This window comes from Melopsittacus undulatus, chromosome 5, assembly GCF_012275295.1.
Source record: "Melopsittacus undulatus isolate bMelUnd1 chromosome 5, bMelUnd1.mat.Z, whole genome shotgun sequence".
Taxonomy (NCBI): Eukaryota; Metazoa; Chordata; class Aves; order Psittaciformes; family Psittaculidae; genus Melopsittacus; species Melopsittacus undulatus.
The window spans coordinates 71,538,002-71,610,090 of NC_047531.1; the positions used below are offsets into that span (position 1 = coordinate 71,538,002).

General features: G+C 37.4%; 1 protein-coding gene across 4 annotated transcripts; it reads right to left on the reverse strand.

Annotated features, from left to right (window-relative positions):
* Window positions 1-30,641: 30,641 nt before the first annotated feature.
* Window positions 30,642-58,547, reverse strand: RASSF9 (Ras association domain family member 9). Of its 4 annotated transcripts, none has more exons than XM_031047961.2 (2): window positions 58,021-58,547; window positions 30,642-33,616 (listed from the first exon to the last, which is right to left on the reverse strand). In XM_031047961.2, the coding sequence occupies exons 1-2, from the start codon at window positions 58,065-58,067 to the stop codon at window positions 32,341-32,343; spliced, it is 1,323 nt and encodes a 440-aa protein (XP_030903821.1). In that variant the 5' UTR covers window positions 58,068-58,547; the 3' UTR covers window positions 30,642-32,340. The 4 variants fall into 4 exon arrangements, with proteins under 4 accessions (XP_030903821.1, XP_030903823.1, XP_030903824.1 ...); XM_031047963.2 differs by lacking the exon at window positions 58,021-58,547 and adding an exon at window positions 57,675-57,945; XM_031047964.2 differs by lacking the exon at window positions 58,021-58,547 and adding an exon at window positions 53,435-53,557.
* Window positions 58,548-72,089: the final 13,542 nt, after the last annotated feature.

Here is a 72,089-nt window from a genome sequence, read left to right on the forward strand (position 1 = left end):
TGCTACTGCTGAACCAAGGAGAGTATCATGTCTGTAGCCATCCTCACTCTGAAATAAATGACCCACATTTTCCACTGCAAAATAACATGCCTAGGCTAGGAGAACTCTTTCACAGATTTTGTCAAAGTAGGACAGTTTCATAGAAAGTGTCCCACCTGTAACCTGGAAGTCTACTTAAACCTTCAAGGAAAGATGGGTTCTTGAGGTTAGCTCCAGTGACCTGTAACTTTACAACAATCTGTGCTCAACATTTCAGCAAAATCTGTTTGGCGAGTACAGAAAAACACGTGAAGGACAGACACAGAGTGATCCTTTCTGGATCTTTGCAACCTCCTCTGAGTGGTGATTAGGAATGTTACAGTGCTTAAAGTGCCTTTGTAAAGAAGATGAGATGTGTGAGAGCTGCTTCACTGTGTTCTAGTATGTAACTAGAAATGCTTTGATGAGTGAGAAACATGCAAGAGGAGTCTGGAGACAGTTTTCTACTAACAAAATGCCTGACAAATATAACTCGTTCTTATTATAGCTGTTCTGGTTAGAGCATTTACAGTGCTGCTTTTGCAGCCTTATCATGTAATCTGTTTTCTGCAGGCATAATGGCAGGAGTTTGCTAGGCCCCATTTTCCTTGGCATCCATGGCTGCAGCAAAAGTGCATCACAACTATGTTTATTAGTCTTGGTTGGAGGAAAGTCAAGCAGTGACATAATTGTCACTGTGTGGGAGCATTGCTTGGCTGGAGCTGAGCTATCAGGGAATAAAGCTTGGAGAGCTGCCAGTTAAAAAGCCTTCTCTTGATGACTGCAGATCACACTGGCAGGGACAAGCATGGCAGGATGACTCAAGAACACGGAGCTGAATCACACAGCTTTATTCCTAAAATACAGTTGTTTTTTTTCCTTTCCAGAAAATCTGTCCTCTGGTGGTGAAACAGGAATCATCACTACAAGATGCCCAACAGACCTCCAGCTGGGTCAAAGAGTCTAGGATTTAGTAAAAGCTGTGGCCAGGGAGAAGCACTGGAAGATAGCCTGTCAAGTATTTTATCAAACTGAAACTCAGAAAATTATGTTGAAACGACAGCCCTAATGTTTATCCTTTTCTGCCAAGATTCACATATTACAACAGGATATGAGCACATGCTTACATCATATTAGCAGCTATTCACTCAATATTAACAGGTATTTTCCTGGCAAAACCATGGATTCAGTTAGATATTGTGTTAACACAATGGGTAGGCTGGCTGGTTTGGAGTTATCATGCAGATGGACTTCATCTTAAACTCAGGTTTCCTCAGGTCTTGTTTTGCCTGGAAGTGACATGCAACCTCTTGACCCTGCTGATGGGAGATTTTTAAAGGAGCAAAATACTGTTTTCTCTTCTATTGTAGTTGGTTGAATAGTACTCAGCATAATGTTCCAGATACTTGTCAATGCCACAACCTTGGGAACTGAGCACGCATTCCTCAGCAGTTCTGGATCTCTTGTCTGACTACAAAACACTGAATGAATTTAAGTGACGTGTTATGATTTTTTTTTCATATAGTATGCTTCACCAACTGCAGTAAAATCATCCATTATTTTTTCTCCTGTGTACAATGCCACAGGAATGCTCTCCTGCCTAGCTAAATGTTGCATTTGCATAACTGCAGTTTGTAAATGAGGCCTCTTGAGGTTTTAACAAGGATATGAACTGAAAGTAGATATCATTGCATTTTATCGGTAAAAACATATTTTGGGTAATAATTTCAGAAGGATTAATTTCTTATAATAATTGGTACTTAGGTTAGAATCCTCATTTTTATCCTTTTTTTTTATTTCTTAGAAATCAACATGCTTATAAATAATACTGCAGCCCTAGTGAATCTTCTGTGTAAAGTATACTGTCTGATTTATTTAATTGATCTAAGATGATCTTCTGCTCTTTGTAAATTAAACACAAATTTGAAATAACTTTTATCACATCCCAGAGAGGAATTCAAACTGCTATTAAACTAATTGACTAAGCCGGAAAATCAGGCTTTTATACAAAAGCTTCCTTTATTTTCACTGAAGCTGATAAAAAAATAATTAAGATTTTAAGAATTATTTAATACTTTTATATCATCTTTGCTTTAGGATAATGTACTGATAATTAAAACCACATTATATTAGATTATAAAATATAATAGAAATTAACAAGACAAGAAAAATGTAAATAGTATAATATTTCAAATGTTTGTAAAGAAGTACTCCTTTGAAATGGATTATCTTTGCTAGAATTTGGTTACTTTGACAATGCTTTATTTTAACTGCAAAGGTAAAATGAATGTTTCCATTCTCCTCACTGAAATAAAGAACTTAAGTGATTTTCAGGATGCACATTTACGTTTGCATTTATCTATGCAGGAAACCACTAGCACTATTACAGAGTTGTATTTGTCCCTTAGCAGAGACATGCAAGTCCACTGTGGTCTGCAAGGCTTCATGGATTTGACACTTGTATCTTAAAATATCTGACACCTTACTAAGCAAATGCTTCTAAAAGCTGGTGCCTAAAGGAATAGAGAGGTGGCAGGTCTGTTCTTCCCAGACTCAAAGATGGTTTTGGATCATTGCTGTTAATATCTCAGGCACACCCATCTCTGCATATGTAGAGAAAAAGCTTGGATCCTCTAGAGACTTGCTTTATGAGTCTGATTTGTATATGGAATAGGTGTGCTTATTGATTAAAGGCTAATCTCTGTGAAAACCTAAGAGCTAGAGGAATACGAGCAGGCAGAAGAACCACAGAAATGTCACCCTGACAAAATGTCACCCCCAAAAAATGTCACCCGTGCAAAATTTACAGCAGAGGGTTGCATAAAATCAGTTTGAGAAAAAGAACCATTTTGTAACTGTTCAGCAAGAGCGTACTTTAACATAATTATCAACGCAGTTTCTGTGACACAACCAATCTCCCTCATGCCTCAGCAGATGAAACTAAACCATGATCTTTAAACATCTGGCAGGCTCTAAGTTGCATTAACGATCATAAGACACTACTAACGTGTGCTTTTCACATGCAAAGGAAAACTATTTAGATGTTTTGAAACAAAGTGAGGTGTATTAACCTGACTTACCATGCCCTACATAGCTAAATACAGTAATTTTGCACAGGTTGGTATCAATAAACTGCTGACTGCAAGCCTTGTCTGTCTGAACAAAAACTGCTGTAATAAAAGCAAATGTCTCAGGGAGAGGACAGTTATAAATACTTTTTTTTTTAACAAGAAGCTTTGCAGAAACGCAGTTACGGTAAAAACACCTACAAATATTGTTAGGTGTTGTTTCAACATTATTTCAGTCAAGGCAAGTCCTAAAGTACTAATCTACTTGCAGTGTTAAGAAAAGGAAATTTTTTGTCTTCCAGGATATGAAGAAGATGCACCAAGTAGTGTGAAAAGGTGGTTAGATTAGGACTAAAGGAAGATGAATCATGTCAAAAGAGGATTTCTTCTGTGTTTACATTCTTGCCTCACAGTGACTTGGCTGAGGAACAAGGGCAAATCAGGCTGGGAAAGGGAAATGTAACATGTTCGACTGTGGCATGAACGTCTTTCAATGGTAGCAACCACTGTGAGCTACCTTTACTGAGGAACCTCCTGAGCAACCACACTGCCCTGTTCTGAGAATGGCCCCTCCTGCCAGGAAAGAGTGGTGGCCAGAACATGGTGGTTCTGGACCAGTGGAAATCACACTGAAGGTCCATCTGGAAAGAAGTGTAGCTAGCAACACCTTTGCTGCCTCTGCAGATTCTGTGATGAGGGATGGAGTTCCCAGTTCAAGATTGTTCTTTACGACTTGAAAACAGAAAGTGAGAAAGTTGTGTTAGGGTAAACACATACCTAGATGTCCATTTGAGTTTGGTGTGCAAATAGGTTTGGGATACAGTCAATACAGACAGAAAATCTGTAAGAACAAGATCTGTCAGCATTCCCTTTCAATACTCTTTTTGGGCTCAGAGCTGACACTGTAACCCCTATGTCCTCACAGTCAGAATGCTAAATGAAGGGACTGGAGTTTGAAAAAACAAAGCAATTTAAAAAATATTACTAGAGAATTCTGGTTAAAATCTCATTTTACCAGGAGTTCCCAAATTGGACTATCTCTAAATTCAAGGCTAGCTCAGTCTTCTGTTTCCCTTTCACATTGAGAAAGCGCCTTGTTTTAATTGTGCTCTGGAGATGACTAATGGGCCTTTCTAAATTGCAGACAAAGCTACACCTCCTTCCACAAGGATTAAAAGTAAAGTTTTTGTCCTAAATTCAGTGATGTGAGGTTGAAAATCTAGTAAGGCTTGCAAACAAATGGCAAGTCCTAGGGGCTTCAAACTGTATTTTTAGAAGAAACATATGCTAATCAAGATATGCCAACACATAGTTGAAACAGCATGATTCACAAGGGGATTTCATTAGCCCCAGAACTGAGTAGTATTACAACTCATGGGAGATCCAATAAAATAGGTGATTTAAAAAAATAAAATAAAATTGCATTTTCCTAGTTAATACCCATGGGCTTCTAATATTTTTTTTTATTCTGTTTTTTTCCATTGCTACTTTGCTGTCACACGAACCATAGGTTGCCATCTAGGAAAAGAACAGCAGTACTCTCCATTCTGTCTAGAATAGACAAGAAGATCATTAACGCTGTGCAACAGCAGACTGAATAGGTTCAGTAAAACAAACAGGCAAGTAGCTCATTATCCAAAGGGAGCTAGACAGGTAGGGTCATAAAATGTATCTAAACCCAGCAGATTTAATGGAATAAACTTAGTTGTCAGTTTGTAGGTAATTTTCAATATCATGCATTGATAAAATAAGTCCTGCCATATCTGAACAATGATTAATGTAAAATATTAACATAAATTTTGTTCAGACTCCATTTTTAAAAGAGCAATGATTGATAATTTGTGAACTGCAATAGCTATTGTATTCCTGTTGACACATGATGACAGCTATGACTGACACTTTAAAATAAAATTTTTGCTTTTTTTTTCTATATAAAAGTGTATTTTTAGAAAATGAAATTGCAATAGAAAGGAATAACAGCCAGAAAAATATTAGCATTGTGCCAGGCTATGTACAACCTGTGAGTATGGTCTTGAACAGAGAAGCCAAGGAGCAAAGGGGCTGCTGTCAAATTACAGGCTTTATTTAAATCCTAAATCAACCTCTATGACAGGAACAAATTCTGAGATACCAGAGCAAATTCACTCCTGGCAAAGTTTCAGAGAACAGCCTCGGGGCACCAGTGGTGATTCATTCCTGCACCTGAACTGTGAGTAAGGACACATGAAAGCTGCTGAAAAATGGGTGGAAGTAGGGCAAAGCTGCTGTAGCTTCACTGTCAGTTCTGAAGTCTGACTGACTGACTGCCCATAATCCATTTACCTCCCAGAGCTCATTAAGGCCAAGATGGAAAATATTTTCAATTCCCATCTTTCTCAAGAGCACCTATGTGCTGAGGAAGAGAGGATTTGATCTGAAGGCTCTTGGTGTGAGATGTTGGCTGGGCTTTGGGTCAGAATCACCCAGCACAGGAATGATACATCTGAAGCCAGCCTGACTTCTGGCAGTAAGAAATTATCATGTGCCCATGGACTGATAGTTTCATTAATCCAGTCTTCCTTAGCACTAACTGAAGAATTCCTCTGTTTTCAGGCATTGAAGTAGCTTTTCTGTATGTCTATTAGGGAATTAGCAAGGCCTTTCCCTTTAAAATAATTAGAAAGACCTACTGGAAATATTTGAAGTTTCCACATGGCTGTTTCATCAAATGTATGTTAAAATAATTGTAAAACAGGACAGAAATAACCAACTTTGATGATTTCTTTTTGTTAAACTTTTTTTTTTTTCCCCTAGCTGTATTATTTGCCTTATTGTTGTGTGATTGAAGATTTGTTTGGAAGATTTTGGATTACAATACTCTTGAAAAGTTAGCCCCATTAGCTGCAGATAACAGCAACTGCTGCTATGTTTACATGTACATTGAAATAAAGGATGGGGTTTCCTGTTGTAGATTATGTACCCAGCCTTTGTTAAACAAAGGAAGCTCCTTTCCCTGGTATCTTAGTTAAGATCTGATCAAAATATTTCAGGCAGTCTCTAAGATTGGACACAGCCTTACTGATAGTCATTTTTGGCAGATTTCTTCAAGGGCTCCTAGGAATGTCAGTCTTCAAGTAGTAACTGCAAAGGCTGCAATGCTAAGGGCTCATGCAGATCCTTTCAGCTTTATGACTTTGTGCAGCTTCTCTGACCCACATCAGCTTACAGCTCACATGGCCAGAAAGGAAAGCCAGAGTACACCAGGGTATCTGCACCTACGTCACTCTGTCCTGTAAAAATGGCCATATATGCCAATTCTCCATTGATATTTCTTTTATATATATATATATGTGTGTGTGTGTGTACATGTGCTATATTTATACTACCTTTTCTAGAAGATGAAGTGTTGACTGTTTTTCTGCATATTAGAATCATAGAATCGTTAGGGTTGGAAAGGACCTTAAGATCATTTAGGTCCAACCCCCCTGCCATGGGCAGGGACACCTCACACTAAACCATATCACCCAGGGCTTCATCCAACCTGGCCTTGAACACTGCCAGGGATAGAGCATTCACAGCTTCCCTGGGCAACCCATTCCAGTGCCTCGCCACCCTCACAGTGAACAGCTTCCTCCTTGTATCCAATCCAAACCTCCTCTGTTTAAGTTTTAACCTGCTATCCTTTGTCCTATCACTACAGTCCCTAATGAAAAGTCCCTCACCAGCATCCTTATAGGCCCCCGATTATTGTACAGACAATAAACAGCTTGCAACCTAGCATTAGGAAAATGCATCTGCTACTTTCACTTTTTTATACAAGAACGTCAGAGGAAGGAAAACGTAACTAGAGTGCTTTGAATATGATCTACTGACTTTCCAGGAATTCTTCCATCTAACACAGCTGGAAACACTATTCTTAAAAAGGATATTTTTTTCTATTGTTACTGCTGTCAGAACTTGATACTGTGTACTTAGGGTACCACAAAACTTCTATGACTCTCAAATAAGAAATACTGTATACAAACAGCATAATTATTTATACCAAACATCCCTGTTAAACAATTATACTTAACATCATTTTAATCCCACTGTTAAATAATGACATGTAAGGGGAATTTTAAAATACATATCAAGAAAAATAACTGTTAGACTGTAGATGCATTTGGTCAGTGATTGAAACAGATATTGACCAATTTAAATCCATACTGCTATTTTCAGTTTTATTTTAAATAGTTAGAATTCACTTCATCTGGAAGTCCATTTTCATCCTGTCCATTTTCAGTCCTGATTTCTATATCAGATTTTTCTTTGAGCTTTTTTTTTCCAGTTCTTTCTTTTCTGTTATTATATTTACATTCATGACATTTTAATTTAATATATTCCATTCCTTTTCAACTCTTTCAACTCCTTCAACTCCAGACATTGCACTGTCACAGCAGAATATGACACTGGCAAAATGCTAAGTATTTTGACATGCAACAAATAACTTCATTCAAACTAGCAGAGGTTTATTGTAAACATTGTTTTTAGCAATTTTGAGGGCTTTTTTTCATTTGTTTGGGGGTTTTTGTTTGGTTTTTTTTGTTTGTTTTTTTAATCTGACATAAAATTATAGAATAGTTAGGGTTGTGTCATGGTTTGAGCATGTTTTTGAGGGTGTTTTTGTTCAAGGTTTTTTCCGGCCAGGGGGAGGCCGGGAGGAAAGAGAGACAGGACACCTGACCCAGGCTAGCCAATGAGGTATTCCATACCATAGCACGTGATGCCCAGGAGGCATACTGGGAAAGAGAAGGCTGGAGGGGGGAGCTCTGGAGAAAAATGGAGGAGGGAGCACATGGTGCTCGGCCGGGCAGGGTGGAGTGAGTTATGGGTCGGTGGCTGGTGGGGTGTTGTATTCTTTTCACTTGCTGTTTGCTGTATCATTATTATTTGTAGTAGTAAATGGCAGTAGGGGTTTTGTGTTATGCCTTAGCAATTAAACTGTTCTTATCTCAATCCGTGGGGGCTACATTCTTTGGATTCTCCTTCCTAACTCTCAGGGAGTTGGGAGACTTGGTTTAAACCACGACAGGTTGGAAAGGACCTTAAGGTCATCTAGGTCCAACCGCCCTGCCATAGGCAGGGACATCTCACCCTAAACCGTGTCGCACAAGGATCTGTCCAACTTCCATCACTTTAAAGCCTTAATTATTTTTCAGGATCAGGGCTACGAATACTTGCAAATTATTTTGTTTCACTGCTGTCTTAAAAAGTCTCAGTTGCATGACTTTACTGTAAGATCACGTGACTTGTCTTGCAAGCAATAAATACTCTGGTTTTAATAAGCTTTACTGAGCATAGTAATTTACTAGAGAATTTATGAGAGTTTTTCCTTTTTAAAAATTCAAACATTAAGTATGGTCTATGAGTTATCTATATGTGCCATCCTGGGCCTTTTTTTGCTTCTGGAGAAGTGAATTTCAGAACCCTGGTAAGCTTCATTGTATGCTAGAGCAGTCCTATAGTAACATTTCAGGCCAAAGGGAAGATGTCTTTTCAATATCTATGACAGAATGTGTATTCTCTGCTTAATGGCACCATAATAAATGTTCTATATTCTCTGCTTAAAGGCACTGTAATAAATGTCCTGCAAATTAACAAGACACCAGCATGTGAGATACATTCCTATATTTTTGCATGTATTTGTGTTGCCATGTTTCAAACTTAGTGATATTTCCTCGTTGTATAACTACATAACATTTTATAATATGATATAATTAAGTATGTTCAATTTACAATTGCCATAAGAATGAGTTGTTCAGCTTTATCTGTTACTTGGACAGGCGCATGTTTCATAAAAGGTGCAATATTTTCCCTATATGCTATACTACCATGAAGAGCACTGTCTCTTTCCACTATGAATCACACAATCAGAAGGCAGTGTTAGCCCTGCAACATCAAAGCATAAGAGAGACGGTCCTTTTCCTATGGAGGAAAAGATACATGCAGAATCACGGCAATTCGAGAAGATCACGGTCACTGGGAAAAAGCTTCAGGGCAAAAGAAATGAGTGGAAAGAAGAGAGAAGATAAGCTTATAGAAATGAACTGGCATGGTTTGAGGGTTTTTTTTTAGCCATTCCATTTAATTCTATTACAGAAGCAAATCATGACTGAAAAATCTTCCCCAAGCTACTGTTGTCTAAACAGTGGTGGCACTGTTGGGAACAATATTGAAAGTGAGCACTTTTGAATTTCAATAAGGCCTTTACAAAGAGCAGAATAACAGCCCTGTACATTGTGTAACTTTGGACCAGACACCATATGAGGGGAGCTACTACACAGCTAGGAAAATAATCTGAAGCCTGTTACAGAACAAGAGAGCAACTGTTTGTGGGAATATGAAAGTACTGGCAATGAAAAATGGAACAGAGAAAACAGTCCTTTAGAGAAGCAAAAAAGGAAATTTACATATATTAAAAAAATATGTGCAAAGGTCAGAAATTAGCTGGTCAGTTTATAGAAGGTGGGTAATAATTTGATTTGTACCCTGATATCTGAGAAACTGGAAAAAGAAAATTAATTAACAATTTTTCTAATATAATTAGGTCAACTTAACCTGGAAAAAATTTCATTTGGCAGAAAGAAGTAAACCAATATTGTATTGAGGAGAGGTTTAGAGAGGATTGTGTTTTGATTAATGAGAAACTGAGACATTACAACAAGCAGCAAAAGCTTTGGACCCAGTTCTGGTTTTAATTACATCAATATGAAGAAGACAAACCTTGCTGACGGGTTTTCCAGTGTAAAAGTCAAATCACAAACAAGTCATTCAAACGTCAAGGCCTACCTGGTACTCAGAAGTGAGTAGTAGAGCAAATTACTTATAATTTAGGCTACTCAGGAGAGACACTAATGTAGAATAAAAAATAAAGGCATCACAGAAACTGAATTTCCTACCAGGAAAAAAAAAAAAAAAGTTAGATACTGTTGATACTGTTTTCATGCCCACATAATTTATTTCTCATGGTGACCTCGATTATGGCATGTTAACTTGCATATATCAAAATATTGTTTGGGTTTTCTTTAATTGGAAAGTTCAAAAAAAGCCTAAAGTGATGTTACTCACAGAATTATCTTCTAGGTGATACAGCACAAACTCTGTAGATAGTACTGCTGGAGATCACTGCATTAAAAAGGGGAAATTTTGACTGCTACTGCCCATGGCCTCTGAGTTACAGTTTGGGAAATAGGAGGTGTACAGAGGATTGTAGGGTTCAGGGATTGCTCTTCAGAAGAAGACTCTGCATCTACATAATCCATGAGACCCACACAGGTCTGCCTGTTTTTTGAAGTATGAATAGCCCATGTGTCACAACCTTACAACATTGCCACTCACCTTTTTTTATTTTTTTTTCCATATCATCAATTATTTTCTTTAATTTTTTTTTTTTTTCTGTGAGGCCTTGCACCCTGGACATATTGCCAAAGATTACAAGACTCTAACCTACTCTGTATGAGAATTTCAAAAGCATGTACTCCATACAAAACCATGAAAGAATCCTTCATGTTATTTCGAATAACAAATGAAAACAAAGGCAAAAGATCACATTCCTCTCTCCCATGCTCCTTTGAATACATGCTTAAAATGCTTACAAACTGAAATGCTGCTACCCAATACAGCCACAACAAAGAACAGTACATTTTAAAGTGTAGTGGAAAGCCATTTAGAGTGTTATATGCAGAAACATCAGTATAAAAGTTTTCTTTATTTTCTATGAGTTTGGAAGTACAGCACATGTAACTACATTATTCAGTGAGAAATTTCAAAGAGAAATTTCACACATTTCATTGGATATTTTCATAAAACGGAAGTGAAAGTAGTAAATGCAAATAATACATTCACGTGTATATTAACTAAAGGTACACTCTCATTTTTAATTGCTTACATTCCACAAAAGCACTTTAAGCAGGTACTTACTTGCTTTACTGTATTACACAGTTTTAACATTAATGGCTCCATTGGGACTTTTACCATCGACTTCAAAGGGAGCCAGATTAGGATTCATACAGATTTGGCTAGCAGCACTGCTTATTATTAAAAACCTGCTTTTATGCTGTATAAAACTTTGCCAGACTTTAACCATTTAGACTGGAATTCCACATGTTTCATGGCTGCCTCAGGCTGAATTCTTCTGGAAAACTCCAAACAATACAATTCAGGTCTTTTCAAGAGCTGGGACTGACTGAGCAAGAAGACTGGAACAGGGAAACAAAGGAATGTGAATAGAGTTGAGAATGTGTGGAAGAGGAAACTTGAGCTGCAGGAGGCAAAAGTAACCTAGGACTACAAAGAAAAGTTAAAAGACAGAATCAAGAAATATACATTAAAAAAGACAAGCCTGAGGAACTGGGAATAAAATATTATGGATAGAGCAATGTGACTGGCATAAGAACACATGAGCAGGAAAGATGCAGAACTGGGAAACGGGTATTAGGTTAGAAAAGCTGGAACATGAGAATGGGCTACAATGCTGAAGCAGCTTGTGCTGTTGCAGCAGCACCACCTTCTCTAGAGCTTGGAGCAGAGCCCTGAGCTCTATAATCTCATTGTTCGTTCTTTCTGTGGGCAAATAACCATAAAAGCCACTAGTAAAATTGCTCATTCTCCTCTATGGCTTGTCCATGCAGAGGATAAAAATTTGTTAATTATTCCTTTGACTTCATTAGCTTTGATAAGCTTAAATCCTACCTTTTATTTCATTGGTTTAAATGAGGCATGGAAATATTACAACTTCAATCATCCATACAGGTGTCAATATGAAACCACATCACAGAAATTCATTTTTCCCCTTTTTCAAAAAATTTTCACCTGCCTCCTGACTTACCTAATAAAACAGCATTATTTCACCTGTGAATTATAAGATTTAGAGACAGAGCTAGGAAATTGAAATTGTCCGCTTGATCAAACAATTCATGCTGCTAACTAAGCTTTTTCTGGTGAGGAATAAGAATGATATATTAAAGAGAGACCAACAACAAAACAACAAAAAGACTGTTTGCAAACCAAATAGGAAACCTCAGGAAAATAATAGAGAACTGAATTTTTGGATCATAACCCAGATCATTTCTTGAAGTTCTTACCTGACTCTGAAGAAAAATGTGTGTCTGATTCATTTGCTTCCAACTTTCATGTTATCTTCTCTATAATAGTGTTAGAGGGTCAGTTCAACACCTCAGGAATATAAGAGGTTGCTCCTTAAATCATGGACAAGGAAAAAGTTTCCCAGAGACTGCAGAAAAGAGCAGACTAGAAAAAAATGGAGCAACAGCAAGAAACTGAGAGCATGTACCACTATGAAGATCAAGGAATGGACATACATGCCTTTAAGACAGTGGAGAGAGAAAATACCTAGGGACCAGCAGGGACTGTGTCAAGCCAGGACCTTTCTTTAGGGACACAGTGGATAAAGCAAATGTGGGTTTTTTATTTCTATTCTGTTTCTATTTCTTTTTTCCTTTTCTTTTTTTTTTTAATATACATTGTAGTATCTAATCCTAAAGTAGCTAAATATTTGATGGGGTTGCTTTGATGTTTTTTATGTGGTTAGGTTTGGGGTTTTTTTCTTTAGAAACCTTGGGGAGCCCACCATAAGCAAAAGATCTAAGCAGTTGGTTGACTGATCAAATTCTGACATAATGATGAAACAGGCATTTCAAGGACAGCTACTGATTTTGCATTCCTTAACTCCTAACCAGATGCAGATTCCATAGGAAGATTGATAGGTCTTGTTGACAAACAGTACCATCCTGTTATCATTGATCCCTGTGCTATTCATTGCATGAGGTTGCAGTGCTGCAGCTGCATTGCTTTTCTGCTGCTCAAGTTGAACCACTCTTTCTAATGAGAATCTAATGTCTAATTAAGGGGCAAACTGAAGACTCATTGAAATCTAAATGAAATCAATAGAAGCTAGGACTGAACTTGTACTTGTCATCAAGGCTGTACATTAATGCCATGAGTCAAGTGCTAAAGAATTCTTATTAAATATGCAATACTCATGGAAATGTTTGACCTTACACTCCTTCTGCTTCAGCTTACCCTCTTTGGGGAAATTTGTAAGTCTTTGTGGATCTTTTGTGCCTTTGAGTCCATGGATGCTTCCCACAATGAAATCCAGACAGGAATTAATGTTTTCTTGATGTCAGAATAGTGTTCAATGCAGAGAGCAGAAGAACACAAAGGGAACAAGAGACAATAATACCTGAAACAGCAGTCCATTATGCGATAAGAACTTTTTCTGCACTGCAGAAAGGATGACCTTCCTGAAAAACAGCATATGTTAATGTGATTGGTATCTGCATATTATAATACATGAAGTCAAAAGAAGCGAATTCTTCTTGTGAAAGAAAACTTGTGCTGCCATTTGACTGCTTAAAATCACAGATAAATTATACAATTTTAAAGTATTCTTGGATAGTATATTTTAAAATTAAAGCTATGCTTCTGCAATCTCCATGAAGAAATAATAAAAAAATGAAAAAATAATAGGAAGCTATTTCAGTACCCCAAATGCTAATAATTGAAAAATTATTTCCATTATATGAAGGGCAATGTCACATTAAAAGTTACAGATCTTTTTCCATATACAGTAGTTGCACAACAGCAAAGGGAAAAGGCAACTCCGTATTTATTTTGGTTTTGAGATTAATACTATAAATTGTTAAAAATACACAAAATTATTTTACTGTAAAAAAAACCCAATACAAAAAAACCCAAACAAACACACAAACAAAAAAAAAACCCAAAAAGCTTTCATGTTTGAAATCCTGAAATCCTGGGTTTCCTTACAGACAAGTCTTGATTATTTTTAATAATCCCAAAAATAAAAAAAAAGGAAAAGAGATATTATTCTGTTTGCCATTAACCATGTTTCTGGATTAGAAGACAAAATTCTTTCAGAAAGAAGGCAGAGTTAAAACCCTGTAGTCCCAACAATAACCGTTACCATGAATATTTTCATTCACCTAAATGGGAACTGTTAGACAATAATGGACAGAACATTATTCTAGGACTCAGTGATCTCATTAAAAAAATTGACTCTACCAATGACTGGCTAAGTGATCTTGGCCAATTTCATTTTCTTCTTCTTCTGTGTTTTACCTTGGAAATAATAACACTAAAACATTTCATAAGATGTTGTAAGATCCCAGGATTAAAATTATTAGAAGAGCTTTTCTAAAAGCTGTTACTGAAATGGTCATACGTAATTAAATTTGCTGCTGCATGTTATGTTAAAACTCAGTCATTCTCCTTTTACTTTTTTTTTTCTCATTCCTCCTCCCTAATGTACACCTACACATAATTTTTGCATGTCTGCTAACATGTTTATGAATACATCCCACACTTCTGTTGGTCAAATGGCTCCCTAGTACATATCTACAAAAGAAAACTCTTAGCAGGCACTCGAACAATGGGTTTTTTCTGTTCAGCTAGTATATGAGAAAAAGCTTTCAGAGCATGTCCCCTGGAGTCACTGCTTAATAGACCAGTCATAGTCACAGGTGGCAATGACTCTAGTAAATTTGTCTCTTGCTTTTGCTTTGAAAATGTTTCTAGATGTGATTCTGTGGTGATAACAAAAGCCATGAGATCCTTTTATATTTAGAAGCAGTGACAGACCAAATGTCATTTGTTGCCACAGCAGGAAACTCCTAACCATGCCCCAGATGATGCATAAGACAGAAAATTCTAAGTGAACCCTACATGCTATTCCTAACTCATACATGCAGCACGTCATTTACAGTGTGAAACTAAGCAGTTCTACAAATATCATAAAGAAGCTGTTGCATAACTTCTGCACACTTGGTAAAAACCCTGTCATTGTTTTTGGAAAATGACTGTTGGTAAACATTGAAAATTTTTGTGCAATGGGACCTTCGTCATGAGGAAGATATGATCTGCTGTAAAGCTAAGAGTTGTTTTATACCATACTTAAACAGTAGTTAATGCACAGCTTTCCTGGGGCCCATGATCAGTTGTGGTGCAGGTATTAGATTCCATGCATACAGAAATGCCAGCTCAAACTATAGAAAGAAACTAGACAACAGAGTGGTTCTTCCTCCTCTGAACCAGAGGCACTGCCAGCCACATTGCACAGAAGTCTCACAGTTTCCCAGGCTTTTGTGAGCTGAGGGAGTCTATTTTTAAAGAAATAAACCTATGTGCACCTTATTTATTCTCCCTTCATCTCCAATATTCTAGTGTTAGCAGGAGAGTATGGTGAGAATTTCACTAATTTCACTACTGGTGCATCTTCCCTCATCTCTCCTTGTAATTTCTTCTTTGTGGTTCAAAATCCATTCCCAGCAGAGGCATACTCTGCTTAATGTCTGGGTTATAACTGATGCAGACTTTGTTAAAGAAACCTTTGCACAGTTCCTTGTTGTTAAACAATTTCCTTATATGAGTATGTCTAAAGGAAGTAGCAACAGAAAAGGTTAGGCAGACTTTAAAGAGTATTTTTCAGTATCTTGACATTTTTACTTATTTCAGTTGTGAAAGGTTTTTTTCTTAGAAATCTGCATTTCCATAATTAGTTTTGAATTGTTATTCAGGGACCACTTTTCTCTCTAGCACCTCCTCCTTTTGATGTATTTATAAAATACCTTATGCTCCTTAATTCTTTTGCCTGGCAGCAATAGTTTGCTATGAATGACTTCTCTATCAATGTTTCTGGAAATTTTACACTTCTAAGCCACATACAAATTTTCTGACGTATAAAAAAAAAAAATCTATGCAAATAAAAATAACTCATTATTGAAGAAAAATAAAAGGAAAAAAGTTACCAGAGTTTTCCATTTGTAGTAAAAAAGTCCATAGGACAGGTCTGTAAATGACACAAATTTTTGGATGTGAGAGGCTGCTCAAATCCTAAACTGGAAGAGAGTTGTGTTGCATCCTGCACAAACATGTGATGCTTTCACACAGATTAACAGAGAAATTGCTTCTTGATGCTAGTAGCATTATATAGCATTCATCATGACTGCATTTGCTGCATCAGCCTTGAAAGTGCTTTAAGATGCAGCATAATGTTTGCTGAAGATTCAGCCCTGTCTATCTGAGAACTAAGTGTACCAAGTTTCCTGCCAGCTATGTGACGTCAGATCACTATTTCCATCTTGACAACCCTTGAGCAATTCTTCCTTTTTTTCAATGCCTCCTGGCTTTCGCAGGCCTCATGGTATGTTTTCCAAGTACATCAAGGCTTTGAGAGACTATCAGAGCAGCAACTCCAGTTCTTGTTTTGGTCTCTACTTGTCTGATCCCAAGAATATTGTATCATTTGCCAAGTTAGGTGAGGAAAAGAGTGTTTAACTTACTAGAGAGGAAAGTCATGCAATTCCATGTGAAATAGCTATTCATTTAAGGGATAAATTGAGCTTGAATTGCAGATGTTATGCTTTCACATGTAATATGCTTCTCAGCATGGATGTGTATATTCAGAGATCCACACATTTTTGTGAGGGAGCAGTCTGTTTTCAAATAGATCTATTTAATAAAAAGATATTACTTTCTGGAGGCCACTATCAAAAAAGCATATTTGCACCAATAGTTTATCAACTTTGTTATACAGTAAATTATCCAATTCCCTTTACAACATATGGAGTGCAGCAATCAGATGATGTCTCATATGGGACCATATGAATTTTATTAGCTGATGCCTTTTCTGAAACTAAAGCTGAAGAATGCACAGGAGCATTTCTACTTAGTGTGATCTTACACCTTAAATGAGATCCTTCATCTTACTTTTGTCGATCAGGATAAAATGCAATTGTACTGAAAATCTCTTCTCCTGAACTGGCATTGTATTGAATCTCTTGTGTGCTAGAACCTGAACAATACATGAAGAATTGTGATTCAGTGTGCTGGTATAAAAAAAATTGCATATCAGTGTTTACTAAAACCTGTTGTCTCAGTGAAGTTCTGATAACTTAAAGATAGGTAGATTCTGCTAACACCTGCTTCTTGATTTCAAGGAAGTGATACACTGATGGAAAAGATTTTACTTTGCTTTGCTTCACTTTGCCTCTTAAATACAGGCTTTTTGCTTTCAGTGCAGATATTAGAAATATCAGTAGAGAAGACCAAGAAAGTGAGATCAGGTGCTGATGCTAAATGAGCTCCAGTTAAATCACTAGTGGTAAAATAATTTTCATAAAATGCTTTTCAAGCCATAAATGAGGAACACCGTGTAGGACAAAATATTTTTGTTTAAAATATTGGGTGATTGATCCTTCTCAATCCTAACTTGTATTACCCATAGTCCCATCAGTTATCTCAAAGCACGATTTTTGGAGGTGTTCTAATTTCACGTTTTTGTGAATGGAGGTTATCAAACATCCCAGATTTCTCTTTTTATAACTTTTGAAAGTTTTAACAGTTTTTCTGCCATTTTCATTAGTAGAGATCAGTTTTCAGTTGCTGTTCTTCTGAAATGCACCTAAGATGCCTTTCCAGCCATGATAATTTGTGATGTTGAGACAGCTGGAAGGAAAAGGAAAAGGGATGGAAGAATGCTTTTCCTACAGTTTTCTGAGGTGGGGTGATATGAAGGGCCCATTGTGTATAAACTTCTGGAAACATTCTGAAAAATATGGGAAAACTTCTTTTTCCCTTGCTGGCTTCTTTTTTCTATGAGAGCTCAAGTGAGCAGATCCATAGTTTGTGATTTAAAAGGGTATATGTCAAAGCCAAGATCTGTGACACTGTGTTCTCATGTTTCTGACATTTTTTCCAAGTACATGTAATGTACTTCTTATTTCTTAATCTTGCAAACAGGTTCTGAGAATTTACTAAACTATGCAACTAGCAGCACAAGTCTAACATAATTACAGCACTTCTGTTTGTGTGCTTTGTGATTTACAAAGAACATATAAAGAAAAAAATGCAGAAGTCATCTTTGCAGCTATAGTTTTATAGGAATAGGTTCAAAAGTTTTGACTGCAATTATGATAGAAAGTAGCCTAAACCAGCTCAGATTTTAACTCTAAGAAAAAGACCAATAATAATTTTTAGAATTTTACTTCATATACGCACATGCAGCAGAACTGTCCAAACCTAAACTGAATTAATCAATGGAAAATTAAGAATAAAAGTTGAATTAATTTGGAAATTTAAAATTCATCCTAAAAGGGATGTGGCATATAACTAAAAGCTGAAGCAGAAAATAGAATTAATACCTCTGGGATATGGTATTTCCCTTCATGTTTTGCACTGATCAGAAATTGCTTTCACTCTTTTGTATGTCTGATTAGCCTCCCTTTGCATTCACCCATTCTCCCCATCTTTTTTCCTGTTGTCAAGTGTTGCACACAGAGTACTCCCACTCTTTGAGCACTGTGTAGTATCACAGTTTCTGAAGGAAGAAGTAGGAAAGATTTGCTGTGTGCCGGGGCTTTGTCAGTCTAGTTCCTTAGAGCATTTGTTTCTTTTCTTTTTCGGTAAAGTGCTCCATGATGTGAGACTGGGTGGTAGAAAATAGAAGGGAAAGTCCCAGCATTAGTAACATGATAGACCCATGCCTGTTTATTCCCTGGCTCTGACAGAATCTTCACAACTTTGAGTTACTCAGTCGTTTTGAGCCTTGTTTCTCACACTAAGAACACACTGTATCTTTGTTAGCTTAAACAGTTACTGCACAGGCAGGTAAACTTGTACACTGTGAAGGTGTGGGCAACACTTCTTTAAACTGTCAGAAGAGAAATCATTAGAGAACTCAAAGTTTGTTTTTTTTGTTGTTGTTGGTTTTTTTTGTTGGTTTTTTTTTTTTTTTTTTCTGTGTATGAAACATTCAGTTACACTATGATTACAAACAAATCTGGGAACATAATAATTCCAGAACAAGCTTTGCCCTTTCTGGTAACACTGGTGCTCATTATAAAGAGAACATTTTAGATTAGTGTTTCAGCTCTTCCCTTCACCATTTTCTGACAAGGTTTTGTTTATGAGCAACTGTAAATTTTAAGGGTAGATTTTAAGACCTAAGGGTGATCTTGTTTGATCTTTTCCTAACACAGTCCATAAAATTTCACCAGTAATTCTTGTAGTGGAGCATATCATCTTCCTCCAAAATGTAAGTGAATACTGTCAAAACCAATAACTTGCGGTTTACCAGAGCAAAAAAACATCCTGTATCAATTTAAGGAATCCTGGAGATGATGAATTTCCTTCTTCCTTGGCAAAGGATGATTACCATCACTGCAGAACAGCTGTTTCTTATTTTCATTTTGAACCAGAAACAAATACAGGGCTGCCATACGATACAGGTCAGTATGGCCCAAGAGTTTGTCACACCCACAAGGGACAAAATATTTTACTATATATCTGCGCATATGTCCTTGCTCTGATAGACTTTTATAACTGTGTTTTAAGGGAGATAGATTATGGTTGGCTCCAGTTCAATCCTTACTTTTATCCTATTTCATGCTAAATCACACTTAAATTCATTCCTCTCTCAGGCCTCACAAAGGTTGTCCCAGGACACAAAGAAACAAAGACATGAATTATCCGGTATGTCATAGGATGTAACAGACAGTGGATTATGTGATGATGGTGCTTTTACCTGTATAAAATTATGTGTTAGGAGAAAAACTATGGTAGCACAATTCAGTTGCAACACTCAGAATTATCTGCCTTGTGATCCAAGCATCTGCCAAGCATAAACTTACCGACTTCTGCATAAATCACGCTGGGATCTCAAGTACCAAATGCAACTGGTCATACCTAAGCCTGCCTGACTGCATCAGGCACATGAGATTGTGGAGTAGGAGAGAGTCAGCATGGTGAATACCAGAAATACCAGTGTTTCAACAGGGAAACTTTAAATTGGAGGAAAATACATATAAATGCACAAGTAATAACAAATCCATTCCCAGCATATTTCCATACTCTTTTGTTAAAAAAAATAAAAAATAAAACAACCAAAAACACAACAAAAAACCCAAAAACTCAAAAAAAGGAACAAACCCTCAACTTTTCCCACAATGAAATCCTACAGTTTCCTTATGCTCTTTATGTTTGTGATTTTCCATTGTCAGTATCAACCTACAGTGTAATTGGCAAAATCGCGTATTTGCTTTATAAATATATTTTTCAAAGTATTGATGCCAAGTCTATCTCAATAGTATAGTCGCTGCACTAACAAACTGATGCATCTAAAGTTGTGTGCACTGATCATGGGCCAAAATGCTATTTTGTGAGAGTCATAGACTAAAAAGAAGGAAAAGCAAATGTTAATTAACAAAGTATAGATACAAACTGTAAGATTATTACTCAGTAACATAAAAGATTAGTTAATCCAGTGGTGTATAAAAATTGCAGTATGTATAAAATAGAAAAAGGAAGTAATATATACTATATATGGCATATATAGGAAGTCATATATAAAGGAAGGAATATATATATTTCTTATATATTCCTTATTATATATATATTTATATATATAACCAATATTAATTTTATTATTAATATATATTATATATTAATATATTAATTATGTATTAATATATTAATTATATATGATATATAATTAACATATATTAATTAATATATTAATCAATATATATAATTATAGATAATTTTATATTAATATATTAATATATTGGTATTGGTTTTATTAATATTAATATAAATTATATATTATATATATGTCATTTATAGGAAGTCATATATAAAGTTATAAAGGAAGTCATATATACTATATATGACTAGAATACTATAAACCAGTGTAAAATTAACTTCAAATCACATCAAACTGATCTGCTTTTTAAAAGAAATATTAATCTACTTTTAGAAAACAGGTAAGAGTATTCTTTTCTTGATTTATTCCAGTGAATTTATTTATAGCATAAATTTGAATTACTGTATCAGTCATTCAATATAAGCAGTGTAACATACTCTTGAGGAAAATTTTATGGTGTTTGTTTACAATTTAGAGGAGATTCTTTTCTGAATCTTATGCTATTTCACAGCAATGAAACAGTTACACAAGCACAGGATGTGGCCTTTCTTTAAATGCCTATGTTGCATAGCTCAAATATTGACTTAACTACAAACACTCTCGGCCTGTAATTTTAGAAATCCAAATCAAATATATGAAATATGACTTGGAAAAGAACACTGAAAGCAGAAAGAGTACTCAAGTGGGCAATCTGTACAGAAGGGAATAATACAATTTTATTCTTTGTTCAACAGAGCTGAACTAAAATTTGTTTATAATATTCCACTTTTGCAAGAAAAAGAAATGAAACATGACTAAATATCTGCTTAATACAATGCCCTTCCCAAAGACAGGGAGGGTTCAAATTTACAGAACAAAAGTGTTTGCATAGTAAAATAATCATCCAGATGGCAAAAATATGCAATCCTGAAAATGGTAAATGTTAAGAGGAAGACTATGCCTCTTGGGGTCATCATCAGTAACAGTTTAAAAAACAGCTGTTCCAAGCTCTCAGCTTTAAACACACCGAAACAGTTTAGTGAACATTAGCTAATCCGTGTATTGCTAATCTATTATTTAAAAAATGTGACTGTGCAGTATAGTCTTGGGTTTATGATTGAGCTGGCCCTGTTTGACATGAAAATACCAGAAAAGAAATACCAGTTCAGATTTTCTTTTTTCAGTAACTCCTCTCTTGTTAGAATTCAGTGCAAATCTAAGTAATGTAGGAAATATTTTAATCAAGACAATCCTATTACATAAAAGCATCTTCTTACCCACTTAAATTTTTTCATATGTAAAGAAGAGCAAAAATGAGGGCAATTTACTATATGGAAATTCTTAAGAGGATATTAAACTTTGTGAACTGAGATTTTAGTAGTAAACTCCTACCCCATTAAAGTGTGTATATCTGTTTTATAGATACTTAAGCAAAGTAAAATATAAGTGGCACCTACAAAATCTGCAGTTTTAAACAAATACATGTACTCAGAAATAAGAACTTCAAATGCAGCTGATCTGAGCAAAAAGGAATGATCTTTAAAGAGTGTGATATTTGATGCTGGAAAAAACTAAAATTAAATAAAAATCTGAACTAACCAGTGAATAACTCAAAAAAGTGCAGATAGGAACATAATGAAAGTTGTGTGGTGTTGCAAATACAGAAGGTAAATTATGGAGCTGAGTCAAATCAGAAATGGAAAAAATAGTCAAATAAGTTTTATGTTCACACAGTTTGTGGCAACCTGCAGAAGAATTAAAATTACATGAACACTGTTTATTTTTCTGTTGCTATAATCTAATACAAAAGGAGTCCACGCTACTTCTAGGTCAAGAACAACAAAAAATCTTTACATCAAAAGGTACCTCTCTATGCCTAGCAAAAACTATGAATACAAATAGTCAGGAATTAACAGCTACTTCCTCATTCAAATAATTCTCTTTTCTCCCTATAATCTGTAATAGAGTTTCTCACGTAGTATTCTCTGGAATGCACTTGCAAAGTGCTCAGTTACTTTTCTATCTTGTATAGTCCTCTAATGTTTTGCATTGTGAATCCACACACATTTTTTCATGACAGCAAATAATTGCATGACTTTCTCCAAAATTAACGTGTGATCTATCCAACCTTAATACTTTGTAGGGTTAGACTGAACTTGTAGCTGACAGTGAACTTTTCTGTATCAGCTGGGCTTTTTAATTTATCTTAACTGGGCCCTAGCAAGAAGACCTCTGCATTATTCTTTACAAAATTATTCCTCTTTCCCCAGAAATATTTATTATTTCCTGAAAAATGGATGTCAGTGAATGGATTAAATATAACAAGTTAAGTTTTCAAATATTCAGGTGAATTAAAATCTCAGCAAACAGGCTAGTCAAGCTAAATCTGCATATAGTCATTGCATAAGCAAAAACCTGCATTTGCATGCACAAAGATGACATTTTCACACCCATATATGGCATTCCACTGACAAAGGTAGCTTAGTCAAAAATTCTTAATGCAAATATTTTTTTAAATGGAACAATCATTCAGGTTTTGAATGAATTGTTGATGGAAAACCCCTCAAATTTCACCTGAATAAGACAGAAAATGAATATAAATTCTAGTCATATTTGAACTTTGAGATAATTTTGATTTTTTTTTTACACATAAAAAATTAATGTAGCATGAAATGTAAGCACTTAATTAATAATTCATGAAAAGTGGAATACTGCCAAAACAGTAACTATAGGTTCTGGTTTGGGAATGTTTCCTGAATTAAACCTGAAGTTTTGTAAAACATTATTAACAGCTTCCACTGAAATTAGTAACTAGATTCCAGTTAGACCTGATCTGTTGGAGATGCAAGGCAGCTACAAACCTGATTCCAGAAAATCAGTCTGTGAGTATCTGTCTGAAAAGCAGTGTTTGATGTAAGGCATATTAACTAAATATTACAGTCTGTTAAGTATTAGGAATAAAAACTTGATGACTGTATTTTATATGCCAGCAGTCTGCTCTTTGGAAGATAATAATTTCAGTCATGGACAGTTTTGTTTAAGGATTATGAGATTTTGACATAACATAATATATTCTGAGTTGCTTGCTAAAATAAAAACAAAACAAAAAAAAAAACCAACCAAAATCCAAAAAACTTTGGAATGAGAGTATTGTGTTTCACAAAATACTGTATCAAAAAGACAATATAATATTAAAAATAACTATACTATTTGAAATACATTTCAGGAAGAAAATAACAGTTTTAATATAGAGAAAAAATATTATATTGTGGACACTAAAAATGTAAGGTTTGTTTTTTTTTTAAAGTGAGTTTATGTTGTCAGATGGAGCCCTGTGAAAGACAGCAAACATATTTATTTTCGGAAATTGATTTTCAGAAATTACAAAATTCCAAATAATCTAGTTGTCTTTTAAAAGATGTAGTAAAATACCCAGAAAGATAAACTCTATGGCTTTAGAAAAAGAAAAATATTATATGTGTAATCATTATGAGCATGATACTGTTGGAAGAAAAGAGTCCTTTATATTCAGTTCAAGCTAACTAAACTGGTGAGACAGGAAGAGATTGTCTAAGGCAGGTTTAGAAAAATGTCCTTTGAGTTAGTGTCTTCCGTTCTTAAGTGCATATTCCACTTGCACTGTTAATGAAAATATTTATCATTACCAAACACAGTTTTTTTGCAAAACCAGTGCTTCATGAAATAAAAATGGAAAATAATACATGATTATTGTTTTAGGCTTGGGTTTTTATTTTTTAACAGAATCAACAGTCACCAGAATTTATCAAGGAATGCTTGCACATTACTAAATATAATATGCATCACTGTAATGGGTTGACCATGCCTGGACACCAGGTGCTCACCAAAGCTGCTCTATCACTGCCCTCCTCAGCTGCATGTGGAGAGAATATATGAAAGGTACTGGCTTGCACAAGCACATGGACAGAGATCACTAACCCATTACCATTATGGGCAAAACAGACTCAACTCAGGGAAATTAATGTAATATATTACCAATCAAACCAGGGCAGGGTAATAAGAAATAAAACAAAACCCTAAAACAACCTTTCCCCACCTCTCTCTTCTTCCTGGGTTCAACCTCACTCCCTATTTCTCTACCTCTTTCATGCAAGTGATACAGCATGATGGGGAATAAGGGCTATGTTCAGTTCATTACACATTGTCTCTGCTGCTCCTTCCTCCTCAGGAGAGGACTTTCACACTCTTCCCCTGCTCCAGCATGGGGTCCCTCCCACAGCAGATAGTTCTCCACGAATTTCTCCAACCCGAGTCCTTTTGATGGGCTGAAGCTCTTCTTGTGGTCCCTTCCATAAGGTCACAAATCCTGCAGCAAACCTGCTTCAGCATTGGCTCCTCTCTCCATGGGGCCACAGGTCCTGTGAAAAGCCTGCTCCAGCACAGGCTGCCCACAGGGTCACAGCCTCCTTCAGGCATCCACCTGCTCCAGCATAGGGTCCTCCACAGGCTGCAGGTAGAGATCTGCTCCACCATGGACCAACATGTTCTGCAAGGGCACAGCCTGCCTTCACCATGAGCTGCACCACAGGCTGTGGGGGAATCTCTACTTCAGCATCTGGAGCACCTTCTCCTCATTCTTCACTGACCTTGGTAACTGCAGAGCACTTACATCTCACTCTTCTCTCTGGGTTCAATTGCTCCCATGCAGCAGCTTTACCCCCTTCTTAACTATGTAATCTCCAAGGCTCTAACACTGTTGCTGATGGGCTCAGCCTCGGCCAGCAGCAGGTCTCCTCTTGCAGCCAGCTGGCATTGGCTCTATTGGACATGGGGGAAGCTTCCATCAGCTTCTCACAGAAGCCACCCCTGTAGCCCCTCCATTACCAACACCTAGCCATGCAAACCCAATACAATCACACAAAGTCATTCAAATTACTATTTGCTTGAAGTCAGAGATATCAGTACTTTGCTGAATTAGATGCATGGATCTAAATCTTTGACAAAACATTAACAACATTAGGCAATTAGAAATACAAATTAAAATGATTTTGTAATATTTTTTATATCTATTTATGGCTTTAGACAGTTGTAAATAGACAGAAACTAACAAATTATGATTCTGGGCATGTAGAGGAAAGTAAAGCCTATCAATCTTAGCAGTCTAAAGCTGCAAGTTGAAGCTCTGTGTGTATTTCTGTTAATATGATATAATCAAATAACCTGTGTTAGCAATATGCATATGCATACATATGGAGCACAAGTCAGCTGGTGCAGCAATCCCTGAATGCACACTCTGAAGACAACTATACAATCCATAAGTCTGAAGTAAAAAAAGTTCTTGGGGATTGTTAAGTTTTGAAAGGAAAAAAAAAAGAAAAAAAAATCTGTAATTACATTGTAATTTTTAAGAATATAAATGGATGATAAATACTGTAAATTTATATATAACCAAATAATAATTATGGTTTATATTTGAAAGAGTCATCAAGGAACTGAAGCAGGTAATTAAACTGACTCATCAGCTTTCATCAAATTTGTAAAAGTATATAATAAAGTCAGGCAGAAACATGAGATTGAGGTATACACAGTCTTCCCCGGAAATTGTTAAGAGTTATATTGTTTATAAATATATATGTGAGACTATATCAGTATGCAGGACCCAAAGAACTCTTTATAAAGAAAGTATATTCATTTCAGCACTGTAAACCTGGGTGACAGTCACTCATGATCTCTGCCTAGATTCGTATTAGGGACTAACCTATCCCACCCAAGACTGTCATTATGCAGGCTGTCTGCCCCTACTTGCCATGATATTCCTTTCATAGAATCATTTGGGTTGGAAAGAACCTTAAGAGTATCAAGTACTAACTCCCCTGCCATGGGCAGGGACACCTCACACTAAACCATGTCACCTAAGTCTCTGTCAAACCTGGCCTTGAACACTGCAAGGGATGGAACATTCACAACTTCCCTGGGCAACCCATTCCAGTGCCTCACCACCCTAACAGGAAAGAATTTCTTCCTTATATCCAATTTGAACTTTCCCTGTTTAAATTTGAGCCCATTACCCCTTGTCCTGTCACTAGAGTCCCTAGAATTCCTACAGGCCTTCTTCAGATACTGGAAGGCTGCTATGAGGTCTCCACGCAGCCTTTTCTTCTCCAGGCTGAACAGCTCCAACTTTCTCAGCCTGTCTTTATATGGGAGGTGCTCCAGTCCCCTGATCATCTTCATGGTCCTCTTCTGGACTTGTTCTAACAGTTTCATGTCCTTTTTATGTTGAGGACACCAGAACTGCACACAATACCCCAAGTGAGGTCTCACGAGAGCAGAGTAGAGGGGCAGGATCACCTCCTTTGACCTCCTGGTCATGCTCCTTTTGATGCAGTCCAGAATACAGTTGGCTTTCTGGGCTGCAAGCACACACTGAAGCTGGCTCATTTGCATTTTCTCATTGACCAACACCCCCAAGTTCTTCTCCCTAGGGCTGCTCTGGATTTCTCTGCCCATGCACTTGGCATGTTTAAACTTCGTGTGGTTGGCATCACCCCACCTCACAAGTGTGTCAAGGTCCCTCTGGATGGTATTCCTTCCCTCCAGTGTATCAACTGAACCACACAGCTTGGTGTCATTGGCAAACTTGCTGAGGGCACACTCAATCCCACTGTCCATGTCACCAAAAAGATGTTGAACAAGACCAGACCCTACACCAGTCCCTAGGGACACCACTCGTTACTGGTCTCCAGCTGGACACTGAGCCATGGACCACAACTGTCTATATGCAGCCATCCAGCGAGTTCTTTATCCACTGAGCAGTCCCCCTATCAAATTGATGTCTCTCCAATGTAGAGACAAGGAAGGATACCATGTGGGACAGTGTCAAACGCTTTGCACAAGTCCAGGTAGATGACGTCAACTCTGCCCCTGTCCATCAGTTCCGTAGCTCCATCATAAAAGGCCACCAAATTGCTCAGGCAGGATTTCCCCCTAGTGAAGCCATGCTGGCTGTCACCAAGCACCTTGTTGTTTTTCATGTGCCCTAGCATGCCTTCCAGGAGAATCTGCTCCCAGATTTTGCCAGGCACAGAGGTGAGACTGACTGGTCTGTAATTTCCTGGGTCATCCATTTTTTCTGTCTTCAGAAACTTTCATTCTGATGAACAAAGCAGGAGCACTGCCACCAGAGTGGGCAAACCGGGCTTGATGCATCAGTCACAGCTGGTGCAGCAGTTCATGTGGTGCCTCTTTGCAGGAGGGATACTCCACTGGCTGAGTGGAGAGTCCATGTAATCCAGTAACCAGGTACCATTCTGTGACCATCTGCACAGGTCAAAGGCACTCACCGCACCTGACCCTCAAGACAGAACCTTGGGCACTTGTCTGAGAGCAAAGGCTGCAGCTCCAGCTGGGGGTCTGCAGGATCTACACCAGCAATGGCCAATGCCTCCACCCAGAAGAAGCTGCTGAAGGGAGGGGCTGCAGTGCAGACCTTAGGGTGAAAGAAGTGCCCAGACCTTTCTCCTGGGGCAGGGACAGGCAACAGATCTGCTGTGGACTTTTACTTTATCTTAACTGGGTCCTCCCTGTGGAGGACCTCCTGCATGTGGAGGACCACCTGCAGCAAACGGGCTGAGCTGCAGCAGGTGGTGAGAAGGCTGAGTAACATTAGGGAACCTGAGAGTTAGATACATGGTTCCAAGCACAGTGGTGCAGTGGACCCACAGCCCACGAGCAGTCAAAAACTTCCCCAGCAGCAAATACAGAAGGGACGGGGAGCAGTAATGCAGAAGAATGGAATCTTTCAACAGCAAGGACCTGTAGTTTAAGAGACTTCCCCCAAAGCTTGAGGTGCCCTTGCAGAATCTCCTTGCCAGTCTACAGACTGAAGAGGAAAGATCCACCATATCAGGAGATACACTGGAGCTGAGTAAGGCAACCTGATCTGCTCTCCATGTAACAACCAACACAACTAAGAAAAGGCAATTTGCAGTAGTAGTAGGTGACTCTCTTCTGAGAGGTACAGAGGTGCCCATTTGTAACCTGACATGCTTCTTCGAGAGCTGTGTTGCTTACCTTGAACTTGCATCAGGGATATCACCAAGAGATTACCAAGCCTTGTACAGTCGGCTATTATTTGCTGCTGCTGTTTCATGTGGGCACCAGTGACACAGCCAGGAGCAGTCTAAGGAGTATCAACAAGAATTACAGAACCCTGGGAGCAGCCATAATGGACTCTGGAGTGGGGGGGTTTTTTTCACCAATCCTTTCAGTCAAAGGGAAGTGGTTTGAAAGGGCCAGTTGGATCGGGCAATTCAACAAATGGTTACAGGACTGGTACTACAGCCATACCTTCATCTACTTAGACCATGGGATTCATGCTGAGAAACCTGATCTACTCTTCTACCGGGAGGCCTGTGTGGAATGAGCTCCTGGACAACCCCCAACATAAAACTGAAACCTACAGAAGGTGGAAGCAAGGATGGAAGAAATAAGGAGACATTGTCTGAGCATTCAGGGATCAGGTTAGGAAAGCAGGTGGAGAAGGTGATTCTCCCTCTATACTCAGAGCGAGACCCCACCTGGAATACTTCATTCAGCTCTGGGGCCTTCAACATACAAAGGACAAGGACCTGCTGGAGTCCTGAGGAGGGCCATGAAGATGATCAGAGGACTGGAGCACGTCTCCTGTTAAGACAGGCTTAGAAAGTTGGGGTTGTTTAGCCTGGGGAAGAGAAGGTGCTGAGCGGACATTATAGCAGCTTCCACTACCTAAAGGGGTACAAGAAATATGTAGAGGGACTTGTTATAAGGAGATGTAATGACAGGAGAAGGGGTAATGGCTTTAAGCTGAAAGAAGGTAGATTTCAATTAGATATAAGGAAGAAGTGAGTCACTATACTAAGAATAGAGTCACTGTAAGTGAACTATTCTGTGACTATATGAAATGTGTCTTTCTATAAAAAAAAAAAAAACAAAACAAAAACCAAAACTTCTACAGATGAGCGTAATGGATTGAATTTCCTTTCATTTTACTTTGACATTTCACATTTCCTTTCCCTGAGCTGAATTTTCATTTGCTCTTATGAAGGACTCTTCTGATCTTCCTCTTTGTCAGTAAGTATAACATAATCCATAGAAAAATATATAAAATAAGACAAAAATGTGAAGATGGAAAAGGAACTGGGTTAAGGGATGACAGGAAATGAGGAAATGCATTTTCACAGAGGAAATAAATAAAAAAAAAACTGAACAAAACCCCCAAACCAAAAAAACCCACAGATATTTAAGGCAAAAGAAGAATAGTTAAATAAGGAGCATAAATGTCTGTAAAGTATACTTTTAGCATCCTAAAAGCAGGTCAAACATGTATATGAAAAGTCTAGAGGCAGACAACAAAGAGTGCACACAGTCTTCAATCATTTTGCACATTCCTCTAAATTCTAAAAAAAAAAAAAAAAATCAAGTTCATTAAGATATTGAAGTATAAGCTTCAAACATACGCTCCAAAACTCTGGATTTTTGTAATATTATTTTATTTTTTAAGAAATACTCTTTTTAAGAAATACTCTCTAGTTTTCCTATTTTCTTCTTAAAACACAGTAACACTCTTAAGATCTACATGTTGCAGGGGATGTACAATCAGCCACATAGTGTGGATAAAGATCAGTTATGAGAACCAGTACAAGTTCCTATGTGAAATAAATTTGATAGAGTATGAGTAAAGTTTCCCCACGTGTCCTGTACTAACCTGTACAGCTGTGAATATTATTGTTTGAATCTTCTAAGTATTTATACAAAAAAAAGACTTATTAGAAGTAACTGTTAACTAAATTCAAAAGAACTCAGAATACATTAGTCTGCTCTCAACATATGAAGCTCTGTGCTTACCGCTTGTCAGAGTGATACCACAAAGTTCAAGAGATGCCGAGCTGTGTTAATAAATTATTACGAAGGTAAGATAATATATTTGATACATGTGTCTCCATCAGGAGCTGGTAAGTCTAAATATGACATATTATTATTGAAGTATTCAAATAGCATTGTATGACAAAAACAAACCACAAAATATATTAAGGCAACTAACACATTTTCCTGGAACAAAAACTATTAATAATAAACAGGATTAAAAAAAAAATCCACAAAAATTGCCTTTTTAGGAAAGGCTTTTTTTTTCCTTTGCATCAAATATGTGCTAATCAGCAGTCCTAGCACTTTGATCATTTTAGAAAACAAATTATTGACAGACATTTAAGAGAAAAGTAAGACAGAAAGGGAAAGCAGTGTATTTTGCATGTATACTTTCTAGGTATTGTCGATTTATTTACTTTGTAGGCTTTTAATGACATATTCTGTTTGAATTTTAATATAAGCTAAACCTTATTTAGAAACATTGAAAATATTCCTCCATTCAATTAACTTACAAAAAAGTACTAAACACATTGATATGCAAAATATAAACATGGCCACCCAGAAATTACTTGTACTGTTAGCATAGTCTCTATCTCAGAGTTAGAAATCCTGCTCACAAACTGAGAACACCTTCACTTTGGATGAACAGCAACATGCTGGAGAAAGATTTGAGATCAACTACTACATCCTAAGTGAACTACATAGTTGTAAAATTCTCATGTTTTGCATTCCTTCCTTATTCTCCTGGGCTGAGAGGGGTGGAAAGGGGACTACACACCAATATTTAATTAGCTATATAAAGTGGATCAGCTTTAGCTGATCCTGAAGTCCTCACCAAGGAAGTAGGATTTACAGGTCCATATTCCTGTTCCAAAAAGCAGGATTTGATCTGTAGGCAGGATCTGACAACCTACCTGTTATGTGAAAATGGTGACTACCTGGCTATTGGGAAACAGTGTCTAGCCAGAGCCAAAAATGTCTGGTTGCTACCTGTCCCTTCTGTTGTGCTTTATCTGGTAGTCATGATCTGAGGAGGCCTAAGACACTGAATCCAACTGGTGAGATAGGCAAGAGAAAGCCTTGCTGAAAATGCCCCTGGGGTTAGGTGTGAGGTTGGGTTTTGAGTGTCTTGCACAAGCAGGACGTAGGCAGTTCTGACATGCCCGCTGGCAGGAACTATGCGGACTTAAGCATCACTGGGGCAACTACAGGGTAACAGCAGATAAGTAGGAGTTTTAAGTATCTTAGAAGCAGTTAAATGCTGCTGAAAGAGAACGGAAATTAAAAACTGTGTATATTTTTTAAAATGGGACTTAAATGTTACTGAAAATATCATCCTGATAACTCAAAACTGAATTTAAATATATAGCATAAATGCATTGCATTCTTTTTGTCCTACAATATCCTAATAATTATTTTTCAACAGATTACATGTTCAATTATGTATTCCTTTACAGCAGCTTCATAGCAGGAAACTTCAGCTGAATAAAGCTAATGGAACAGAGCAGAAAATCAAGCTCTTTGTCTAGTTTGATCTCTAATTCACATTCCTAAAAAGTTAGAGAGATGCATAAGTGGACACAAAGATTAAGGATATCAAATGTCCAGAATTTTGGTCCAATCCAGTCAGAATGCTGCTGTTTCATTGAGTATTGACATTACAAGATCTGAACAGTCTGTCCTGATTTAGCAAAGCCAACAGTTTTGCACCTATTAGCAGTCAACCCAAGAGACTGCCTACGCATTTTAGCACAAGTATACTATTAAGCACATAAATAGACACTGTATACTTTGCTAAAGCAGTGCATTAACATTTTGAAGGAGAGAATTTTCAAGACAATAAGGTTTATTAATTCTTATAAATATCCTCCAAAATATGACTTTACATAAATGTGTGACTGTTTTCAACTATGTTGACAACAGTACCATGTCCCCTGAAGTTATTTCAGAGTCCTGACTGTGTGTAGAGCTGATTCCAGTGTCAGAGTCTGTATCGTTTATGTCCAGATTAGTCACTCTATGAACAACGTCAGGAACAGCAATTCTGTTACTGGACATGACACTACCCTTGGATGGTTCTTCATTTGATGGAAGCCTAGTTTCAATGTTGTCTTTAACATGTAGTAAATTAAATTCTTCTGTAAGAAGTTCATATTCTTTTTCCTTCTTCTGAAGTAGCGAGTCCCTGTATGTAAGCTCTTTCTGAATGCAGCTCAGGTATGAGTTGATTCTTAGACCATCTTTCATACTTTTTTCCAGCTCACATTTTACACTTTCCAAATTTGTGTTTTCCAGTTCACCATTAGCAGCTCCTTCTGTGCGGACATCATCTCCATTTTTTTCTGTGCATATACCGTGTACCTCTCTTTCAATTTCAGCACACAGCTTCTCTATTAATTGTTTGTGATGTTTCAGTCTCTCTTCAACCTGTAAAATACCCTCACTTTTGCTCAAGTAGTCGTGCATCTCTTTTTGGTCATCTGGTCTACTCCCTTGCTGCTCAGCCTCACCTGGACTGATCATTAAGTAGGAGTCCTGCACATAATTTTCTCCATCATTGGCTACACGATCTAGATGGAATTTTGCTTCACATTTTTCGATTTCCATGTCTAGTTCCTTCATTCTAAGGACTTGTTGATGAATGGTATGGTCTTGGGAAATGATCAGATGAATCAGTGTCTCCATATTATCTCTCTCTTGCTGAACACTGTCCTGTTTAAGCTTGGCCAGTTTTCGGAAAGTCTTCCTCACAATTTTCTTTTGCTTGTCTATTGGCAACATCTTCATGTAATTTGCTGGACTGAGCTCCCACTGTTTTTCTACATTTTGTACGACCTTAGCTTCAGCTGTCTTCCACAACGGAAATGAAAGGAAAGCATCTGATTTTACCAACACAAAATGCAAATTAGACTGCTCTTCCCCCCAGGCCTTCCAAAGTCTCAGGATCTTTGTCAAGGGAGGAAGTACTCGCTCTGAGCCTCTCCATTTTTCGACAATACAGTAATCACTTGGTTTTCCAAAAAGGACCTTTTTCTCTCCAAATGTTGCCTGATGTTCCTCAAGCAGTGCTTGAATCACTTCTGCGCAAGTTGTGCGCTTTGTAAGGCCACATACGATCTTCTCTTCCTGGCAAACCCAAACCACAATTTCTCTTTCATTTGAAGCCATGTCCTTGTTGGGAGACCTGGAAAACAAGAAAAGAACAAATATAAATTATATATCAACAGCGCAGACTGTGCAAATAATAACTATAATTCTGATGTGACTATCACATTGAAAAATCCCAGTATTACTGTATAAAACAATAAACTTGTTTAAATTACATGAAGAAGTATCTTTGGATTAAGTAGCATTTCAGCTACTGCTTTATTATTAGTCCAGCTGAATGGGAACCTCACACAAAATGTCTTTTATAAAGTTTAGGTTTTGTATGCTTCTTATAAGTGTGTATTAACAAGTGATAAAATTTGGCAATCTGGATTACTTTCTAGACTGTTCCTTCAATAACATAACTTTCAGATCTGCATATCTGTTTTCATCACACAGACATTGTGCAAACATTTGTAAGCTCTTAATATCACTGACGTTTCTGAAAGGAAGACTCATGCCTTTAAATATGCACTGAACATAGACGTACTAAGAAAAGATGATTGAACACCATCTAAGATAAACAAACTTGATGACAGGAAAAATCTAAAGCTCTTTTGACACACATGCACCCACACAAGCATAAACACCATTGTTTTCCACTGTGATTTTTCACTAAGAAGTCTGAAGAAATTTGTTGCTTTCCTGAAGTACCAAAAAGGCTGACTTGCAGGGAGTTGTGAGGGAATACCAGCTGTTAATATATATATATATATATATATATATAAAAGCATACTTTATGAGCTTTGTAATGATACAGAAATTCCACAAAATGTTAAAAAAAATAAAAATATCCAGTTAAAGTGCTATTAACCTGACATTAGCAGCAGCTGGTACTTCCTTATACATTGAGATATCTAACTTCTGGTAAGACCCTATTATGACTAATGTAGCTGTCTAATTAATACAATCAGTGGAGCCTAAAGTGCAATTCAGTTGACCAAATATCAGTTAACTCTTAAATTTATCACTGGACTGCCATGGGCCTACACTGGCAGAGTGGCCTTGTGGAACCTGCCCAAGATATTCCTGTCCTCTAGGCTTCACATGCATAATTTACTGCTTGCCCAGACCTGCTGATTTGCCTCTTGCCTGAAACGACAAAATAGTAAATTCCTTGAGGAAAAATGTATTTCTCCTGAATTTCTAGTGTCACTTCCAGTTCATTTGAATGAATAAGATTTAACTCAGACTGACAGAGAAAGCTAGAGAATGAAAATAAGAATTCAGAAAAATATTCAAAGGGTTCAATATATTTGTTTCTAGGACTATTTGTTTTCAGTACCTTTCTAGTCTTCTGAGAAGCAGTAAGAATCAAGTTTTACTTTACTTAATTAGGGTTATGCCCTATGATTATTAAAGCAATCCAACTTGTTTCTTTTCCTGAATTATTACACAACATGACAGACACACTGCAATCCAATAAATTGAACTATGATTGACTCAGCTCTAGGTGCCACTCTGACCAGGAGGCAATAATAGTCAGGAGACAGGAGACTGCAAATGAATACTAATAAAATCTACACAAGTGAGTTTATTAGTATCATCACACAGTAGAGCTCTGTCCAGCTACATTGCTCCAGGTCTTGGAACATCCCTCTGTAAAATCTGTATTTTGTTAGATTACTTTAAGTAATGACATCATTTTCCCACTTCAATAGCTCCTTCTTACAGTCCAGCATTTTACAATAATTTTTTAAACTGATATTCAGAAGATTAATAATGTTTTCATAGACTACTTCTCAAAATAGTAAAGCTTAAGCCACAGATACAGAAAATGGCACAATGGCACAAAGATGATGTCAGATTAAATAACATTCCAGTATCTGAAGGGGGCCTACAAGGATGCTGAAGAGGGACTCTTCACTAGGGACTGTAGTGACAGGAGAAAGGGCAATGGGTTCAGACTTAAACAGAGGAAGTTTAAATCTGATATAAGGAGGAAGTTCTTTACTGTAAGGGTGGTGAGGCACTGGAATGGGTTACCCAGGGAAGCTGTGAATGCTCCATCCCTGGCGATGTTCAAGGCCAGGCTGAACAGAGCCTTGGGTGACATGGTTTAGTGTGAGGTGTCCTTGCCCATGGCAGGTGGGGGTTGGAACTAGATGATCTTAAGGTCCTTTCCAACCCTAACTATTCTCTGATTCTATGATTCTATGATTACTGTTAAGTATGTCACATGCTAAAAGATCAGTATCTGTAACTGGTTTTAGGTTTACAGAATACAGGATGCTATAGAAATATTTTTTTCTGTTGACAGGTTGGTAGTTAAATGAAACTTACATAGACAATTGAAACATAAGTCAGTTATAACTGTAAAATAAATCAGTATTTTACAGCACAGAGATAAAAACAAACCAAAGCCAGATAAGCTACAGACTTGGGTTCTATGTTAAGCATAATAAAATAATGCAATAATAAAATTGTTTATAAAAATAATTGCATAATGAGATTTGCATCATGAAATTATGCAAAATGAATTATCAAAAGTACAGTGTCTCAAACCATGTTCAGAAGTGAACCATAAGTAACCGACTTAGAAACAAAACTTTATTCAGTAATCACTGAATTTCAAGTTATAAAAGTACTGACAAAAAAAAAAAAGAAAAAAAGAAAAAAGGCATAAAAACATAGAAAATAGTGGATCGCAACTTTGAAGCAGTAAATTCAGAGAGCGTCTTTCCTGAGAGTTTTTTTTTTTTTGGTAATCAATAAATACATTTCAGGGAATGCATGTTATCTCAATATTTTAGCATTCTTCCAAGAGTCTTACGCAATTTGGTTGCACATTGAAACTCTTCCAATTTTTTTCTCATTCCTGTTTTTGGTTGATTGTCATATTTTGTCCCAGTCAGTAATTTCAGTGAGTAACATTATGTGGGTTGAGAAGAACCTGACTGTCTCTTTCCCTCTTGGCTCCTGTAAAGCTTTCTTATGAAGACAGTTTCTCCCTCTGAATCTTCAGGTAAATCTGAAAACCCCTAGATAGTCCATAGTATCAGTGTACTGATAAATACTTTTGCTATACCCATCTTTTTACATAGAATTCCCATAGACTTCAGCAGGAATTAAGTAGGCCTCTGATGGAAATACACTGTTTATCGTAAAAGAATCTCTACAGGATTTCCGCAAACATGGATATAAAATAACATTTTAGAATTGCTGTTTCAATATTTTTTCATTGTTTATCACTCCCCATTATTTTTTCAGTTACAATGCACCTGCCTACCCATACTTTGCATTGAGCTTTTCTGGAAAGGATTCTTCTTTACTTTGTCTATAGTGAATTTGACATACTGAAATCCGTAACTAGTAGTAGCACTGCATTAATATGTGCACATGCAGGCATGCAAAGAAATTAAGTAGCTTATACATGAAAATATATACTTATATATATATGAATGTATGGCTTATGTAACATACAATTTGTAATTATGTTGTCACTTTTTACTGAAAAGGAGAGAAAAAAAAACCCAAGTAATTATGAACATCCCCATAATTGTTGGATCAAAACAGAATGGTAAAGTGCAAAATCTTTTATTATTTTTTTATGTGTTTGTTGCAACATATCTTAATTTTTATTCACTAGCCTCATTAAATTTTTGATCTTTCTTTTTAATAAAAAAGAGTTAGCAAGTCGTTTATAAACTTACAATGCCATGGAATTCTAATGCCTTCTAAAAAGGAAATCTAAAATGCTCTTTATCATCTTCCACTAAAAAATGGTAAACTGATGTGGCCTGCCACGGACCTCTTTCTTAAGTAAAATTCATTGTGTTATTCTTTAATCATAGTTAATTCAGACAGTAACAAACAAAAATAAAGCTTCTGTGTCTCGGCCACAGCATAACAACAATTAAAGATTTGCTTTCAAGATGCAAGATGTTAATACTTGGAAATGTAATTCATTATGCTGTGCTTTCCTCATAGAAGTGGAGAGCAGATTCTGCATGTACAAAGTGGAATTTCTTTCACTTAGGCACCTTACAGTTACAATTTCAGTACATATTCACCATCAGTTTCTCTTTGGCATGAGAGGTGAGTGGACTTCCAAGAACAAAGTCACCACAGCCTAAACCACCTATTATCATTGGGATGAATCCTCAAATGAGCCTGTTTATTTCATTAACTACAAGATACCTATATGGCCACCTTCCACTATATAACTCATTTTCAGGTAGCTAAATACAGGTGACAGTAATCCAATCGGATTCTTATTTATTGTCAGAGAGAAATGTGACGAGAATGGTTCAGACAGCATAAGATGTCCTAAAGATAACTAAATGTGAGACCTACACATTCTTTCTTCATAGTTTAGTTTAGATACAGACTATTCCATTTGTGTTCAATTTACTACTACTATTTATATGGAAATTTATTAAGTAATTTCAATACTAAGGAAGATGTAATGCAGTATGTAACTCCTCGTCTTCAACAAATGCTGATCATTGATAGCAATTCTTTTTTTCTTTTTTTTTTTTTTGAGATGCAATACTGAAAACTACTATATTCTGCACCAAGATTTGCTTTTGGATGATTATTTTAAGAGACAGGCTTCTCATCTTTATTCATTCCATGGCCTTCATATCCTACAGTTTTATAAAGGAAGCAAAAGAACTACCATATTTAAATAACCTATCAATTAATGAGTGTGTAATAGCTAAAGTGTGTTTCCAGCTTAAATGACTGGCTTTCATGTAAAATAGCTTCAGCAGCAACTTCTTCAAAACTAGCTACATATTTCCCCCCCCCCCCCCCCCCCAAAGTTTATTGCTATTGCTGCAAGCAGGCTTTAAAGCTTTCAATTCTGGCTTAAATTCTCTTTTTGAATCAATCATTGAAATTTTCTACTTATCCATCTAAGATTTTAAAGCCTTGCAAAAAGATACAATTTTATCAAGTGCCACTTGTTGCTCAGGAACAGACGGGAATTTAAGCTTAAGAATGGTCAAAAGTACATTACCAGACTTGTTTGCTTGTTTTGATTGTTGGCTTCATGCCTTCTACTCTTTGCTTCTCTTAATGATAACCCAAAAAACCATTCTAATCAGGTTAGAGACCTCACACAAAGTCTTCATTAAGTCAGCACAAGCTGATTGTTGCATGTCAGATACACACTTTGTTATTATTCAGGCCTAGGGGAAGAAAGGTAGTACATTCCAGCCACACAGACAAAACAAAAACATGTACTTATGCTGCACAAAGTCAAAATATGAGATACCTTAGATGCTGGAAGCGGTACTTTTGATTTTCATTAACTTTAGGGGATGTCCAGCACAAAAACACACATCATAAATGTAAATCTTTGACTTTATGGAAAACTTTAACATGCTTTCTGAAAACGCTATATATAGTTTTACAATAAATCATGCCAATCAAAAAAAAGAATCCCCCTACTTCATGTCTAGAAGATGTTCATTTTTGCTTACTAATTTCTGCAAACATTCTGTTGGGACTGGATTATGTACACACCAAACATTTAGCAGCTTAATACAGAGTTTCTGAAATACTGTTGACACTAAAAGAATATTTTGTCTTTGCTGAAAAAAAAAATAGCTAAAACTCTTCTCTCCCTTCACTGTAACAAAGTCTTTGTAGACTTTCACAGAAATGTAATTCCTCTCAACATTTTCGCATTTCTTGATCACCCTCCTCTCTTGATCACACTCCTACCCCCGAGAGAAAAAATGAAACCGAGCATTCAACTGAAAGATTTTGTGTTAGGAAGGGGATTCAAAACTTGAGATTTTATTGAAATTGAAATTATAAGGAATAAGAAAACTGTAGGAGAAAAAAAAAATCACACAAAGCAATACATTAGTCCTTTGCTTGAAAATGTATACAACTGCTAACAATTTATAAATTTGCCATCAAAGAGTTCATGCTAGAAAACCATTTGTGCGAAATACCTTACTCATTTTTTTCACCAATTTACTGGGGAAATAATGTTTTAGAATCTTAATTTTCAGAGATGGAAAAGATTGTACTTATTATACTGTTTAATTACTGTTAATCAGATATCATAAAGTTGTATCTGTTACCACAGATGTTTGTGTATTGGAATATTCTTGTACTTCTTAGTATAATAATGTCACCATTTTTCCTTTCATCATTGCATCTGCAAGTAGCACATAACCATAGAATCACAGAACAGTTAGGGTTGGAAAGGACTTTAAGATCACCAAGTTCCAACCACCCTGCCATGGGCAGGGACACCCCAGACTAAACCATGTCACCCAAGGATCTGTCCAATGGAGCATTCATAACTTCCTTGGTCAACCCATTTCAGTGCCTCACTACCCTTAAAGAATTTCTTCCTTATATCCAATCTAAAATCTAAAAATAAGTAAATCTAAAATAATCTGTAATTAATTATTATGTCAGAAGGATTCTTTCTGGTATTATGCTAGCACATAACTAATTTAGTCCATTTCGGTGCAAAAAATGAATAAAATTTTATACTCTTAAAAAAACAGAAGATCCCTTCTGTATAAATATAGCATAAACCCTCACAGTAGCACATTTGAACATACAGTCTAATCTGCAGCAAATTAGATTATAACTGACTGGCTGCCACGAATGGGGTCCTAGGCTGACAAAAGCCTTTGTTGCTATTGTCCTGACCTCTCCAGAGAAGACCAAAGTGCTTCTAAACTTCTAAAAAACATACATCTACACTATGTCAATATACCATCCAGAACAATTCACTTCAGTGAATACCAGAAGAGGCTAAGTGATGAACAAGAGAAAAAAAAAGGCTTCAAGAGATAACCCTCCTGCTGCCTACTGCATCTTTGCAGTGAAGTCCTTGCCTACAGCTTCAGGGCTTTCCTGAAGTACATTAAGAAACGTGAAACTTTCAGGCAGACACAGGCAAAGCTGTGCAATCCGTGCCTCTCAGCAGGTTCTTCCTTCTTTCTCAAGCTGTATACTCCTAGTTCCTCTCCAAGACATTCAGTGCCTCATCTCCTACCTGGCATACCACACAGCAGGGAACAGTTTCCAAGGCAAGCATGTTCAGTTGCTGAGCCACTTGCTCTCTTTGGAAAACTTTATGGCACAATGGCATAAAACATCCTGGGGAAACAAAAGAGATCTGCCACAAAAACATTTAATAATCTGATGTTTTCAAGGACATGGTCTTTAAGCATACTGTAGGGGCAGGTAAATCTGTCCACTTGGATTTTAACAAGTGTGTATTCATGCTATGGTCTTCTCTTTGTTCTGCACCCAGAAATGTTTCTTCTATGTGCAAGGGCTCAGAGAATGCATGCCAGTTTTAAGCACTTGTTAATAACCTTATTATTGCTGTGTCTCAGATCCAAGCCATACCTACTTAGCAAAGAAATCTTAGAGCTTTTAATTATATTTACTTGCTGGAAATAAGGAGAGGCTGATATTACAGGGATACTTATTTGACATAACCTGTATTTATAGCATAGGATATGCTACATGTCATTTGAGAGCTTCTGATGCTGGTTGCCATTTACATGTCAGGATACATAAGAGCTAATTAGTTTATCAGTCACCACATTCCATTTAGAAATCATAAGATTGCTTCTATTATTTATTTTTTAAAATCTCAACATGAGTTATATATATAGATATTTAAAATAAAAGCATATATGAGACAGTGGATAAACATTCTGAAAGAAAGGATCAAACCATGTTTTTGCTTTTTGGCTCTGTGGATTTTTATCTGTGCAATTTGCAGAAAAGTAAATCTATTGGTACCATGTATTGCAGCCCTTGCTCAGAAAAGACTCTAACTTAATTTGATCCAAACAGATTTTTGACAGTAAATTTAAACATTAAAGATATAGTCAGCCCATATGAAAGCTAAGGTCAGAAGTATTTCAACCTTTCAGGCACAAATGGATCATATTAAAAGTTCATGCTAACTTTATTCAGACTATCCACATTTAATCCACCTTTTTTCTCAATTTTCTGTCATCTTCTGCAAAGCCACTCAGAAAGCAATAAAGGCCAAATCTTAGTATGTCTCCTGCGTAAGTAGATTACACACTTCTGAGTTTTCCAAGGGCAGCAATGAGGAATTATCTACTCTCTCAAGACACAGTGAAGCTGGAATTACTCAAAAGCCATAGGGATTCAAAACAGCCTATAAAATAACTACATTCCCATTCCCCTATCCCTGAAAAACAGTATTAATGAAGGCACAGTTAACGTACATACCATGTAGGACATAAAATTCACACATGATGTGTCAGAAACTCCTTCTTGCCTTCAGCATCACACAACAGCCAGGGCAACATCTAGCTAAAAAAAGTACCATAGCAAAGCAAGACTGGTACTTTAACTGTATTAAGAATAAAAACCTTCAGTATAAAAAAATCAGAGTAACCCCAATATTGCAGCATAACATGGAAAGAACACCACGGAACTTGTGAAAACAAAATAATCCTTTCAAAAGAAATAACTGATTTCTCTCTACCATCTGTTTCTGTACCCATTCTATGTTAAATGCTCAATGATAAAGCCTCTTCCTTTACAGAAATATACATAGGTATTTATTTAAAATAAAATTAGGCATCTAGATATTTATGTGACTTTTTTTAAAAAATGCAGATATACACAGTATTTTAGATGTCCTAATTGAAACTTTTCAGATCTTTGACACAAGAAAACAATTTAAACAAAGGCTATTGTATGGCTCTATGGTTCTATTTTAACTAGCTAGGTACAAGACATTTCTCCTAGCATAAGTTTAATTTTGTAATTCCTTTTTAAATGCATAAATTTTTTACTTAGCAAGATTCCCATACTGTCAGGAAGCTTTTATGGAACATTTTAATTAGCAACAGCTGTTGAAAATTATGTTCTATATTAATTATCATTTGTGCACTTAAAACTATAACTAGTTCTGTAATCCCTTCTGCAGAGCAATACCATCACCTCAGCTACTGTGCAAAATTTCATATGTTAGAATTTGGCAATGATCTTGAAATTTCTATTCATCCAATCATTTAAGAGTATGATAGTGCTCTAAGACAAATTTATGTTATATAATTTTTAACTGGAGTGGGGTAGTACCATTGTATCATAGAATAAATAACATGAAAGGTATGACATGCTTAAAAAGAACCCTGTAAGATAATTATTTTATTGCAATTAAGTAATTGGCAGAGTTCTTGCTGACTTGAAATGTCAGACTTCAGTAAAAATCCCATGGGAAATCATGTGCTTCTTTCTAATAACTGTACTGCTTTGACACAGGTGCTTGAACTGGGCCCAATAGTTAAGAAAAAAAAATGGAAAAAAAAAAGCCTGACAGTACTTAGAGCAGATTTAAAAGAAATAAAAGCAGCCAACATGTAGAATCAGCAAGTACTGGCAGAAATAATTCTGTCATCTGATAAGTAGATAGCAAAATTTGTACTATGTAGAAGATAAGAATTTGAACTAAATCAATGTTGTACTAACAGAAAGAAACAAATAAAAGACATTGTAAGAGGAATTATAAACCTTGCTCACCAGATAAAAATGACAGTTATGGTGGATTATCTTGAACACCCCTCTGGCTCCCCACTTAATACTAACATGACAGTCTCAGTGGCTGATACTGTCTTGCAAAATCTCATTTGCAAAGTCCAAATGCAGATTTTCAGCAGAAGTCATCAAAAGGCCACTAACTCCTCCCCTTCACTTATTAGCTCTACCCTGTATCATACTTATGCTCCCAAACAACCTACAGGCAAGTGCAAAGGCTGCAGCCCCCATTTAGATGACGACTGCATGTGCCCCTGCCCTTTTCTCCTGTCTTGCCTCTTTCCCTAAGGGTTCACATTCTGTATAAACTACATCTGCACTTTAAATCAGCTTTACTGTCAGACAAACAATCATTTCTCCACTGTACATTCAAAGTCATAATGTTGGTAAATGGATACCAGCCAAAAAATGTTTGGAATTGCAGTAACATCAGCAAGTATGCTGTGTACACAAAACAATGCGACAGGTAACACATTCACTGTATCAAGTCTGTATTTCTGGTGGCCTGACACAGTGGAGATTTGAGAACAAGAGCGAGCCAGCTGCCCACCAAAATATTTTTACAAGATGAGCAACAATAACATTAACAATTTGCTTTACTGTGGAAACATGCTTTGATGGGTATATTGTAACTGCTACTGAGGAAGCAGCTGTGATACAGGAAGTGAAAGACCCAGGAAAATCTCCAGAGCCAAAATAAACACTCACATATTCAGTGGCAATAACTATTTAGACCATGATGGGAGGAACAGGAAGGTGGGTATTTTCAAATTCCTGTGTTAGGAAGCTACATGCAAAGTTTAGGAATATCAATATAGCAAAAGCTGCATCTTGATTCTGGGCAGCAGGTAGCTCTCGCTACATGGAAAAGTGATGATACCAGTGGTAGTTTATATTTACCACATGAATTTTGGTACATTGAAAAATACAATTTTCTATATTTTTCCTGTGTCTATTTAAATACTTATGCATATTCAAGCACTGATTATACCACCCAAACCTTATGGGGCTCCCATTAATAATTTACAGAACATGTCTAAAATTCCATCATTTTCAATAACAGAGGGAGCATAATCATTTATAGCTCATTTATAACATAGGCTTTTAAATGACAGTTAGAGCTGCTATTACAAGCTAATAGAAATTTGGTTTATTTAACTTCTCCCACTAGAATTTTTATAACTGACTTTTAGAAACACCCTGGTTGTTCATGACCTTTTAAGATCAAGGAACTGAGGGGAATTCCAAGAGTTGAAAGCAGGATTTTTGTTGTTGTTGTTGCATGAAATTCAGTTCAGCTTTTGTTGAAAAGCAAACATATACTATTTCCCTCCCCTGGGTTTGTTGACATATTGCCCAGTGAAAAAATAAACACAAAGCTTTCTGAGGTTGGGGCTGGACTGCCAAAACACGAACAAAGCATACTTTGCTTAGACCAGGGACAATAAGATAGGTTGAATAATGGAGCAAGATACAAACAAGGAAATAGTAAGATTTTGTGCCACTTTTCCAATACTCCCGGGAAAAATGAGTCTGTGATGGTTACCTTCTTATGAATCCTTATATATAGTGTTTGAGCCATGCAATTCAGTGTACTTGTTCTCTACTCCTGGTGGCTCCACGTGAGGCAGATTTTAACCTCATTCCCAATGACAGGAAAGAAAGTCCATATAGACTTAGTTTCTTTTCATGAATCCTCAAGCTGCTTTGCTCAGCAAAGCATCCCTTCCTTATAGTCTTTTCCTGATGGCTACCTATTTATGTAGCTGCTCTCACAGCACCCTGTGGTGAATTTCAGAGTTTGGACACAGTATTTCATGATTCAGAAAAGGAACGTTGTAGGATCAGTATTTTTATCTTCTGTTTTTTAAATACCCCAATGCTCACCAGACCCATCCACAACATACATAAAATTATTTACAAAATTACTACCATAGCTAAGTGATTATCTTAAATACTAATTTTTACTGCTAAATCTAGTATTATAGGTTAGCAATTTTATGATTTAAAACATAATGAAGAAATTTAGGCAATCTGGTATCCACCTGACATTCCCTTCTTGCTTGTGCCAGCTCTGCTAATTTATCCAGAGGGTTTCAAGCTTGATAAAATGGCAGCAATATAACCAAGAAAATAAAAACAAAAATAAAATTGTTTATTGAGCAGTGAGTAGTGCTCCCTGAGTTGAGTTCTACAGCTTTGAGTGAGAACAGTACCAGTGCAAAAGAAATGGCAGAATGGCCGGGAGCCTGGAAAGGGAGCTTAGGACTGTTTTCAGTGCAACAGCAAGCCTTTAGATCTCTTCAGCCAGGTCATCAAGCATCACTTTTTCTTTTTTACCTCTAATGATTTTTCAAAATAGCTTCTTTTGTATATCAAAATCCTAGTATAAGTATCACTTTACAGTTTGCCAGGAGTGAGAAAGGCAGGGTGGGCTTTGATTTTCTTCTCTGTTTATTGCAATAAATTTTACAGAAAGTGAACCACCCCACTTTGAAATCATACTGTATCATCTTCCCTGTTTAATTTGCCTTCATTAATTATACTGAAGATGTCCCCTCAAAATGGCTTCTATCAAGACCTCATTCACAGCCCTTTTAAAAAAAAAATAAAAATTTCTCCCTCAAGCTTTCTGAAAGATAATTCAGTGACAAATGTGTTCCATTACTTGCAGTATTTGAAGAGCTGAAAGGAAAAGATGACGAGATGATGAAGTGGACTCTTAAACAATTTTCATACTAAGGAGCTAAATTGAGTACGAGATACATAATTATGCTAACAGGAGGAATGGACATAAATTTTAAAAAAGAAACCCGAAGCATTTTAGTGTCCATTGAGGATGTGAGAGATTTGTGCAGTTTATGCTTTTATGCTTTCAAGTAATTTTCGAAAATTGCTTATCAATGCATGCTTCAATATGAAGTTAGTCAGACACAAGATGATAGCATCTCTGAAATACCACCATATCCTCTCTGCAAAAGCTACTGAACAAATGAAATATATTGTTAACCTTACCAACTGTGCTTTACACTAGCAATGGATATGCTAAAAAGGGCATAGGAGCTTGCAAAACTAGTTTTAGCCAGCTGAGCAATACAGGTATGGAAGGCAAGAAGGAAGAAATTGCTGTCTGGAAGCAAGGTTAACATTGGATCATAAAGACCAAGAGAAATGGGAAATTCACTGAACTAATGCAAAGAAGAAAGTGTAGGTAAGAGATACAGAGGACAGTGTCCAGTAGAACACACAATTTTTAGCTGTGAGAAGATGAAGGAAGCTGACTGCAGAGGAAAGACATTCCACGACTCAAATAAAAAGTCACATGAACTGTAACATATTTAAGTGGTCGTGACTTAAGCCTCCAAACTCTTCTAAAACAGAGATAATGAGTACAAAATGAGCTTCCAGCTAAGGTCACCTGAAGAGGCTCTTAGCCATATCAGTTGTCCATCACTAGAGCTGAGCTGCTTGTCTGACCTCCAAACCACAAGTCATGATGAATGAGACTATAAAAATAAGTGTCTTGTTAAACCATATAAGATAACTCATGTGAATGCGAATGAACAGTTTAAAAAGAAATCATCCAAAAGGTTGATGCAGCTGGAAGGACTATAATCTCTGGCGAAAGATTTGTGATGAAGAGTGGTAGTACATGTGGGCCAAAACCCTGCAGTGGACATAGCTGACATCAAACAAGGCCAGGTCTGTGGCCAAAAACAAGGCACGCCCAAAAAACAATGGGGACAGTTTTGCAAGACACATCTATGGCAGGATGGTGATGATGCCAAATGGGCTGTGACACCAGAAAGACACTGCAAACTACTTGTTGCCTTTAGTTCACAGAAAGTCAGACTGAGTCAACATTCAAATTAATCCCATGTTTCTTTATAGAAAGTCAGACTAAGTCAACATTCAAATTAATCCCGTGTTTCTTATTTCACATAGCCAAATGTGGGTATCCTTTCAACATATAAGCAATTCAGATTACTTCATAGCTCAAGGAGGATAAAAAGGCAGTTCATTTCTAACAAGGTACTTCATAGGCTGAACGGATACCACAGTGACAGCTGAATGAAGACATTTTTCCTGCCATGCAAACAACCGTGATGTTTGGAAAAATATACATATTTAGCATTCTTCTGTGACACGTTCACATTCTGTTTTCCACTTCTGACTTTTAAAGTACCCTTGTATGTACCCAGTGTTGTAAAATGTAGAAGCATGTATATATATATGCAGTCTATGGAAGGGGCTATTTCTGCACATGCTGTTTCTATATACTATGATTTGGGTTTTTTTGTTTTGCTTGCATAAAGTACAATATATTTTATTGTACTTCACATGTAGGTGATACAGGTTAGATCTACAATAAGGTATGTGACAGTATATCTTATGCGCTATACAAAGACCTTATATGATCATGCAACACAGTCACATTCATTTACACACTAAATATATGCCTATCATGCACAAATGCTTCAGCAGAAAGAAATATGCCTAAATTGCAATCAAGTACTCAAAGATTTGAAGCACTGGTGTTAAAGCTTTCTATGCTACTTTGTTCAATAAAAATTAATTTCATTCAGCATATCCAAAGCAAGGTGTGTTCTGTATTACACTGGACTTCTGCCTCACTTGAATGCATACATGAGGCAACAGGCAGTTTTGCCAGAGCCATAGAAGACACTGAGGTATTGCAGATACTAAATGTTGAAACTTTCAGGTGTCCTCCCCACTGCCCTCTTGGACATCTAAACTTCCACCCCACTGCCCTCTTGGACACCTAAACTTCCACATAAAGCCTTATGGAAGAGTTCAGCTCCTACCAACAGGATTTGCTGACAGCAGCAAGTTCAGCAGGAACTGACATAAGCTATTCAGAAACACGAACAAAAGGACAGGACTTAGGTACTGTTAGACTACATTCAGATGTTCACCACGTAAAAAATACAATATTAAATTAGAACAGCAATCAAAAATGGGATCCTCTACTCCCACTGAGGTCTTCAGCATAAATCCTTAACTTCTCCTGGATTACTGTAACTCATATGAGCCAGCACAAAATGGAACAGCTACAACAGGAAATACCAAGAGAATTTTAGTTTAAAATAACTCGACAGGACATACTGAGGATGCCAGTGTGGGCATCTCACAGGGGTGTTCTGGCCACCAAAGCACCTAGCTGCACTTTGTGTGTTGTTGCATATGCTCTGAAGAGTGCTATTAGATGGGATCTCATGGCTGAAAAAGCTGAAAGTCTGCCTTTTTCTTAATTTTGGTAAGGTGTGAGGGATGCACATGACTGCAAGATTTTCAGGCCCATGTAGGACACAGGGGGAATATAGGTGGCTCAGGAGTGCTGCCAGTAAAAACGTTACTGCCTCAGCTTTTAATCATACTTCTGTGAATGTTAGGAGCTTTTAAAGCTCGTATTAGGTGACTACAATGACATTTAGGTACCAAGGCCTCCTTCATAAAGCTAGTCCTTGTTACTTAGATTTGTTCAGTGTGTGTCCATTTTTCATCTCTCCTACATATGGTACTACTTTTTATACCCTTTACCCATTGTTTTAATTTAATCTTCTGCTGCATGCCTTTTACCACCAGATATTCTATTGCTTCAGAAGCTGACACATTACTGAATTTATCTCCACACACACTCTTGTAGGGAGAGAACTCCCTTTCACAAACCAAAGCTCATAAAGATTTGGGCCAAAGCTATCCACTTGTTTAAATTCCCATTCTAGCTAACTAAACTGATACCTATAGAGATGTCCAAAGCAGGACATCCATAAACTTCCTTTGGTCAGTCGTAGTGCAAAACAGATTACAGGACATTGACTTAGCAAATGAAGAACATGCAGTGAGTAACCACTTTTGTAAACTGTGGTTTATGTGACTTGCCCAACATCACGTAAGAATTTTGTGGCAGGGCAGGGAAGACATCCATGTTATTAAGATGATTCTCCCTTAATCATACATTATCCACCTGTAATTCAGCTCTCCATTCACTATTCCCTTTTTAGTTTCTAAAATGAATGGTACAAAAGATGTTTAATTAGGTGCTCTACAAAGTCTGAGCATGCTCCATGAAGATCTTCCCTTTGAAAGTGATTGGGGTGGAGCACATGTCATTTACCTTAAGCTATTTAAAATGCAGATGTGTAGTCAAAGATAATTTTCTGACCTTTCTCTGTAATCAGTGGCATAAGATAGGCACCTCCAAAAGGGTGACTAATCCCATACTGAAAGCCTGTCTAAGACTGAATGAATTGCCCTCTGGAAGTGTTTAGATGTATCCATTAACTACAAAGACTACCTAGATGACTAGATACCTATATTTTCAATGGCTCAAGTTGAGTAAGATGAAGCTTGACTTTTGTGTTTTAAAGTGTACCTGAATCTTATGAACAGTGTGAGTGCCATAAGAGCAAGTACTGTGAACATCCACAACTGCAGTTCCAAAAATAACACAGATCTTTTGTCTGACACCTGTAGTGGCCACATGTAGTGGCTTTCATGGGTAAACAAGCATGCTTAGTTATCTACCTAGACCTTAAAGTATCAGAAGGCTAGGAAAGTGCAATAAAGTCAATACAAATCCTAAATTATTGTTAGAAATTGGGATTTGTACAGAGCTTTTCAGTAAAACACGATATTAAGAACAAAGTGGCCCTGAGAGATAGAGGCAACAACCAAGTCAAACAGTATACTTAGTACCTCAGCAATCAGTACAGAGGAAACCTCTAAACAGGTAATGTCCAAGTGAAACAAAAGTTCGTAACACCAATTTACCAATTACGAAGCCAACAGAAACAAGATCAACTGAGAAGTGGCATATTATCCCTCTTTGATTAATGAACAGAACCTGCCAACTTTCTGTGTCAAATGAGACATATTTTGGGTAATAAAAACAGTGCCCCAACCATTGCTCTGAAAAATTCTGTATTTTAAAAGTGCTTTCACAGTGGAAACAACCCTCTGTAGAAATAATCCCTTTGAATTTGGAGGAGGCTGGGGAAAGCAAAGTCAGGTGTTCCACATGGATGAAGGAATCTATTAACACAGAGCAAATTGCAGCTTCAAGACCAAAAGACAGACTCTCTTAAAAATTAGTGATCTTCACTTGACTACATTATTCCACTGAGGTCACACATCCTTACATGTTAAAGTAAGTAAACATATACATATCTAACCAAAACAAAACTTAGCCTAACAGATTATTACATTTTTATAAACCTGATTTTTTCCCAAACATGAGAATGCTATGCTTTTGCATATTTTGTTTTATTAATTGTGTATTATTAAAGGGAGAACAAAATAAATATTTGCACTTTTTAACAGATGATCATATTTTTCATTATCATGGGAAATACATAACTCAGAATTCTGTACCATAATGACTGAGAACAGACAGGGTGGAGAATAAAGAAAACGATCAGAGTGAGAGTTTTGACCCTCAAAATAGATTGATTATATTTACGTGTTTCATTCACAGCAAATATCTACCCTCTGGATAATATATATCTATATTTCTCCTGTCATTACTCTGCAGCTGAATGTGGAAAATCAAACAAACAAACAAACCAAAAAATAATGATAAAAAAAAATAAAGACCAATACAGGAAAATTAAAGTTTGTATCACCTCTGAGATTACAATATAAGAAATAAGCAGGTAGCCTGGTTTTTTCTAATGCTAATGCTCAAAAAAAATATGTGTCTAGCAAGCATCTAAGCTACAAATGAAATGGTTCAACTTGGCAAAGGCAAACATTTACTCAGGCAGACAGGAGTGAGAGTGAAATAGGAAAAAGCTGGTGAAAGAGAGACACATCTTAAGGTAGAGTGCATCTGAAAAGTATGCCAAACTTGAACTGGAAATTTTTCTTCCAGGTTTATTGTCTTTTATTCCTCTCCACAAAACATCAAGACTTCAAAGCATTTAAAATATAATTACATGACAACTTTATTGTCATCATCAGTGTAAACCTTCCTTTCTGATTTTTGGTTTCAAAAGTTAACTTCCCTTACGTTTACCTCACAAAACCACCTCAAAATCTGCTAAGATATACATGACATTTTTTTGTTTATTTCCCTTTCTGTGAGGTTACCAGTCTTCTCACAAGCTGGTTTTATCATGAAAAATTTTAGACCATTTAAAATTACTCAGTGAATCATGTGACATCAAACCTAAACAATCCACAGCATATTATCATTTTCCTGCATGGCAGCCAACTCTAGTGGACTGTACAAAAACTAGAAAGAAGGAACTCCTCACACCTCTCTCACTCACTGGCTTTCATACTCTACACTTCTACAGATTTTACACTGTTTAGTCATGCCTTACTTATTTTCCTGAGGCGTGTAAATACTATCACCCAAATTACAGCTAAGGAAAACTAACTATGCTTATCAGTTGTCTGAGGTCAGAAACAAGCCAGTATCATTATCACTATTACAACACGTGCACCTTAAGTGCATTTCTGGATAGGTCAAGACAGGAAAAGGCAACTAGTGGTTCATTCTGGTGCCTATTTGAAGCAAGTTCCAGAAAGATGCTCAGAAAGTTTTCTTTTGGACAAGGCTGCTCAAAAAATGCAGCTTCTAAAACTCACTAATTAGCTCTTGATTTTTACATGTATGTGTTACACATAAGCATGAGAAATAATTAATGAAAATGTCTCATTTTTATTGCAAGAATTTTGCAGGTCCACGGAAAAATTACAACCATGGAAGATAAAATGCCATCACCTGAATTTGCATTAAAATTGTACTGCTATCAGTTCTAACTTTTTTCTAATGGGTGACATAGGCATGGAATAGTTGATGAAGAAAAAAAGACCAGTTGCAAAGGAATCTCATAGAAATTTTCAAATAATTCTGCATGATATTTGTTTGTAATACACTGTCTTACCTACCTGACAATTACACTGAACTACAGTACCTACTTTCTGTAGAGGATATTTCTGACCTTTGTTACACAAATAAATTCAGTAACTTATTTTCCTCTCTAATTCCATTTGGTTGGTCACTCTTTCTGTCCACCCTGAAACCACTTCACTGTTATCTGTTGTGTCCTCTGTGATACTTGGGGAATTGCTGGCACAGTAACACTGCAGAAGACAAAGAAGTCACCATCTTCACCATCTTGAGAGTTATCATAACACATCTAAGAAACAACAGAAGTGACAATAATAGCTCAGTTACCTATGCACACAACTGGGTACTAACATGTCCAAGCTTCCAGGCTTCTCTTAGTGTGTGGTCTCAAACAAAAACTTTATCTTGCATCATCCTTTCTGTCTCCATTAGTAAGGATTTATCTACATACTAAATACAGAAGTCGGGTGATGGGTGATGTCAATGCTTGCAAATAAAAATGTTTAGGACTATAATTTCAGATTTTCATTATTCATTATATAAAATAAAACAAAAAAGATTTTCTGTGCATAGGTCAATCGAGAGGTATTATCATGATTATCGCTGACTTTTATTAAAGTCTTATTTTTTATGACTTTATTAAAGTTATTAGAATTTTTAAAAAATCCCCACTTCTGAAAACTTACATCTCTCTACGAAATCATTACAGATTTAACAATGTCTGAGTCCTTTCTCTGCATGTAAAATGCTAATTATTCATCAGTAAAATAGGTATTAATGACTGAGCAGTAAAATTTTCCCTCTGCATCACCATAAACATGCTTCTGTGTCTGAAACGTATCTTCGCAGCCTGACTACATTGCAATAGTGTTTCAGATTAGCTTCAACTTAACCTAAGTAATGCTCTTTCCTTAGATGGTGTAGTATTACACACATCTATTACTCATTTTATTTACTTCTTCAGAATGAAATTGCTGTCTGCCCTCCTGGAATAGTAGATAATTAACTCTTTAGAAGTAAGGTTAGTGTTTTGCTAGACAAAAAGCTCTTCCTGAAAGTGAACAAATATATACAAAGATTATTAGAAAATGTATGCAACCATTTTGACCCCTGAGACAAACTAACAAGCCAGACCAGAAAATAAATTGTAGTGTATGAACTCTGGCTCAAAAAGGAACAACTTCTTTGATAGTTCACTAATATACCTCACACTCAAGGAAAAAATATGGAGAAGAATGTGTTCCACCATTTCCAAAAAGGCACCATCTTTTAAATCTAAAAGTTTAACTCAGATAGCACCACTGATTCTAAATAAGCTTTTAGGTACCCCCTCCAACATACATACCAAATGCCTGGTAGTCTTGAATCAAAAAGCACCTTTATAGCTTCATACAGACTTTTATCCAGGTATGCTCATTCCACAGGACAAGTATTAAACATCTCATATGATCCCATGAGACTTACAGTGTAGGTCATACACAGTTCATTCAGATAAGCAGCTGATCTCCAAGAGCTTTTGTAGTCAAAAGATGAATGCTGAGCATTTTCAGTTTTGCTTCACCAAGGCTTAAAACGTACAGCAGTACTCAGCCGTAAAGCAGTAGAGATATACAGAGTAACATTCAAATCACTGTGTTAACTAGGTATGATGAGAAATTACTGGCAAGAGGGAGGGAGGAGGGGAGGGAACATGATAATGCAAGGTCAGTATCAGATAGATGAAGTCTTTAATCTAATTCATTACCCTGCGCTGTAATATAAAACCTGAGAGAACTGAATGTTGGGGAGGGGCCTCTGTCAGGACAGGAAGAACTCCTTCTATACCTCTGTATCTGTACACATGAATGGATATGATATGGTCTTTCTTTCTGCCGCTGAACCAGAAATGAGTTGATTCAAGAGGGGCAGAATAAAGAGTAGGCAAAGTAAATCTTTGACTCCTATACAGAAACACTATACTAACTGCTGTGGCAACTACAAGTCGTCAGTAAAAGGTGGGGGAAAAAAAAGACCAACAAAAAAAAAACACACACACAAACCCCAATAAAACCCACACACAACCAGGAAGGAAAAGCAAAAGCAAAAGCAATAAATACATTTAAATAATAACAGATCTGTAACACAATTGTTTCATCATCAAACAGTACCCTGGGTTCAGAGGTGTTGTATGTCAACAGAGCATACAAATGATTATGGTAAGCTTAGGACCAGCATGAATTACATGGGCAAAAATTGTTTCTCAAGCTATTTGCGTCTAATAGGACAACCCTACAACATCAAGGACAACACCCATGTGAAGACAACAGAGTATCAAATTATTGGAATCCTCTCCCTTTCAGGTTTCTACTTCTCTGGCTATGATTTGCATGCTACAGTACAGCTTTTACAAATTTACTTAAGGTTTATGTGAAAAATCCATGAGATGATGGGTAACCTTTAAAGTATTTAAATGAACCTAAAGACTGATTCTCAGAGGTAACCAAATCTAGCACCCAAGAGCAAAGAAGTCCTGAACCTAAAGACTGATTCTCAGAGGTAACCAAATCTAGCACCCAAGAGCAAAGAAGTCCTAATCTTACAAAAAATCAATGGGGTGTAAATTCCTGTTCTACTTAGCAACCAGGAAATTGTGCACAATGTAAAACCCTGATGCATAAACAGTGCAAATATATATGCTTTGTTTCTCATATATGGATAGGGAGCTGTTCTGTCTCTGTGCAGTGCAATGCGTTAGATCAATACCAGACCATATCTGCAAAGAACTCAGTGCTACTTAATCTTCGGCTGAGCATTTCCTCACATCACCATACTTCCAAAGTGTGATGTGAGCTGACCATTCCTCACTCTTCCAAAACCCAGCAGAATAAATCCCCTTGAGTTTATTAATGTTATGGAAGCTTACTCCTGCAGGAAACTCCTTTTTCCTTTATTGCCTTAGAAGGTACAGCCTGTCCCTGCATGAGCACATTTGGATTTGTAGGTGGGTGGGGCATGGCCTTGCTACCTTTTGGGTGTATTGTTCTCCAAGGGGCACATTAACAAGCACATACATGCTCTGGGGACTATGATTATTTCTGGCTGTTGTAGGAGCTCAAAGAATAGCTCTCAAAAAAAGGTATCTGTCATTCACTTTCTGACCAAGAAAAATAGGTTGAGGCCACATTCCTAGTGGCTTCCCTTCTGAAATCAAATCAGGGCCTACAAGGTTACAAGGTTACCTAGGTCTTGTGCTCTCTACATGAGGAAGATTTCAGCAACCCAAGAGAGTAATACTGACCAAAGATTTTTCAAATACTAGAAACAGTGCAGCATAGGTTTTGTCTTTCTTGGTGTTTAATTTCAGTTCCTTTCTCTAAAGGCTAGTGGCATCACAGCTACATCTACCACTTGCTCAAGTAGCTAATACATCCCGATGCACTTAAGAGTAACCTCTTCATTTAAACTCCGATCTTTGAGGTAGAGACTGACATTTTATTATCTGGATATGAAGAGTCTACTGCAAAACAGGGTTCTGATCTGAAACCTCTGGCAATGCTGCAAGACAAACATTAATTATACAGGTGTCATCTAGTTATCTGAGCAAATGACTGTAACGCCTTCATTTTCCTTCTGGCTCTTCTTCCAACTACCCTTGTTGCCTTCACTTAGCTTTATGTCCTCCTCCAGTAAACACAAATTTTATCCCTCATTTGCTTATCTTATAACTCACAGGAGTTAAATTTGTATGTACCAAATGGTGATTTAAAACTTTCAGTGAAAACCAAAAAAAACTGAATTTCTCCAAAAAAGATGAACAAAGCAGCAGATTAAAGACGTATGTATATCCCTTTTTGGTTCCTCATGACCGGTAGGTAACCTAACAGAAGTTAATGAGCCAGAAATTCTGATTCCCCAACTACTGCTCTAAACACAGCCAAGGATTTTAAGCTTACTTGAATTCCTTCCAGGTTTCAAATAAGTTCACAAAGATAAAATTATAACAAAAAAAAGAGCTCTTGCATAGCTCTTCAATCCTATTACAAGACCCTTTTACTAACTACATAAGTAAAGTTTAATTCTTAAAATTCAATACAAGAGCTAATATTAAATACACAGAAATATAAATATTTGAATAGATAATAGCACATCTGATGAATTATATAGTTTGCATTGTTCTTGACCCTCTACACCCCCGTTTCTGCAGTCACAAGCATTTCAGACCCTTCTTATTGCCACACCACCTCTCCCCTCTGCCATTAGAGGTATTAATATATTTTTTTGGGGGCTGGGAGGAGGCGGGTGGGGGAGGAGCGTGAAATGAGAAGAAAGTGCTAGATTTCACAGTAATAGTTCCTTTGTTATTTTAATTTTTATTGCCCATTTAAAGCTTTGGATTATGATATTTTTCCTGAGGAAAAAATGTCACATCAGCAAACACAGTGAGATTGATGCAATTACTATGAAGATATTTTACACGTGCAAAAGAGAAACAGTTTCACCGTTGAACAGCCTGGAACTGTGCTTTTTGAGTTAACAGTTACTCATGTAACTGATAGCAGTAGCAAAACTTCTATTTTAATACTAATAAATTTGGCTCTATGTAAAAGTAATTTCATGTAAAAGTTCATGTCCACCTTTCCAGATCTTCTAAACATAAAATGGCCACATGAGAAATACATCAAAGCTTTCCTGTTTCCAGACACATTAGCAAAACACAGTTTAATCAGTAACCTACATTAAAACTTCTTAAATAGTACCCTGTTTTTTAAACCTTGACTGAACATAAATCAGTCCTTCTGATTTATATTCCATGTAGTATGTTAATATTTTCATAACACTCCCCCACCCCCACCCCCCCCAATAACTTCCAGAATATCTAATGGGAAAACCAAAAGCCAAACCTGAAAAAAAACAGGACATTTTTACAAGAACTTTTAGGGTCAGATTATATTCCCTCTGGAAAACATTTTCTATTGCATACTCTTAAATATGAACTAAATTCCAGTGGAGAGCACCAAAGCGGGGAAGAGATTATGAACGATTTCTGAGTTTCTCTCTGAACCAAAATATCAGGGACCATCAGTTAAACCTCAGCAAGGTGGGTCTGGCCACTGTAAATTCCACAGGGTCCAAGCAAATTTACCTCACTCCAAGCACATTCACTCTTAAAACATCCCGTGCCATCCTAGCACTTGAAATGATTACATAACCCCTTTTCTTTTTCCAGTTGCTGTGCGTGGCATGTGAAAGCAAACAGGGCTTGAGGAGCGAAGTCCCCATAAAGTAACTTCGCAGGAGCCAACCCACGGACCACAGGTGTCACCCCGACTATTTTCCCAGGCAAAAACCCGTAGACAGGCAAGTCCAGCTCACACCTAAAGCTAACCAAAACAAAAAGCATCCCCAGAACCCACTCCTGAAGACCACGCTCTCTCCTACCTCCCAGGCTGATAACCAGCGGACGAGCTAAGGGGCTGATACTAAAAGTGTTGCAGGCTGCGGCTCTCCCTCCCAGGGAACCGGGTGGGGGGGAGTGGAAAGCGGACAGCGAGGGGCCTGGAGCTCTGCCCGCCGGGGCCCTTCCGGGAGAAACCGGGAGAGCTTTTCTCCACGGCGGATGAGGGGCTTCAGGTAACCCCCGGCTGCCCACACTAGCCGCCGTAGGCAGGACCCGCACACCGGTGCCGCGGGCCTTTCCTCCCAGCCCCGGCCGAGTCTCGCTCACCTGGTTACACGGGGGCTTCCAGTGATAGCCTTGGTTCAGACTGGGGAGGTTTGAAGTCAGGAAAAGCTACCGTCCCCTCACTGAAAATACTGCCCAAGATTCAAAAGAGCCAGAGAGAAGAGGGAAGAGACAGGTCCAGGGAGGGAGTAGGATGGGGGGAGCGTCTCTTGCCCCCGTAGACGCCGACCCCACTCACAGGTGAGCCCCGAAGTTACAGCTCCCGGGAGTGGTGTGGGTCCGGAGAAACACATTCTCCCCTCAAAACCCCACATACACACAAAAAAAGTTTAAAAGAAATCCATCCCCCACCACCCTCCCTTTTCCTCCACGTACCCACACACTTTACCTGCTTTTATGACGGGCTTTTAATAAATTCCTTCCAAAGGGAGCCATGATCCCAGCGGCAGAAGCATAACATCAACGATCCCCAAACAATTCGAGGGTGTTCCCTTCTCCCCTATTTTTTTCCCCTGAGCGCCTTCCAGCTTCTTAATAGTCACTGAGCGTAGCGATGAGCTGGAAGTTGTGCAATTTACTGCTAACTTTGAACTCCGGCTTGTTGCTGCTGCTGCACCTTTGGAGTCCTGCCCAGCTGCAAACTTGAAGGAGGCGTTTAGGAGCAGGAAAAAGAAAGGCGGGGGGGCCGGTGGTGGTGAGAGGGGTGGGGGAATACGCACTTGCTCCTGTGATGTGAAGTTATGCACAGAACTTGCTAAACTTTCAGCCTCGTCACCCTCAGGGCACCAGCCTGCAAATGGGAAAGAAGGGGTTTTGCTCCGGTGGGGAACTCTGTAAAAAACACACAACAAAAGGACTGAAAACTTTCCCCGGGAGGCTCCAGCCACTTCAGGTCAAGTCGTTCAGCTCAACATCAGCGTTAATGAAGGGCGAGCTACAGTTGTCGCACCAGTTCTTAGTTCACAATAACCTGCCTTTTCAGTATGCCTTTACAAGGTGTTGGACAAGTAATGGGAAGATGAAAGGAAAAAGTCAGACCGCTGTAGTCCCTCTACCCTGCCTGGGTTTTTAAGTAAACGACCTATTTGCATGAAAAGGCTTCCAGACTAAAAGCACCTCAGAAAAGCTTGTAAGCGTGGCCTAGCAGAGACGGAGAGAGGCAGCAACGTGAAAAGCTCGGTTCGTGCTGTAATGTTTCAGGACTTTTTTGTTATTATTTTAAGTTGGCTTCGCCAGAAGGGAAATGAGCACACACTACAGTTCCTGTTTGCTGCAACCCCCTTGGAACGAAAGATTTGGAGTAAGGCTTCAGAAGGGAAAACTTTTTGATGAAAAAAAGTTCCTCCCCCCCTCTTTTCCCCCCCCCCCCCCCCCTTCTTTTTTTTTCCTCCTCCATCCTCCAGTGTGGAGAGGAGCAGGGGAAAAGGGGAGCCATGGTACCCCAAAGGCTGATTGATGCCAATGGTTGAAGGTCTCAGGGTCAGCAGGTGGGTGGGAAGTTCCCAGCACAGCCCTATCCACCCTATCCCTCTGTTTTTTGCAGTTAATACAACAGGTACATGTTAGATGTAAATCGCTCCCCCCACCCCTGCCGCCTTGTTTCTCAGATACTACAAGACAAATTATTTATGTGGCCGCCCAAAGGTGCAGCACAATAGGGAACTGTTTTATTAACCAAAGGGGGTGGTTAAACAGGAGCCTGTCAGAATAAGGGCTTATCTGAAAAAAAAGGCTTTTTCTCTTCCTAAAATTCTCCTTTCCTCCCTCAGTCAAGATAGTCGCAGCAGCCTGAAGAAAACAAAGCAAAGGCCCATTCCATGGTTTACCTATTACTAGCTGCTCTGGGAATACCCAACATATTTTCAGTTCAGTCCCACGCCTCTAAATTCTCTGAGCTGTAACTACAAAGAGAGAGACTGGAGCCTCTTAAGAGCCTTGTTTGGGTAATCACCCAAACAACGCAAAAATAGGGAAGCTGAAGAGAAACAACTTTCAGATTTCTTATGCTGCTGACAGGGTTGGTTTTACATAGTCTGATTCCTGCATTATAAACATAAAACCAAACAGATTAAATCCATAGAAGTTTTTTCTTTTGTGTTGAATCAGGTTATATATGGCACAAAATAGTTTTTCTTTATATCTAAAGGACCGGGAAAATTTTTCGGTCCCTAGGAGTTGTTCAAGGCATGTTTGGCATAAGAATCAAATAAGTGTAGAATTTCCTAGAATAATTAGTATTCAAATAACTATTTTTATTGGCAGAGGTAAAATGGAATAGCTTTATCTACAGAATAATATTAAGTTTTCATTATGAAAATAAATGGATCTTGAAAATATTTGTAGCTGGTTTTATTACTTCTGAATAGGCATCTCACAATTTTATTTAAATATTAAAATACCATGCAAATTGTTTCTCTTCTACTAGCACATGCAAAATCATTTTCAACCAAAGATAGGTAATGTGGGAAACAGGTCCTTCTGCACAAGTAAGTCAAATGCTGGTTACATTCATGTAGCCAGTCAAAGAATTGTAGGAAAGACTCCAGCAAACATTTTCCCCAGAGCTGAAGAAGAGGAGAAGGCTTTTGGTCTATGTACTTTCACAGTTAGGCTAACCAAAGCCAGGAAGTAAGTAACCGGATGCACGATAAAGTCTTAGAAATTAACAAAACAAAGAATCTTAAGAACGAGGAACATTGCTCTTTGCTAAAAGCAAGACCAAAGGACATTTTGTATATCCTAAATTACTGAATAGAGGCTGTTTCATTTGGTATTGAGCTGATCTGCAGAACCCAAACAAAATTATCATAAGGGGAAAAAAAGATTTACAAAGCTTATTCATACACAAAAACAAAACAAAAAACCAACAAAAAATGGCAAAACCCCACAGATAATTCTCTCAGTAATAGAAGAGACGTGAATTTCCATTCCAACCCGTCTCTAAATAGAGTAGGAATAGTAGCAGAAGATTTCAGAGGGACAGGTTAATTTTGTAGGCAGTGTTGACACAACAGTTCAGTTTGCTTGCCCTTAAACTTCCAAAGTGCCTCAAATTATCTGTATCTGTATGTACACGTCCTCATTTTTCTTTAAACTCCAGCTCTGATCTTCCAGGAATATTGGGCCAACATTCCAGACCAGGGCCCTGGCACTTCCCAGCATGCCATGCATGGATGTAAAAAGCAACCACTGCTCATGTCCTGAGGGTGGACACTTTCTAATCATGCTTTCTTCATGCAGAAATATAGAGGGCAAATAGCTGGTAACATGTCATTTTTCATACATGATCTGATAAGCTCAGCCAAATTGTTCTCTGACACAGTATCTTCCCCCTGGGAGAAGTAATGAATGAATGGCAGATAGCTTGGTTTGCAGGACTTAGTTTTTGAAAATACTCAATAAAATACATATGTACCAAAACTGAGGTCATCAGAAAAATGTGTCAACAGTTCACTCTGCTATTTAAAGGAGAAGGAAATAGAATTATAAACACCTGAGTATCACCTGCCACCTGGATAAGTGTACTGAACAATAAATGGGGACTGAAAACTCGTGTGCTTAATTAGAAAGCTTAAAGTTAATAAACTGAATTGTTTCATTTGCCATCTTCCAAAGCAGCTCACACTGGGTGTTGTATACATCTCTTTGGCAAAAATACTTCAGCATAGCAATGTTTTAAACCACAACTTTAACCATATCAGTCTATGGGTATAATTTGAAATTCACTTCTTACATGCAACAAAGAGTGTGCTACTGCTCTCTCCTTTCCTTTCTTACCTACCACTTGGTTCCAGTAACTATCTTGCTAAGTCTCTGGGATCCCATCTGATTTCCCGCTAAACTGATGTAATTCATTCAAATTCCAAGCTGGCAACAAAAGTTTGTTACTTCTGTTTTGGGCTGATTGGTGAGGTTAGTTGGCTTACCTCAGAATCAGACAAGATTTGTCTGTGTGGTAGGGCAGCTTGGGAGCTCAGTGAGACCTATTCTAAGAGTGGGTTTACGTGAAATCATTTCATCTTATCTAATAGCTTGCTTTCCTTAAAGATGAGGAGGTATCATTCCTCTCCCACAGACTCCTGAGCCTTTCCTTTTGCCAGGTCTGCTTGTGCTCACAAAATTCAACTTTTTTAATAGGTGGAAAATGGACGTGACACAGGAAAGTAAATGAGCAGCTTTTTGTTAGGCTAACTAGTTAAATTGGCTTACTGATGTGTCAGACAATTGATGGGAATGGTGTGTGTGGAGAAACAGGACCATGTGGCCAAGAAAGTGGGCAGAGAGTTGTGGAAGGAAGATGTCTCATCTGAGCAGCCCTAAGCAGTCAGATTGATTCAGCCACATTGTGTAACCTTATTCTGGCAGTAGTAAAAGATACCTTAGGAACAGGAAAATTTGCCCATTTTTTTGCCCTTGATTACTGTGCATAGGCTGCTTTTGATACCTTGGCTCCCTCATGTGAAAGCATTATAAACATTTATGTTTGCTTTAAGTGCAGCCAAGTAAATGGATGCAAACACTACTCTAGATGGTCCAATAGAGTAAAAGGGAAAGGTCAGTGGTGGAATTATAATGATTAAAAAGCAAGAAACTGGGTGATCCATCTTCAGAGAGGTTGTGGATTTGTGCTGCTCAATTTACTCAAGAAGATTTACAGAAGGGACTCAGAAGACTAGTGGCTGTTGATAATCTGGAAAGTAAAGGCTGCTCATGAATGCAGAGTAATATCCCTGAGCATAAAAATCTAAACAAATCTTTAACTATCACATCTCAGTAAACATAATTTAATTGGAGCAGTTCAAGCAAAGCCTTAGGTCAGTGTTCTGTACTGGTAAAATCGAAACCAAACCAAACCAACCAACCAACCAAAAAAAGAGAGTTAACAATTAATGAGAAAAGAATACAGAATGAAGTGGAAAAGCTTGTTATGCCATTGAAAGCTTCATTCTGAGCCTACATTTTGAATACCCCAGGTAGCCCATCTGAAAAAGGATATGGGGGGGGGGGGGGAAGAGGGTATGGAAGGGAGAGTAAATGACAGCAAGATAGTGTTAATGTACATAATGGGTTAATAAGTGAGGAGAAATTAAGTAGAGAAATAAGACACTTGAACCTGCAGAAAAGTGAGTATCTGATTATTATGAGGTCTACAATAATCTGTGTCATGGAGAAAATAAATAGGAAATAGTTATTTCTCACAGTGTAAGTACAAGGGCCTGCTGGAAGAAACAGACAGCAAAGTTAAACACACACAAAAAGATTGCACTTGTAAGTAAATGACACAACTGCCCTCTGACTGCAAATGTCAGGGAGAGCAAAAGTGGCCAATAAAGGTCACAAAAATCACTGGGTTCTTAATTTTTTATCACGTCTGTCCAGGTATTTCTCAAACCTCTTTTTCTTTTCCCTTGCTTCCTCCGCATCTCACTAGCTACTGGCATAGCCTGAAGTACAGTAAACCTCACAGGTTACTTTTGACTTGCAAATTGGGTCCAGATGTAGTATCACCTCAGCTGTTGTGACCTCCTTAGAGGTGTTCCATGTAAAGATTTTCCTGTACTTTAATACAGCATTAAACAAAACAGGCAGCTTGTCCCCCTGTAAGTAGAATTTCATTCAGCATTGCAAATACAGAACTATTTGCAAGTGTTTTTGTATTCTACAAGCCCCAAGTACTCCTAAGCATAGGCAGAGCAGCTCCCCAGATGTGGAGTCAAATCCTTTGTCTGCACATGACTGTTCCAGTCAGGACATTTTTAATCCACCCCCATATCTTTTTCTCTCCTTGTTTTCATTAGGTCCTGAGGCGATATCCTGTGACTGAATTTACCATTTTCTCAGTTTCCAGCACTCTTCTCCCTTATGTGTTCCCACTCTTTGCATAATGTTGTAAATGTTTGTTAGGTACTTGAACAGTCTGCAATAAAGAGGTTGAAGCAAATTAAGTGAGCATCGAGGTTTATGAAAGAACATTCTTCTGTTGCAGGATCTATTAAATATAATGATCCAAATAAGCTTTCAGCTCTCAAAATCCTTGAATTCCTGATTATCGGATACTGGAGATAAAAAGACTACCTCACATTTACTCCTTTGCTTGTGTCTTCTCTCCATCTCTAGCAGTCCCTTTTTTTCACTATGCAATTTTGATTAAAATACGTTAAGAGACATGAACTAAATTCTTAGCTGCTACAGGTTTGCACAGTAATAACGAAAATGGTACAGGATTAAATGATCTATTATCATCCTTTGCTTAAAAAAAATCTGCTTGTGAAACATAATTTTATTATTTTTCATAGCAGTTTTTGCAGCATGTTGCAGTAATGGTTATATTCTTTGGTGTGCCTGACTTAGTAACAGCTCTGACTATTGTGCCATCTAAGTCAGAGAGAGCAGTTTAGATGAACTTCTGTATGCCAAAATACTATATCTGAATCACCAATAACTGGTGTAGAGGATTTATTGCAAAACTGATCTGAGCATACCCCTACGAGCCCTAGCTCAAACTGCATCCACTGTGAAAAACACACTGGAAATGTACCAGGTACACCAAAGGAACGTCTATTACTGGAAGGGTGTAGAAGTTGAAATGACACAAAAAAACCCCACTGTCTTATTTAAAAATATGACAAGAATACTTTCCTGATACAAATATAATATAGGGCTCTAAACATCTTTAATAAAATATATTTTTATTGCTATATCAATAATATGTATTCGTAATACATTTTATAACAATATAATAGTATAATATATTTTAATAAAATATGTGCTTTATTGCTATATATATAGCATTTTTTTCTTTCAAAAGACATATGCTAATTTTGCATAATATATTATCACCTACTCCTATGCTCTGAAAAAGTTTCTTGTTATTATACTGCCTACATCCAAGGGTAAGCAATGACAGTCCTTGCAGCACTCAATAAGAAAAGATGAACATAAGATCTGTAGATAAGCAATTGATAACAATATCTTCAATGATTTGAAGGCTTTTAAACACATAGAAAGTCCCCCTGCCTTTAAACCTCCATTAATGATGATATGATCTGCACTGCACTATGTGATTAATAAAGGGAATATTAATTGTACACCTTTTGGTCTGCAATGATAAGGTCCCATTTACTTAATATTTCACAGGTTTCTGAGGTTTACGTTTAGTCAAGACTGTCCCAAGGTCTTGGTTCAGACAGTAGGAAAAGAAATGTTTACAAACCATAAACTGGAAAATTATATTATTTTTCCTCCTCTTCCTACTCAAATTCTGCTCATGTAAGCTTTAAGAAGGAGAAGGACCATGTATCTACCACACAGCCTCCAAGATAATGAATATTCATGCCATATGTATCGAGTTTACCTCTTTTTTTGAATGCTGTATTTAAAATTGCTTCTTAACAGAGTGATGCATTCTCACTAGAATTAAAGATAAACTGTTGACATGCTCATGGCAAGGTTTGCTTCCTCAAATACACACATATAGAGGTAATACATTGTTTTTCTTGTGGCTGTATTTCAGAAGTCTCATTCAACTGAGCTAGATCAACTGGTTCACTCTTTAATCTTGTTTCATTATTTTATATTTCAAAAGAAGAACTATTTTTAAAAGTAATTTAAGTAGATTTTACAGTATTTAGAAGAACTGACCTTTGCAACTGAAAATTATTTTCAGATAAAAACAAGCCTCTGAGTGTGCTCCCGTCTGCTGAATGAGAACATCTTTTAGAGGCAAACATATGAAAGAAATGCCCCCTGGAGGTGTGCACTGCTGCAATCATTACAGAAGGAGTTCTAATATTCTTTAATGTTAGTCCCTGAGATCCTGTCAGTACCTGCACCCATTAAGCCTATCACTTTTCAACTTTACACCAAAATCCTAGATATTGTTTTCCTGATGTATGCTTCCAGCATGCCTGTTCTCGTCTTCCTGCACAGAGAGATCTTCTTCAGATGTCTGCTTACATGTGGGCCAGACACACATTAAGATACAAGGCCTCTCCCCTTGCTGAATTCCAGCCACCCATGAAAAGTACTCAAACCTTACTACATAAATGACGGAATAACTCCATCCCTGGAGCCTATTTGCATGAAGGACAGAAATAAATGCTTGCACCCCTCCACCACCATCTCATCTCATCCACGGGAACATGGAAGCTATCACAAATAATTACACAGTGGCAGAACACTGCTGTTTCATAATCTTATACTGACACACTGCTAGCTCATGAATTGCTTTTAAAGGAAATTAGGACATCATGAAGAATGAGAAATCTAATGCACAACATATGAAAATTCTGGGTTGAAACAGCTTCTAAATCTTTCTCTCACTCAATTTCTTATAGAAAAATAAATCAGAAGGGTAGGAATCTCCATATGATGTAATACCTGGAGACAATTAAATTCACATTTCTGTGTGCTTTTTTGAAGCTTTTGCATTGCAGCCAGTGGGAGTTTTTCTGATCAAGGCCTTCTGACACAAATGAACAACTGGAAATGTGTTAGGAAAGACCAGGCTCTGGGACATCACAAGTGTTTTGTCTCCCTTAGATGAAAAAACCCGACTCAAAACTCTTGAGACTGTTCGGTAATTCATATCCAAAAGAACTGCTTACTTTCATCCTAGCTGGAAAGCAGATTTATTGCACAGAACATTAACTTAAGAATAAACCTGGTGTTAACTTCAGAATAAAGTAATTCAAATAGGACCAATTTAAAACATAGAAATGAAATAATAATAAAAAAAAGCTAGAACTGCATTGAGCTTACCATCAAGATAGGGCAGAATATTTTTATTGTATTTTCTAGTGTCTTTGTCTGTTTCAAATATAATAATACAATCAAAAGTATCTGAGTCCTTCAGAAATCTGAGACACATTTGCTCTATCACAGGTTTGGCATTAGTTCCAAAAAAGAACATAAGTCTCTAATGAAAGGTTTGGGAGGATTTTACATGCCTGAATGTTTCTGGCAGAGGTGCCAGTGATGGCATTCCAGACCAGCTAGTATCAGGATGATTTTCAAAGGGCAGAAAGCCATGTGGGATGCATGCTTGCATCTGACAGACCAAAAAGAAGCAGCAGGATGAGCCAGTTTACATAGCAGATATATGTATGTCAAGATTCATGTCTTCCCCTGAAGATGTTATCTTGTATTGAACTGGGGTATAGTTCCTCACAAAGGAGGAGACTTGCTTCCTTGTAAACAATTGCTCCTGTGAAACTATTTCGTGCCTCTTGTCTTTTTTTCCCCCAACTAATTTAATTATTATTTCAGCAAGAAAGTTACTAAAGGCCTGGGCACTTGAACTCTAGAGAATAAAAGGAATGTGCTCCACGGTTTCTTCTCCATCCTAAGCTGCTAGTATCCTAATTCCTGAAGCAATATAAAGGAAATATAGTTATCTAATAAAAAGGTATAGAGGCTTTTGTTTATCATTGCCTCAGTCCAAATCCACAAAGTTGTTTAGATAACTAACTCCTTCTGATTTTAATATATATGGATACTTTTACTATGTAAGTTTATTGTTAAAGTAGCATTAGGGGGAAGACAGTCAGTCCCTGACTGTGACTGAGACTGCCTGTAAAGGCCTTACTGAAAAAAGATCTGATCAGCTGGGTGCACAAATTTATGACTGGTACTGGTGTACAGCCAGCTGACCGGTATACAGTCAGCTGCATAACCACAAATGTTATGATGTGGCAAGAAACTGCTGCCATTGAATTATATACGCAAAAGCACAGGTTCAGCACTACAAATATGAATGACATCTAGCAGCAGTGTGTAGTGGCTAGGGGGAGATTAAATGGTTGTTATGCATGGCAGAGAAGTTTTCTATTCTCTCTTTCATAGTGAAAATTACTGTTAGAAACACATCTTAAATTTGGTCCTGGTACAAGGGCTGTAGACTATATTGTGATGGTGCTGGTGTCTGCACTCTGTAAGCATTTCAAAACACAACTGCAAGACCTTTTTCACAAAAAGAAAATGTACAGGATCACTGATCAAAGGCTGATGAAGTCAGCAATCTGAATTACCTTCTATAAACAAATGTATAAAAAATAGCCAACTCCTTATCTCTAATGTTTATGTTTCTGAGAAACTCTGGAGTTGATTAGTGCTGTCCTGTGTTCTCTACTAAGTATGCTTGGCACTGGTGAGGCTACATCATGAATACTGTATTTATTTTTGGGCCCCTTACTACAAGAAGGTCACTGAGGTGCTGTAGTGTGTCCAAAGAGCAACAAAGCTGGTGAAGGATCTAGAGCACAAGTTTTATGAGAGAACTGGTGTTGTTTAGCCTGGAGAACAGGAAGTTCAAGGGGGGACCTGATTGCTCTCTACAAGTACCTGAAAGGAGGATGGAGCGAGGTGGGCGTTGGTCTCTTCTCCCACGTAACAAGTGATAGGAGGAGAAGAAATGGCCTCAAGTTGCATCAGGGAAGGTTTAGACTGGATATTGGGAAAAATGTCTTCACTGAAAGGATTTTCAAGCACTGGAACAAGCTGTCCAGGGAAGTGGTCGAGTCACTATCCCTGGAGGTTTTAAAAGATGTGTAGATGTGGCTCTTAAGGACAAGTGGGGGACTTGGCAATGCTAGATTTATGGTTGGATGCAATGATCTTAAAGTTCTTTTCCAACCTAAATGATTATATGATTCTATGATTCTAGTAAGAACTGAATATCTGAAAACACTTAAAGAGAGTTAATCAAATGCATCTGCCACTTGAACTGAATCATTGGTCTGTGGTGCTCATCCTTATTCTGTGACTTTAGATTGTAGAGAATAGGAACTACACATACTTGCTTTACCAGTGTAACCCTGCCATAGATAACATGCCACATTTGCTAAGTTTTTCAACTCCTGCACACCTTCTAATACCCTTTAGCTCTTTAGGGATGCTATCTAACAATATTGTTTTTGTATTAAGATCTCAGCTAGTTGTTCGCACAGCAGAGGGACCTTGTCTGTGTAAACCTTTTCCCTTAAGGGATATTCATCGGAATAGAGGCAGAGAGGTTCACTTCCAGTGCTTTATCTTGCTTATGAAGATATGGCCTTAAGACAGAGACCATTGCAGCTATGTCTAGGCAAAACTGCCCTTTACTTGTTAGCCCTAACTCTTGCTAGCCTTAACAGTGACTATCAAGCCATCTTGACAGTTAACCAGTGGACAGATATGGAGCATTTTGTACATCCAGGAGAAACTGGGGACAATGAGGAACAAAGGAGGAAGAAACTGAAGTTTCTTTTGCCCTAAATATTTATTCCTGATTTTCACAATTTTCAGTTTTACCTAAATCAACAAAGTGAAATGTTACAAGGCACCACCAGGTAAATGTAATGCTTTTCAAAACTACTTGTGGTCTTTGACTGCTAGTATTTTGAGTTGATGCCCAAAGTATTCCACAGGTATCTCACTAAAATAAAGAGCTGCAATCCAGGCATCACTGTTTAAATCAACAATTCATGTTCCTCAGTGTGGGTACATGAAACTTGCAGATACAGACAGGCTTAAGTTTCAGCATTTGAGTCATGCTACTCATTTTCTTAAAATCAGGCATGTATGGAGGTGTTTGCAGGATTGGGGCTACATCATCAAGTGATTAGAAAACAGTCCCCTCTGGGTCTCAATTAAACATGACTCCAGTAGCACAAATCAATGCACCAGGGGGGTGTTTTGAAGCTGAGATCATGTCTACAGTGCAAGGTATGGCTGACATCACCGTGTTAATCTGGGGTGTGAGTGTTCTGTTCTCGCTGAATCCCCTAGTCTACCTGCAGTTGTAACATCACAGTTGTTCTCTTGTCAGGCTAACATATTTCTGTTGGGAGGAAGAGGGGGGAGAGAAAGAGAGAGGGGAGTGAGTAGACCAAGACTTATTGCCGTTGTGATATGGATGGTGACCACAGACATGGAACTACTGTCATGACACCTGTTCAAGAGATGCACTGCCCTGGATGGTTTTGATAAGTGATTAGAGGTAAAGACTGCAGCTCTTCAACATTCCCTGTGATAAGCCTTACCAGTAAACAGAAGGCTGGCATAGGCTGCCGCAGATGACAAACAGGTTTTTTTTTTTTAGTGCAGTGTGTATTTATAAGCTGTATTCTAGTTCAGACATGGCTATAGTTAATTAATGTTTGTAAAGCCCTGAAATTGAAAAGTGTTATGCAAATGTAAAATATTCTTCAGATGCAAAGCCTTATTTTATTTTTCAAAAAGTGTGCTTTGTTTGTCAGTTATGTTTTTGCTTATGTTGTAAATGATTGGTTGCCTGTGTTTGCTGTTGTAACATGAATTCTTATTACCACTTCGTCTGTCTCTATTGGGATGCCTGTGCTTCAGTCTCCAAGGAATTTCTTAAATGCTATGCACGCAAATTTCAGTTCACAGATGTGCAAATTATATAGATGCTTTCCATCTAAAGGTAAAAAGGCTGGAAGTTACAAAAGGGGTGTGTATTTGAAATGTGCATTCTGGAACAGTACTGAAACCACAGCTCTTTGAATTCATATTTTACTTCTGAGGATTACTCCTAAATAAAAAATAATCAAATTAATAATGATTTTTAAATGGTCTACTCATAAATGGTCAAACTAAACACCTTGCATATGAAAAATATTTTTTAAACCAGTGCTTCTGCACTGCTTAATGACATTTTCTGCAGAAAGAAAACTAACAAATCAAATAAGGGAAACAATTCTACAATATAACACAGTGATTCTTAGTCTTTTCTTCTAGGACAAGGGGTAATGGGTTCAAACTTAAACAGGGGAGATTTAGGTTGGACATAAGGAAGAAATTCTTCATTGTGAGAGTGGTGAGGCGCTACAGTGGGCTGCCCAGGAAGGCTGTGAATGCTCCATCCCTGGCAATGTTCAAGGCCAGGTTGGACAGGGCCTTCAGAAACCTGGTCTAGTGGGAGGTGTCCCTGCCTGTGGCAGGGGGGTTGGAACTAGATGATCTTAAGGTCTTTTCCAACCTTAACTAACCTTTTGATTATTCTATGATTCTCTGATTCTACAAGCTACAGATTCCACAGTAGAACAACTGTGGAAGACTGTCCGTGACTCTTGAAGCCCCCTTTTATTAAATAAAATAAATGAAAAAAGAGGTTAATGGTTGTTAGGAAACCTCTTAAGGACTCCTGGTAAAAAAATGATGTCTGGACAAGATGAAGGTCTCAGAATAATCTCACTAATTTACAATAATAAGAACATGTTGCATCTCTACTCTGTACAGAAGAAATATTCCTTAGTATTTTTAACTCAAAATTTTTCATGGCTATGTGATTCTAAATAACTAGAATAACAGTGAAAGTGAAACTGTCCCTTGGGTACAGGGAAACTGCACATTTATTTAAGTAAATTGTGAAGGGAGCAAGAATGACAAAATTGATTGATTTCAAGTTTCACAATCTGGAGTCTAGTTCCTACTTACACTACATAATTAAACCAGTGTAATATAACAGTGCACACTGCATGTCCTCAGTTACTATGTTCCAGGGAAAACTGAAGAATAATTGCAGACAAAAACTGAGTATCATGGGGAAAAGACAGTCACCCCCCTGAATTCAGATCAATTTAATTTTGCTCTTTCAGGAACTGTGGATAATCACTGTTATCTGATCAGTCCAACAGTAACACTATCAAAACAATAATTTTGCATCTTGTAACTATTTCATCTCTTTAGCATGGAATTTCAAAGCATGATCACTCTGATGAACAGTAGATTACATGAATATGCAATCTTCAACAAAGTTATATCAGGTTTTTCACCCATGTCCATTGTATATATTATATCCTGCAACTTGAATTAAAATATTCATAGCTCACTGGAGAGAAATGAAAAATTGATTAACTTGGGTATTTGGGGAAAATACATAATTAGAAAAATGGGAATGATGCAGTCTGTCCTGAGAATGCATTGCTGAGAGGTGAAGGTAAGGAGGAGGTGCCCAAAGCATAACTCCCATGACACACTGTGGTGGCACTTCTAACTGCAATGTTTGCTTCCTTAGACAGGAGGATTCTAGTAATAGCAAAAAAAAAAAAAAAAAAAACCAAAAAAAAAAACCCACAAAACCTAACAAAACCAACAACAAAAAACAAAAAACAAAATCAGAAGGAAAATGCAAATTAGGAGTAGGAGGAAAGATTCTTCCCCTGTGGCTGTTTTTATCCAAAATTGCTTTCCCTAAACAGTTTCCCAAGAGTTTTATGTGTATATGTACATATATATGATGAAAAGGTTCACATTTTTAGTGGTTTTAACAGTAGCTGCATACATGTTGTGTTTGCCTTATAATAATGGAAATATAGAACCTATTTTTCCATGAGAAGTGTTAGAGAATCTCAAAGTCCTGAAAGGGCTGTGCTTCAATGGAGAAAAAGCAAACAAACAAACAAAAAATCCCCAAACCAAAGCAAAAGCCAAAACAGAGTTCAAAAGAAGAAAGGA

What these genes read in the sequence shown, in the direction of transcription:
- RASSF9 (XM_031047961.2), bottom strand. Translation starts at nt 58,067, where the DNA reads ATGGCTCCCTTTGGAAGGAATTTATTAAAAGCCCGTCATAAAAGCAG. An exon ending in AAAGCCCGTCATAAAAGCAG is followed by an intron (nt 33,617 to 58,020) that starts GTAAAGTGTGTG and finishes CTTGTTTTCCAG; the next exon opens with GTCTCCCAACAAGGACATGG.